The 72089-nt window shown below is 44.2% G+C and overlaps 1 protein-coding gene across 1 annotated transcript; it reads right to left on the bottom strand.

The window, feature by feature from the left end:
- Window positions 1-28010: 28010 nt before the first annotated feature.
- Window positions 28011-65591, bottom strand: LOC115309406 (chymotrypsinogen B-like). The gene is made up of 7 exons (XM_040223542.1): window positions 65543-65591; window positions 48452-48671; window positions 40339-40552; window positions 40128-40263; window positions 33139-33165; window positions 32795-33051; window positions 28011-28283 (listed from the first exon to the last, which is right to left on the bottom strand). Exons 1-7 carry the CDS (start codon window positions 65589-65591, stop codon window positions 28011-28013), a joined length of 1176 nt encoding a protein of 391 aa, XP_040079476.1.
- Between the last annotated feature and the right edge of the window lie 6498 nt (window positions 65592-72089).

Genomic DNA, 72089 nt, shown 5'->3' with positions numbered 1-72089 from the left:
AGCCATCTACTTAATGTGTGCATTGTATTATTGCAAACGAGTTTCTTTTTCATTTCCGTTATAAGGCTCTTTTTTTGCATATATGTAAAGTGGCAATTATTTCACACTTCGTTTTTTTTAGTTAAGTGTACGTGTACGTTCATTTCTGTAATGACCTCACATTTTATATGCACAATCGCCTCCACGCAGCATATTCACGTCGTGGTAGTGAATACATTGTCATAGGTTTTATGCCGCGTTCTTTTATTTATAGCTGGCGATTGTGTCGGCAGGGTTAGCCAATTTTCTTTTTGGTAAAACAGATATGACTAAGCTATTCATGAAAGCGCTAATCTCAACATCAAAGGTAGGGCGTATTTAATGATCCGAACATTAGAGCTGCTTAATAGGTAAGTTTTAAAAGCTTTAAATGTTTAATAAATAATAAAAAGAATAAGCAAAGATAAGTTCTTGGTTCGCATTTCTTGCATGAGATCTGACCTCAGAATGATTCTTGGCTAAAAAAATCTAGTATTTAAGAGCCAAGGAAAACATTTTTTCGCGGAAGGTACGTGTCCTTAACAAACAATGTGAGAAAAAAATATTCCGAGGACACCCAAGCACTTCTTATGAGTTGTGAATGCGAACGCTGGAATGTCGTTCTTCCGCTCCCTTAGTTTGTTTGCGCTGTACTGGTGTGGACGGCCCCGTTCCGCTACTGCCGAGGTTGCCGCAGGCGGCCCCGAGTGTACTCTCGTGAAGCGGCCGCAGCCCCCTCCGGTAACATATGACGCAAAAGCGGGCGGCGACCGAGCGCGCGCTCTCGTGCAGCGGCCGCAAATGTGTATCTATACTCGGCGACAACTTTTCTTGGCAATGCAGTGCAAGGTACAGGCCCGCGTCCCCTCTCCCATTTTGAGTGTACGCGGGCTCTCCTCCTCTCCCCGGAAATGGGGGAGGAGGAGAGCCTGCGTACACTAGAGATGAGAGAGGGGACGCGGGCCTGTACCTTCCACTGCATTGCCAAGAAAAGTTGTCGCCGAGTCGTTTTGCTCAGCCAATAAAAAAATCGTAATTTCGTGCGCGTTCTTTTTTTTTTTTTTTTGTGGACACGTTGTTGGCTTTACTCCATGGAGAAGTTAATGATTTCGCAATAAGAAGAAAACACTTTCGTGGTGTTATTTTGTTGTTTCCCTCGTTCGGGCGGAGATAGGCAAAGCCAATGCATTTCGAGGAGTTTGTCTGCTAGCGGAGACTCCAGGCTCGTCAGGGGCACTGCGATCAGCTTTCAACCGCGCGCAGAGAGAGTTTCCAGTATAGGTCTCAAATGTGTTTGGATACACTTTCAAGTACAGCTTTCTTAAAGGAAAGTTCGGAACAAAGAGCACTCCCACGATGTTAGAAACACGGGGGAATCGGTAGCCGAATTTGGCTCGGCCACTGATCCCCCACGTGTTACTGCATATGGTAGGTGTTGTTGATCTTACACCAGCGGGAGTGCACTCAAAGTAATAAAAAAAACACGATATATTACTTTTTTATTAATTTGCGCGCAACTTGTACGTTTTGTAAGACAACAATTGTGCGATATGATTTAAGGATTTACTTCCGTGTGACGGGCGCATTGACGTCATGGTTTTGTTGGCATCAGTAGTACGAATCTTTTTTACTATTATTGGATTCAGTAATTTTTATTATAGATTTTCTGCGTTAGATAATCTGAGTGCCAACTGTACTCAAATGTCTTCAGATGCGCAAGAATACCAAAGTGGCGACCGTACTATAGCGTTTTAATTTTGTTTTCATTCTGCCAATGGAGACAGAAAGCAGGACTATTCAAGTTTTCATTAGAGTCCAGCAAATACGATCTGGAAAAGGCACCTCTCTTCAGCTTGCAGCTGGCAGATACAGTCTCGTTTGTGCTTACAGGCAGGAAAACCACGATTCGACTTTTCTGTGTGAATGCAGTTATCTCTTGAGCGACTACCCACATGTGGAGGAAGGTAGATATTCTTAACTCATCAAAAGTCATCAGTCATATGTTGTGCAAAGTATGCTGCGAAGACATGACCATCGGTCATGCAGACACCTACAAGACGGAATTTCTTTGGAACACAAGTCATATACAAGAATCCGACAAACTTCCACAACCATCGTTGATAAATTCTTGCCGGGCATGCTATACCGCAAGGGTGTCGTCTGCACATTATATATATATATATATATATATATATATATATATATATATATATATATATATATATATATATATATATATATATATATATATATATACATATATCCTGGCTCCGCCAATTTTTGGCTTTCGGCGGGTTCCTGGAAACTTTGATTCTTTGATTCATTGGATTAAGTACGGTTCATACATCTGCACATATTCGTTCATATATATATATATATATATATATATGGGTGATTTCAGATAAGATCGACCAAAGGGTGGCTGGTCGACATTTTTAAATCAACTGATGTTTTTATATGACATTTTCTAGTGTCTGGTATAAACGAATCCACACTTAGTTTTGACCAGAAAAAAAATTTGGAGACAAGAAAAATCGTAAGGCAGGGAGAGGTGGACAGTTGCAATAACGCGCACTGATGGAGGGGGCAAGTTTGAAAGTGAATAATTAAAACAATAAAATTAGGAGAATTTTAAAACTTTTTACAAACTATGGGTACAACTTGCTTGTAATATAAAGTAATAATATCTATTAAAAATGTATTTAGTTTTCTAAAAATTGCCAAACATGCCTGCTCGAACGACAAATGGCAAACTTTGGAAATCTGTATCTCATGAAATAATTTAATCATTATTACATAACTTGCAGACATTATTTTACTAATATATGGCTATTATTGAAAAAATAAATAAGGTATCTGAGTGACACAATAGTTACAATATATTTAGGCAAACATGGGAAAAAAATCAAACAAAGAAAAATTCCAATGCGAATAAAAAAAAACACCACCTTCGATTTTTTTTAAATTTAGGTACCCTGTTATACTCTATTTCGGCAATCATTTCTATTAAAAACATGTTGCATCATTGCACTGTGAAAGAAGAAACAACTCCCCAAAGTAGGGTCCTTTTTCAAAGCCTACACTTAGCAGTGTAGGCTTTGAAGTGGCTCTGAGTTCCAGTTTCATGAAACTTGCACAAATCTTTTATATACATTTATTCAGATGAGGTCATTGATAAAAAGAGCGATCGGTCACACAGTAAAAGGGAGGAGAAACTATATACAGCATTTTACATAAGCGTACAAAGTGGTATCATATTAGAGACTAATGATTTGAGAAAAGATGATGCAGTGTGAAGTTGTACCTTCCGGTATATTTTACATCTAGAGTAAAATAAATAACTTTACTTCCACACACAAAAACAAAGATATAATAGTAAGATATTTAGGTTGGCTGTGTATTTACGATTACAAACAATTTCAGGTGACGGATGCCATAGTGCCTAACTGGAGCAGCTTCGATGCTCTCGGTGTATGAATGAATCGTGGCAAGCCGATATATCTTATCCTGCTCGAGGATAACATTTTGGGATTTTTTTTATAGTGATCAGATAAAAATTATTAGTAACCACCAACAAAAACAGTAGGTTAAATACCCCGTGAAGAAAAATGTGATAAATAAGATGTCCCTGCATTCAAAATGAGCAGTCCTTGGGAAATCAAATTCGGCACTTTACGCTAAGGTTTTCCTCGCTGTACCCATTTAATAAAGTTGCTTCCAAGCAGATCGGACTGTCCGTGCTACATATACGTCACAGGTCCCTTCTGTTGATGACTTGCTGAGCCGCCACGCGTGCCAAGACTGAATGCCAGGGAAGGCGCGCACCGTCAGCCACTCTTCTTTTTTTTGTTCACGATACCGAACAACCTCATTTCCGTCCAGATATACAAGATGCACGCCTTTCAGTTTCTTTGATAGAACGCTCACCATTGTCCTGGCCGTCTGAATTGCGCTTACTGAACGTTCTCTCAGGTTGTTCAGCGTGGCCTGGTGCTTCACGAGTCCGCCAACTCCGTCACATGCATTTTTCCCATGTCCAGATGCAGAAAAAAACCACTGGGCTTGTGGGAAATCGTCTTTGCAAATTGGTGAAGCTGGTAGCGATTCTTGAAATGACTGGCGGCGCCGTCACTTACGTACGTCACGTACGAGTATACCGCAACCTTGTCTTCAACCCACTCCTTCACTTTTTCTAGAGCCAAGCAAGCGTGAGCGGCGTCGTGACACAGGTCCTCACTGATGATGGCAAAGCTGTTTGTAGATTTTCTTGTCGTCACTACACATGTAAATATCGAAACTTGTTTTTTTTTCCAGTGATATGCTTGCACTTCGTCAGGAAGCACGATGGTCCAGTTTTCAGCAAAGTCAAAATGAAAGACAATGCTCCCGCGTTGCATGCACTGTTTTTCATCGTAGATCGCTTTACCTTGCGTTTGCCGGATATGGTTGTGAAGTAACCAACTTCCAACCGTCACTCGGATGACTTTTAGGAAAGTCTCAGGTTCCAAAGTTTTTTTCACAAGGTCGCCGGACTCCCTTGTTGCAAGCACAATCTCTTCATCCTCCGGGATATCAAACTCCTGGAGTGTAAGAAACTGGCCTTTTGGGCAGTGATCACAGTCTCCTTGAAGGCACAGTTCTGTTGCTGGGTCGCACAGAAATGCCGAGTTCATTTCACCAGTGTTGAATGTTGAGCCTGTAACGTTCTCTAGAGCGGCAATACAAAGATAATAATTGGCGCAGCGCACACAAACGCACACTTCCTGGTGTGGAATACATTGGACCCATCTAGGGCGCAACGAATAAAATTTCGTTAGCCCAACGCCGGAATCGGGATGCTTGTCTTTGTATATACGGAAGGCCTTTCGTATTGAGCGTGTCATGAAGCGCTTTGGCACGAACGTTTTCTCTCCGTTGAGCATGACAGAGATGACGTCCTTCTGGTTGGGACTTTGGCGCGAACATTGTAGCTCGTCTTTCGTGAAGTACTCTAGGGCAGCAGACAGGTTCTCAGGGCTCACCTTGCACCTCGTGTAAGGATCCGGCTCATAACACACGCCATGCTTTTCCTTGAGTTTTCGGGATTTACTGATGAGGTACATTGAGGCCTGTGGAATCATCTTTTGAACCTCATTCTTCGTCAGTGTTGACGGCAGGAGTGTAAGCAGTTGACAACGTTCCCGGAGAGAAGTGGCGGTTTCAAAGGCCTGCCGAAAGTTGTCCACCCACTCAGTGCATGTGGAGCATGTTGGTTCGGACGACCCCGATGGTGCGTCCCTGTCGTACGCAATACGTAGCCTTGAGCGTATATTCTTGACAGCAACCTGCTCCAGTTCTGTCTGCTTTCACTTGACATAGGCAGGCCTGTCCCGACTTCTTACGACGCTTGGTTGTCTCAGCGGCGACACATCTGTAGGTAGTATGCTGCGATTTAGATCTTCAATTGCTTCTTCAGCTGGCACAAATATGTCAGGGCACTGCTCTGAGCTTCGCATCGAGATCTCTTTAGTGATGTGCATGAAGCAATGGTAGCACAGGTAGTCCGTCGCACTCACTTTGGTGGAACAGTCAGGCGGAAGAATTTGCTTCAACGAGTTTAGGTCCAACTCGCCAACACTTCGAAAATTCCGCTGCTTTGGTATAGTCTTTTTGTGTTTGCAAAAGTAATCTGCACAAAACACTCGTTCGGAGCTCCAGGACGTCTTCATAATGTATACATAAATAATAGAAATTAAACCCCAACTGATGGCATATAATTGCCAAGTGAAAGAACTACTGGGTGCACAAGTGACAAGTCCGAGGCTGAGGAGCTCACTCACTGCAAACGTACATTTGAAAAGAGAGGTCACAACTGAGGCTGTCGGCAAAGCTTGATCCACGTCAAAGGAAGAAAGAGGGAAAGTCTCCAGACAAAAAATTGTGGTCAGCGGCCTTCGAAGAAGACTTTCCGGAATCGCACTGTCGTCCCTCCACGCGCTGATATAAAAGCACCCGAGCTTCTACCACGTGGTTCATGACACAGCCTGAGCCATGTCGGCGACCGGTTCGCGAGGGGTTGGCGGTGGGGTTACGTTGATGGTCACTCGGATTAGCCCTTGCTGTACTGAGCTACCGGCTGCAGTGCCTTATCGCCGGCTGGTGTCAACAACGAGAACACACACACCCTGTCTACACCAAAACTACAAGCGTTCACCGCACACGCGTCGCCGCCGCTTTTAAGCTTTTGTGAAATTGCTTTCTTTTGCCGCGGAGAACCGCCTTATCTTAACTACGCGCCTGAAATCCTTCCAGGTGGGCGTACACAATATCAAGCGTTTGGAGAAATGCCCGTGGAGTAGAACTATGGTAAAATTCGGAGCCCGCGATGTCGATATCGTCGCCGTTGTGTTAGTACGCCGTCGCGTACTGCAGTCCCCCGTTGGGGGAGGGGGGGGGGCGGTCTTACTACGATAACATGGCGACAGCGTTTACACTTTATGTATTTACGCGAGGCTCGAGTATTTGGGGATAATGCTGCCGGTTGGTGTGCCCCTTTGTGCCTGATATTATCGCCCGTGACGCCAGCGAGTGAGATGGCGACAGGCATGACTGCTCAGTAAACAGGCGTCGGCGGCCATGTTTTGCTGGTTGAAGCGAACCCCCTTGTCTTTGACAGCGAGCGGGGAAATGCAAAAAAAAGATTGTATCGGCCGTTTTGCCAGAACTAGGGACGAGTGTCGTCTGCGGTTTCCGGCAACTATTTTGCCATAATCGTGAGCTTAGCGAGGAAATGATTTTTGCTAGCCACAGAACACTACCACGCAGAAAGGGAATGCTTGAACATGTTTTTGTTCTGGATATATATCAGGGATATATATGAGAGAGAGAGAGAGAGAGAGATGAAGGTAGAGCGGAAGAGGAAATAGCATATAGTGTCGCAGGAGAATAAAGTAAACAAAGTTCCTAGTGGCCGATGGCTGCATGATCTTTTCTCGGATCACTAGTGCGTAATATGATACCTCTTTGTACACAGTAGTTTCTCCTTAATTTAAGTGTGTGAACGATTTCTTTAGTTATCATTGGCCTCATCTGAATAAAAATATATAAAAGATGTGTGTTGGTTTCATGAAACTGGAACTCAAAGTCAGTTCTTGTATAAAACACTGCTAAGTGTAGGCTTTGAAAAAGGACCCTACTTTGGGGAGTTGTATCTTATTTCTCAATAAAACGATGCAACATGTTTTTAATGGAAATGAATGCCGAAATAGAGTATAACAGGTTACCTGAATTTAAAAAAAATCGAGGGTGGTGTTTTTTTTTTATTCGCATCGGAATTTATCTTTGTTTTATTTTTTTTCCATGTTTGACTAAATATATCCTAACTATTGTATCACACAGATACCTTAGTTATTTTTTAAATATTAGCTATATATTAGTAGAATAATATCTGCAAATTATATCATAATGATTAAATTATTTCATGAGATACAGCCCTCCAAAGTTTGCCATTTGTCGTTCGAGCAGGCATGTTTGTCAATTTTTAGAAAAATAAATAAATTTTAAATAAATACGATTACTTTATATTACAAGGAAGCTATACCCATAGTTTGCGCCTAAAACGTATTAGAGTTCTCCTAATGTTATCGATTTAGTTATTCACTCTCAAACGGGCCCCCTCCATCAGTGCGCGTTAATGCAACTGTCCACCACATCATGCATTACGATTTTTCCTGTCCCCAAGTATTTTTTCTAGTCAAAACTAAGTTTGGACTCGTTCATACCAGACACTAGACAATAACATATAAAAACATCAGTTGATTTGAAAATGTCGACTAGCCATCCTTTGGTCGATCTTATCTGAAATCACCCATATATATATATATATATATATATATATATATATATATATATATATATATATATATATATATATATTGACTGCCTCCGTGTGTTTGTGTTAGCTGAAAAGTGTTTTTGCGTCCTAGGTTTCAATGCCATCTTCAAACAATGCGCTGTCGCTTCGCTGTGCAGCTTGATAATGCCGTTATGTCGTTTTTTTTTTTGTTTTCGCCAGATAAAAAAAGGTTTTGTTCTTCACTTTAAATGCCGTTTTACTAAGTTGCCGCAAATTCCGGAGTCCTTTACAACAAAATGTTCGTCGTTCTGCGAAAACCTGAAATGTTATTTCTTATTGCTGAGCCTGGCGAAAATGGCGACGCACCCAGTTGCCATGCGGAGGAAGTAAGTTCTACCACCGCAAGACCCGGTTCAATTATATGATTTTGTACTTCATAGTTATTAATTAATTTTGTACAACGCACACGACGAGTTCCAAGAATAGGCTGGTCCAGCTCCTTCTCGGATGTCATGGTGTGTTTTGGTGTGGAACATTCCTGAAGTTGCCTTTTGTAAAATAGAAGCGGTCGCGGCCTGCTTGGGCACAGTTGCCCAAAGTTTAGTGCGTGGAATCAAGCTCCGTAGTACTTTTTTTTAACGTTTTAGAAGAACAAAATTGCCTCATCAAACATTTACTTTAAGTTTTACATGCGTCTAATACTTTCCATCCTGTGACAATATTCACCTTACAGTAGAATCATTACTCTTAGGCCAATGATTCGTGATATCTGAATGTATTTCGAGTGGTATTTCTGGTTTATCTGCCAGGCCACTCATATTGGCAGCTCTGCAGTTATAATGCTGGGACTCATCACTCGTATAACTAAACGTTTTTATGTGTTTTACATGCATGTTTATGTTATTCTCATCTATCAATATATCTAGATTATAGAGTTTCGATTGTATAGAAATCGCCCAGCGGACCTGATGCAACAAAATGGAGTCTATGCAGCGACGTCTTGTGCACCGTTACTAGATCAACTCAGTTATGGAACTTCCCATAGACGCTGTACATTGGAAGGGGTCCGAAACCGTGTCCGATTTGTTTGCAACTAGGTGGCGCTGCCGGCGCATTAATCCACGCGTTTTCGTCTGCTACTGCTCCGCGGCTGCTTGCGAGTCCCGACTCCTCTCGAAATTCAGCATGGTTGTCTGTTAATGTTCGCCCTTTCGCCAGTAAAAAATTCAATTTGAGCATAATAAACGCTAAAACCGTTTAGGCATAAGCTTCGCATTATCGTAAAATGCTTCTGCCTTAGCTGTACTGACAGCGTGAAGCGTTTCAAACAACTAGAATTCGTCAGCGCCACTACAATCCGGTGACTACAAAGAGAGTTTCTACCGTAGTAGTAGATGTGCAGTCTTACCAGGGCAATGCCATTGCTGGTGGGACATCCAAAACATCTTTGCACAGAGGTGTCTCAAATGACCCACTTCTTTCAGGCTTCCTTTCAGAACGTGGCAAATATTCCGGAAGGGTCGCAAATACGCTTGGGGACGGCGTCAGGTTTCAGACTCCACATACCCCGTGGCGTTACGACGACTTTTCCACGAATCTCGTGCTCGAAATACTTTAGAATTTACTTTAGAGTTTCCTTTTTCCTAAAGCACAAATCAGAGAAATCCCGGGAATTTCTCCCTCGTGTGGATTTCTCCCTGGCACGCCCGCATCACGAGACGAAAACGCGAGGCTTTTGCCCATCGCAAAGCCTGACGTTTTCGTCATGGGATGCGCGTGCCGGGGAGAAATCCCCGGGATTTCTCCCTCGTGTGAATAACCCTTTAGACGCGTCGTTTCTCGTTTAAAGAAACTTTGAATAAATGTCTCGCCTGAGTTCCTGGCACCGACCGTTTACGATATCGACACTTCGGTGCGGACCACGCCACCGGCATATTCTAATAAGATTATAGATTTACAGATTTTCGCTTCACAAGTTTTGAACAATCTGTGTACTCTCACGTCCAGGTATAAGCTTCTCTGCGTTGTTTTGCCGAGGTGTGGAATGCACGCGGCCGTGCCCGTCGCGGCGGTTGCGGACGACCGAAGGAATGTTCGCGCGCGCGCGATCATTATTTTGCGTCGATTGCAGACGACACTTCAAATAGGGTTCAGGGTCAACAGGAACACAGTTTCAATGTTTTATTGGTTACACAACGTACCAGATTTTCAATATGTGACTACCAACAGCCGCAGAAACAATCTTAAACACGTCTGCTGCTGTCAGCCGTAAGCACTGTAAGCCAGAAGCAAAGGCCAGAACCGCGCCGTCAATGATGATGACAGCGAGTATTAATGCGAAGCGCGCGCCCTCTGACAGGCGCCCAGCAAAGGGAACACCTCGGGAGCGGAGTTCCATGACTGAGTTGGTTTCAGTGACGTTGGTCCTGCGCGCATATTGTCTGACAAATATTGGCCAGACATTTTTTTTTTATAATTGTGAATGCCTATTCATTAATACATTCTTTAAGTTCTATATATAAAAAGCTAACCCAAGGTGCATATTTGAAAAAAAAAAAAAGAATAATTCACAGTGATATTTATGCTCTAAGCTTGTGTGCATAGTGAATACAAATGTACCGTCTCGTCTGATTAGGAGTGTTCCTCTTGTCCTCACTATCAACATATATCATCACCAAAGACAAGAATAGGGACATGTGTAAATAATTTAGACCATGAAAGGCTTTGATATACTTTTGCCATTACGCTAAATTAAAAATGAAGTTGAATGCGATGCCTATTTCTTACCTCAGAATTTGTTATTCTCGTAGCTTCTGCTTTTTCATTTTTATGAAATTGGCGTATTTCATATGTTTCAGGACGTTTTAAATTATATTACGTTGCGCCTCATTACATAATACTGATATTTATGGGCTAAGAAATAAAGATATGATAAAAGGAACAGAGAGAAACATTGGAGTGATCGGTCACTGCAATGAAAAATGAGGTGTGTTTTCGAGATTAATAAAAGTATACTTTAAAGCAAATGTCCTCACAAAGATCGGTCCTCAACACGGTATCTCCCACCGTCAACGTCACGCTCCCAAAATACGATCAAATATTTCTCCATACCAGTACAGGAATGACGTTTTTAAATCCTCATTAGTCTCTTGTACTATAATTGATTAGAATGATCTGTCCGATCAAGTTGACAAATGTTGATTTATTTGAAATCCGGTTAAATGATTTCCCTAGTTAAATTGCTTGGGTGCGTAAATCAATATTTGTGAAGTATATTGCTGTTTGTAGCGCTCTTGTGAATCATTCATCTGAATCATCTCCTTAGTTAACTCCTTAAGTGCATGTTCGAATATTGCTTATGTATCATTTTTAGATAAATTGTTTTGAGTGCAGGATCAATATTCCCGGTGTATGTTTTTCCCTCCTCTGTAGACCGGAAGGTCCACAAAATTCCAAATATATAAATAAATAACACAAATAACGTGAAGCATGATGCTGCTGATGATGATAATGGTGGTGCTGGTGTTGATAATGATGATACGTCGCTGTTCTTTCTAAACCTTTTCGTCGGTAGGTCTCACAAAACGATGATACTTATATACGTTTTTTTTTTAATATAAATTTGAGCCTTGACTATAGGCCGTATAAACATTTTCGAAACAGAAGGAACGGCAGATCTGCCATCAACGGCATGTACTTTTGTCGGTCCAAAGACAGTCCAATGTATGGAGGCTCAGGCCCGTGGCTGCAGCGACCCCTGCCACCGTACGAAGTGGACTCCTATGTAGCTACTTATTTGCCTACATTTTCTGTAAATGGATGTTTATAGGTGGGTGCTACTTACACAATTGGGCGACTTATAAACGAGTTTTAGTATCGGCTGTCTCAAAAAGCGGCCAGGCTTTTTAAATCGACCGCGAAATTCGGTTTCTTAACCTATCGCGTTACGATTTTGTGCAGCGTTGTCCACAGGTGGGGCATTTCTTCTATAAAAATTGTAAGGAGCGAACTTACCTGAGAAAGAAGTAAAAAAAGAAAAAGTCTTAACTCCTGTGATAACCCAGTGAAACCATCGGTCTTCAATCAACAGGGCGCCGTACTGTTTGAAGACCGGTGGTTTCGCTGCGTTTTCATAGGCGTTAAGCATATTTTTTTATTACTTTTTTCTCACGTAAGTTCGCTCTTTGAAAATTTTATAAAAAATGCACCATTGTCCACCGCTGCACAAAATTGTAGCGCGATAGGTTAATAGGTTAGGTGATAGGCCGCTACATGACACACCTGGTAGATCGTTCCTATACCTCCAATACCGACATCCGATAATGATAAGATGCTTGTGCTAAGGCATGAGCGGGGTATCGGGTATCGTTTCTGGAGGTTATTTGAACAATAGAGAGTTTTAGGGAACCGTTTTTGCACATCCGATACGGTACGATGGGCCCTCCGGTACGAACTGCGCATGCGCCTGTCTTCTGCGATTTTACCGTAATGCGCTGGCCGAACCGTAAGGCACGACCGGCACGGCCAATGGCCGACATGGGCAGTCTCGCTTGATGAGCAAAACGGCTCTTTCGCTGGCGGAGAGAGCGTGCCGTGGCTCCAAACATGAAGAAAATAACTCGTGGCAGTGCCTGGCAGGAGCGCTATGTGTGACAGCAAATCAATAAAGTTTGAGTCAACAAATAAGAAGAAAAATAAAGACCAAAACGCAATTCGACTTCTTTAATTGAAATAAATTAGTGTTTAGTGTAACCAAAAGTCGTCTGCTCGGTAGCTCAGTGGATTGGAGCGCCGATTTGTTGAACTCGAAGTGGAGCGACAGTGGAGAGTTCGAATCCCGCTGGCCCAAACATCTTTTTTTTTTTTTTTTTTTTTTTTTTTTTACATTTTTTTTTTTTTTTTTTTAAACATTGGAAGTGCATTTTGAGCACTTATCACCCGTTTTTTACAGCTGCTGTTATGACTGAGGATTATCTGTAGCGGCAACAGAGTGAGCAACAGCCTTCTGCATCATGGCTCTGGATACCTTTGAGTTTAAAAATGCTGCATGAATTAAAAATTTCTGTACAAATGCTAATCACATATATCCTATAAAACGAGCCCTTTGAATATTGGGTGATAGTTTTAATAGGTGCACAGCAGTAAGGTTACAGGTTTTGCTTTATATTTTCTTCGTGGTCGTACCGTACACGGCGCAACGATCGGTACGCGGGCGTACGACCGTGATCGTCTGCTCTCTGTACCGTAAGAGAGCAACATGAGCGCCGCATCTATCTCCGTCCCTCCGCCTCCTCCTCGCAAGCGGTTTACAGCAGAATACATCTTTCTACTTCGGGAGGTGCAAGGCGCTACTCCTTTTTCACTCCAGCCCTTTCGAATGACGCAGCGTTGAAAAAGAACTTCTCGTTGCGAGGAGCGAAGGAACGGATTGACTTCCTCGTAAATAAAAATAGAGATTTGAGACGTACTCTAAGATACGTCATTCCAAAAATATACACACTGTATGGAAAGAAAAACAGAAATCATTACATTCCTTCCTTATTTAACGAACTCCCAGAGTACCTCATGAATATAGAATCCGCTAGGGTACTAAAAAGGAAACTAAGGAATTGGTGTCAAGCATCTGAGCTGTAGATATCGTAGCCTAACCGTTGGAGATATTTCGTACTTTTATTTCATGGTTGCGTGAATAGACTTGGCTATAAACACGTATATTTCATGCCCTAAAGTTTTCCTTTTTGTATTTATTTGTGCTGCTAATTTTAGGTTTCTTTCATTTCTTTTTTTGGGCTGCAGAGTGTTTTCTTTCTTTTTCTTTTTGTAACAACATGTATTCTAGCTGGTCGCCTGGCCCCACATACAAGCAAAATGCTGCTTTTGTGGGCCAGCTCTTTATTTTGTATGACTTGATCTGAAAATAAAAATTGAATTAAATTGAAAATTGAATTGAATTATCTTTGTACAAGAAAACTGACCGCATCAACTTGAGAAAGTGTTATATTTTGGTTATTTTTGTATTTTTTTCGAGGTTTAATATTTCTAGTTTTATTTGTCCATAGCTTTCTTAATACTCGATCCTGCATTGGGCCTCGAGGGAAAGAGACAGCATCGCTAGCAGACGACCTCGAATGTCGATGATAAGCGCGCGCGAGCGTGTTCTTGAGCCAAATCGAGTTTGCTTTCGGCACCGTTTCAGCATATCAGGACGTGGTTGGTATAAACATCATATTTGGCTGATGTAAAACACCAAAGCTTGCCCGCTGAGAACGCATGATTTATTAGAAAACAAGCTACCATGTACGGTCGAGGCATTATTTTATTCCAAAAAGTATATAAATCTGGTAAACTGAAAAAAAAAAAAAATACGCTGGCACATCATCCCTGGTATCACAACTTTATTGTATATTCAAAAGCAACGCCAAGTTGAACGTCCTATGCCTTGCCGCCAACAAGCGCCTTCTCTTAGTGTATCGGTGCTCGGTGGCACCCGAAAGAAATGCGACTGACTCCGTGTCGCGGCAAACAGAAAAGAATGTTTATTCCCTTGTGCCCCTGCACAAGTCACGGGCCCCACGGCACGCGCGTGCGTGCCTCGCTTATATAAAGCGGGAAGTTCAAAAGAGACTCACGCCACACTTAGTGCGCAGACAGCCGTACATAATCACTTTTTCTAAATTGCTTTCGCTGTATAGAGCCAACTCAAAGTCATGGTCAAAAAGATCGAGCGCCATTGTTGTCGGAAAGCTCGTCTGCTTCTTTAGCAGACGAACATTTTAGAACTTCGCTCTGCTAGGGGCGACACGCCGTGGTGCGCCAGGTTTTGCATTACGGAAGCGCATTCATTCCAGTAAAAAAACGAGATGAACTATAAGTAGGCATACAATATTTTAGGTTCTCTATATAATTTGGGTGCGATATTTATTTACTTGAGTTTCTGCGATTTGTACAAACACACGCAAATTTGTCTTCTCTCGATGAGGCGGATGCAGGTTTCCGTTGCCAGGGGGCGCGACCTGTACCGATCGTCTGCTATCGTCTGCAAATACGGTTCCCCCAAAGCCGTTTTAGGGCACACGATCGGTCCACTCGCCCGATCCAAGGTATCGATCGTTTTTGTTTATCGATCGTATTTTGTTCCGGTTCCCTAAAACTCTCTAATATACTAAAACTACCCATTAAACGGACAATGCAATATACATAGATTACCGTAAATCGCATTGAGGATTCGTCGGCCACAGTTTGGGACGGAGGGCGAGTCGAAATGTCACAGTCGACGATCGTTAAGACCACGCCGTGCATCCGCGCGTTGCTTTGGAATTTTAATTCTTTGAAATTAAATATGTTTCGACATCAAGTATAATTTCGCGCGATACACGTCACAAAATATAGATACAAAATTAAGAAAGTAAACAAATTCGAATATATATTTCAATGCCTGACTCCAAATAAAAAACCCCGAATGTTTGCAGTACGCGTTAAGAGTTAAAACGAGGGCTGCGTAATTGATGAGCTAATTCCCCGATTACGCAATAGATGCTTTAGTTGTGATCAGTATTTTCTAACAAATTAATCGATCGCGTTTAAAGTTAGGAGGTTTGGGGAGAAGTTAAAAAATGCTTCCTTTACAACTTGGTTCATATTTATGAACTTTAGGAGGTGGCACCGTAGCGTTCCACGGTTAGGCACTTTAGCATTTCCCGTGGTTGTACTGCAGCGTAATTAGCAACATTAACATGTTATAAATATATCACATTTTTTAATTGTTTGCCTTTTTTGAGGGGTACATGGCAAATTTTTAAATAAGATTGCGTATTCCACCAAGAATTGCATAGCCATAAATAGAAAGAAGAATTAGAAGTTTGAGTTTTTGTCCTTCTGTCACCTTTTGCTTTGTCTTTCACGGATTGATGTTTCTTTAGGTTTGTCGCCTCAGTTTCGGGGGATTCAAGTTCAATACCCAGCCCCACCCGTTTCGATCTGAATGAGCGTCGTACCAGCTTGCGGTCGTGTGGTGCGTGGTGCACGCTAAAGACGTGCACCACGCACCACAAGTCACACACACCACGCATCACACCACACCAGGCTATCAGTCGTACTGGACTGGCTAAATTGCTCGTCTATTGTGGGTAACACTGTTGCCATGGTCTGGCTGACTAAACTCCTGCTGCATAAACTAACGACTTTTTTTTTTTTTTTTGATGGGGGGGGGGGGGGGGGGGAAGGGTGGAAAATATACCCAAGCTCGGCTGCCCTCTCACAATAATTTCGAAGAAATGTAGTTTTTACACTTTTTTTTAGATATTAAATTCATGGACGCCAACGCAACCGAGTAATAAAATAATAATCGATAAAATGATAACGATTAATTCGGTTACAATTTTATTCAGTTCAAATCCTTTGGGCAAACATGTTTTTGTGTTTTAAGTAGGACGGGGTGTCCCACTTAAGCCCCAAAAACATGTTTACTCAAAGTCTTTGAAGTTAAGATCACTTAATCATTAAATTAATAACACTGCTTGTCAATCCAGGATTTCAGCGGCTAACTGTATAACTGTACTGTATTGATGAGGGAAACATTATAAATATAATTTTTATATCTGACATTCCTCACTAATTTTTAATATCTCTAACAATTCGGTCGTTTTGTTCAACGTAGTATAGGTATACGCTAAGGAACTTTGAATAAAAATTAACGCTAACTGTTGTCCGAGAACTTGATGTCAGTTTTTCAACACTCAAGTATTAATGTTGGGCAAATGATATTCAAACTGCAGGTTCACTTAATAAGCAACATGCATCTACTTCGAAACTTTCCTCTTTTCCTGCCTCAGTCTCGGGCTAAGAACAAAATGGTTAACATCCACCAGCTCGCCTGCGCAATCACTACATTATCAGAATATAGGGTCGTTTAAGTCATCAGGCTCGATCTAAAATAGACAGTAAAAATCGACGCCTGCACGTAGCAACCTAAACTTTTCGTCAAAGGTGTAATTCACAGGTAGATTTTTTTCTTGTAAAATTACAAAGCGCAGCTCTCTTTCTGTAAAACATAAGGCCAAGGAACTTGCCAGGGTCTACGGCGGGCAGCAACGCAGACGACGGTGGTCCAGTAGCGGGATGTGTTGGTGGATGGCGCTATCTCCATATCGCGACGGTTCGCGACCACCATGGTTTATTAAAATGAATATAATATATTTGAAATGTACCTTCGGTTAAAAAAGTAAATGCGAACAATAAAACCAAAAAACGCGCCAGCATAACGGCGGCGCTTTTGCGGCCAACGGATTTCGTCTGCGTGTCGTCTGCTATCTCTCGCTGGTCGGCTGCACCTTCATACGCTGCTCCCAACGCCATCTATCAATATGAACGCCAAACGCACCCCGCTATTGGACGTGGTCGCGTGGGTCACCACCCGCCGTAGACCCTGGCAAGTTTCTTGGCCTTATTTTTTACTAAAAGAGAACGTACGCTTTGTAATTTTACAAGAAAAAACCGGCCTGTGAAATACGTCTTTCACGAAAAGTTTAGATGGCTAAGTGCAGGCGTCGATTTTTACGGTCCATTTTAGGTAGAACCTGGTGACTTGAACCACCCTATATAGTAGTTAAAACGAAGAAGGGGAAACTCATAACGAAGATATGTTATGAATTATGTATTTCTGCTTTAGTATATTAATGTCGAAAGCATTTTGTTTTTACATTTCCACGCATATCCTCTTACTCTGCACTGCAGGTGAAAACATGTTGGATCTTATTATTTAGCTGCCAAGGATTTTCTAGGCAGCCGACGTCAGGCGTTGATTCAACACAGTTTATCAAACAACACGGAAGCTTGTTGAGAACTCAAATTTCGAGGGGCATGCACAAATATCAAAGGATCAACCCTTAGACCTTTTCGCTTCAATCTCAGCTTTGTGCTAAAACTACGCCTCATGTTTTTTTATTTGTTTTTGTTTTTTTCAATATGGCACATTTTTCGAAAACCTTGTCTTGCAGAACAGCAGTCCTGGTCGAAGGCGATTTTTCATTCCGTAACGCAGCGCTTGCGTCTTAACCTTCTAAATGAATCACGTACGGTGAATAAGGTGCGATCCTGCGCTTACATCTGTGGGTGATTTTATTTAGCCGGTGATTTCAAACGCACAAAAACGACGAGAGTTATAACCATGACCTTTTGGCACTGCACGCCTGGCTCCATCGGGTTGTAGCGTTGGCCGGGTTCGGGCTAAATGTGAAATGTAGCAAAGGTAATGTTTTCAGTGTTACGACGTACAGATTAGCGGATACCGATTTTACTTTGTACTTCGTAGATACTAGATAGTTACTCATCGAAAGAGACCCTTGAACTTTTTTCAGAACAATCTGAAACTTCCAAACGTGTGGGGAGGTTTAACCACTTAAAAATAATGCTAGGTAAATTATGCTCAACGTGTACGCGCTAATACCCCAGGTAATCTTTTTTTTTTTCTGGATCCTAGATTGTGTTTGTATTTTTGGGGAAAAACAGTGTTTTGGTTCCTGATCGTGAGATGGAATCTTTACCTACCGAAATATGTGCTGACAATAAGCAAGAAACCGAGGTGGCGTGAGCTCATATCTCCTACCCACAAGGCGATAACACGCCGCTTTTGTTTTTAAGCGTTTAAACCTTGTTATTTCTTATATCTCAGCTATAGATAAATGGGAAAAACCTCTAGCTGTAGTTGCGTACAGTTATGTAGATACTAAAAAGCCTTCGCGAGCGGGCTTCTCAATTTATTATGAGGGGCTCTTGACGGGTGGCTTACGTTCGAAAAAGCGCTGACGTCAGGACTTGTCCATCTGAAGCAGATAGCGGGGAGCCTATCAACGCGAACTGCAGTTATCGTCTGTGCCAGAGTCACCACGGCATGATTGAAAAGGCGAGGCGATTCTCGAAACGCCGCATGTGGAGCAGATCGGGCTCCCCCTATCTTCTTCAAATGGAAGAGTCCTGACGTCAGCGCTAGTTCGAACGTAAACTACGACTTCAACGCTCCTCAGAAACAACAACAGCAAAACAAACGCCTACTAGCTCGGAACTTTTTAGTGTCTGCATGGCTGTACATTGTGACGCATGCTGTTTCCTAGCAACGCAACTGCGACACAGTTGAATGAACCCGTTGCCTCAACAATCGTTTTGGCTAACCCCATATCATGTGGTCGTAAAGAAGAGTTTGAAGTGAAGATTATAGTGCCTAACAGATTATTTCTTCAACTTTTGGTTTGAATTAAGCCCCTCGCTTAATCACGGGTTTTCATAGAGTTGGTAATATTAAGTTGGGGGAAAGAATTTATGTACATTGTATTTAATGCGCTCCTTCATGGAAGTTACAAAAAAAATTGTACTTTGCTTGGAGTACAGTGCTAATTACCCTTGTCTATGATGCGCAAGCGTGCTGCTTTTTCCGGGGAGCGCTAGACTGGTGGCATTCGCGGAAGCTAAGCTAGTCACGTGGCGCAACATAGAACGGCCCACTCGAGGGGTGTCCTGCCCACTCTATCAGCTTGATAAGCCATAAAAGTAAAGTGCTTTATGCTATATTTTTTGTTTTTTGATGACGACATCGTTGATACGCCTTCATGCTTTAGTTTGTTTATTGTTCGAACATTGATGTTTGGAAAAAGCGTGCGAGCAGCCTTCCGCGTTTGCAGGCAGCTGATAGAGTGGGCCCTCGAGCGGGTCGTTCCATGTTGCGCCACGTGACTAGCTTAGTTTTCGCGAATGCCACCAGTCTAGCGCTCCCCGGAGAAAGCCGCAGGCTCGTGCGTTATACACAAGTCTGATTAGCACTGTACATTTTCCCAGCATGTAGGGTAATTAACTTAAGCTACTTTTGTGTTACTTTCCGGGGAACGTAAAACTCCCACATTTAAACCACATTACCCAAATATTGTTTAGTTAATTTTGTTTCACAATATGTTGCTTTGTCAAACATGACAAAATACTGGAAGGAATATTCACCTCTCACCGGAAACGCGATAGAAGACGCATCGCTCTGATTTCAGCGGAGGCGGTTTTCTCGCAGCATTTCACTCTCGCTACTTCTCGCACGTTCAGCGCAGGCCAGGAACGAACGAAAGGATTTCTTGCAGAAGCTACGGCACTAGCGTCATGCTCTCTCCTAATACGCTTAACTCCCTCGGGTGCGAGCGAGTGTGAGCGGAGTCAAATTCGGAAATCTGAGGGAGAGGGGGGAAGAATGCGAAGGACTCAAATGCGGAAGATATTAATTATATTGACTCGTTTTGTTAGTCTAAATAAAGCATACTTAACAAACATTCCCCTTGAAGGGACACGCTCCTCTGTTTGACTAAGAGTATTTTCATGCGCAAAACTATGCCTACTGCATAATCTCACGGTAATAATGTGTTACCAGCTGTGCTGTCTAGCCGAACCTGCTGACGTGCATCTTTATAGTTGCCATATTTTTTTTAAAATAATTGATAGCAATTTCAAGCTTCAGTAACTAAGTTCACGTGGTTTTCAAAATGTTTCATTCACCAGTAAGGGTATATGAAACGTCTGGCGTTGCTTGGAACTTGCAATAACCAGTCTTAAAGTTTGAAACCCTGTAGTACACATTTCTTCTCAACTTTTACGCGTACGTTCATTGAATCCGTGTAATCTGGAAGACTTAACCAAACTAATTAATACATTGACGCCTAAATCAGTTGAAAACGTGTTTTAATATTTGACAAGGTGATAGTGTCACGAATGACAATTGATGAGGCGAAGGAAAATGAACGAAACTAAACTTTTAATGGGGCGAACTTCGTACTGCACGGTACTGTGCTGTAAAGTACTATATGGTACTGTGCTGTAAACATTATTTATTCTGATCAAAATTTACGCCAAACTTCCAGGGACAGTTTGTATTTCGTCTAGAGTTGTTACGTGTAATATATGGTATATTTTAAAATAAGAAATTACACTTAAAAAAAGAACTGCACGTTTTCTCATTACTAGCAATGCTCGCTTTTGTATGCAAAGAAGGCAATCTAAGTTCGCTTGGTATGTGGTTGAGCAAACTAAAAGACAGTGTCTCAAGCGAGACTGTACGGGGGCAAAATAGATTCCCCGTTTCACTTTCGTTGGGACAGAATATTTTTGCTTGTTCAAAACAAAAACAATCCCCCAGAGATTCTTTCCTATGGAATCAATATGTATAGTGTCGAAGATAAATATTTATGAAATAAAACTATTAAAAGATTAAAACAGCGCAAACGACGAAGGACGAGAAGAAGGACACATAAACAACGCTGTGTATGTGTCCTTCTACTCCTCTCTCGTCGTTTGCGCTGTTTTAACCTTTTAAAGCTTCAGCCTCAGTTAAATAAAACTCTCCAGAGTTGCATTGTTGATGGCAGTTCAATAAAAAGGTCCCGAAGTTATAATTTCAAATTTGACGATGACATAATTAATTTTTGTCTAAACAGCAAGTGCTTTCTTTTACCGGTGTTTAAAGCAAGTTTATTTGATTTAAGCAACGAGTCTAAACACAACAACTAATTTTTTTAGCCCTTCCGGAAAGTTCATTTATGTCTACGCTTGAAAAGCAAAATATTTGAATTGTCGGCATAATGGACGATATTTGAAATGCCCTTTACGTTTGCGATGACATGTGTATATTACAAAAAAATAAAATAGAACCGAGACTGTATCCGCGGGGGACCACATATTTGTTGTACTGAAGTTCTGAGTTTAAACAATTTATTACTGCATACCCTGTTCTAGAAATAATATAGTTTTTTCGTCAACGTCAGTGTAACTTCACGTACGCTGCAGAACGGAAGCTTTCTTAGGAGTAAAATATGTTGACCGCCATAGAAAGTATTTTTAAAGTCAAGATATATGCCAACTTCACAGGTTCTATTTCATCAAGAATTTTGGTGTTGTATACCAAAGAATGGAACTCCTGGAGACTTATTTTTCTGAAAACCGAATTCTGCGTTTACTATACTCGTATTGTAATTAATAAAACTGAGAAGTATTTTATAAATAATATGCAGAGCGACCTTCGCGACGGCTGAAAGCACAGAAATAGGTTTGTTTTTGTTTAGATCGTCAACTGGGCCACCTTTATGCATAACAGCCACACGCGCATGTATCATTTTGTTCGGAAAAACGCCTGTGGCTAGCATAACGTTAAAACATGTGCCAGTGCAGTACACATTGTCTCACAGATGCCCTTTATCGGCATAGGCGTAATATCATTGAAGGGGCAGTGCAACGATTTTAATGTTCAAAGAATTGGCAATTTGCATTTTTTATATTGTTTATGCAAGCAAAAGGGACCAAAAACTTTTGGTCCCTTTCTCCGAAAAACTGCTATTCTGCTGCGTAATCGCAAAGCAAAGAACGAATTATTTGCCGATCTGCAGCCACCTGTTGGGGTTACGGAAACTAAAATGACACCGTCTCTGGGGGATACTTGGAAGTCAACAAAACCTGTCCCCTTCTGCTGCTACACTTGCCGTCAGCCCCGTGGCGAAGCATCCCTTGTGTCTGTCGATCGCTCGCCGCGACCTTCGACGATTCTGATCCTTTAGAAGTCGACAATCGCGAAGGAAGCGGCTGGGGTCTCTGAAGAGAGGACCCAAGGGGAAACCACGTGAACCCCCAGAGTACGTCACTCGAAAGTCGATATGGAGAGTTGAGAGGCACTTTGACCTTCAATTTCTTTCATTTTTTTAATAAGAACTAGCGTTTGCAGGAAAATACGGTTTTCTGTTTTTCGTTCCATATGTGATACAGATTGATTTTCGCAGTTAATTGACCACAGACTGCAAATAGTTGCACCGCCCCTTTAATATTAAGGCCCGTTCACGCTCTTGCGACCGAGTACGACCGAGAAAGACCAGACCGGTTTTTAAGCCTTTTGCGACTTCTGAGGACCAGATGTGTTGCAGCGGACCTGGTCCTAAGAGATCGCAAGAGGCTTAACAACCGGTCTGGTCTCTCTTGGTCTTACTCGGTCGCAAGAGTGTGAACGGGCCTTTGTCCGCTCCACGTACATACATTTTTTTTTTAAATATAGAATTAAGTTAATGATTTTGTACTGGTCAGTCGGATAAAGAGAGAAGGAATTTAAACACTTCGTTGTAATGGGCTGTTTGCACGGTATTTCGACGCAGCCTTTAAAAGGAGCACCACCAACAACAAAGTGTGCATTAAATCACTTTGCTATCTGTGCACCCGATATATCCAATTCAGATGACGGACCGAATCGCGATTTTCGTCGGCGGATCGTGTACCACGTGACCGAGACGTCACCACTTCTTGCGATCCGCGCCTTGTCCGCGGACGCGCGGACTGATGAAGTAAAGCGCCTTTTCATCCCCGGATTTTTGGAGGGAGATTGACTTGGAAATGGCAACAATACAATGTTTTCTTGTTGTTGTTTTTCGGATGACAAAAACAAACATGGCGCATCATTTTGTTTTGTGCGCTCACTGATTCATTTTGTCGCGCGATTCTTGGTTCCACGCGTGAGAGAAACTCCAGAAACTTTGTCGGGCTGACGCGACGAAGCTTCCGGTGCTCCTACGGGTCCGTGACAAAAAGCTTCCGTCAAAATTCATCAGGCAAGTCGCGATAATTCTTTCACGTCCAATCAACCTTTCATCGAGCAAGCTCTTTCTTGTGGCTGTGGTGTTCGTAAGTGTTGTGCACGAGCACGGAATGCGTGAAGCAATCTCCAAAAGCCTTTCCGCAAGCCCAGAACTTCGTCCCTTCTACACCGAAGCCCTCTCGACCAGGACCATGTCTGTGTCACTGTCATGCCTTTGGTTAGGAAAACTAGTGGCGCTTCGCGCGAAGCCTATGATGGTGTTCTGTCTAAATATGTACTCTAGGCAGACTTGTACGTAATGCGTTACAAGTAATGGATTACTTGTAATCGGTGACCTTTAGTGCAATTTTGTAACGCTTCAATTACTTCCTTTAAAGAGTAACGATCCTTGTAATCGAATTACTTCTTTGTGTAATCGATTACAAAATTACCCATTACAACTTCTCTTAATTCCTTTTTTTATTTTTGTAGGGAGAGGGGGGAAGGCGTTAGATGTTCTGGAGTCCCTCCGCTTTGGGCAACGGTCATTATTCTTTTCTTTTTGAAACCCCTAAGGAATAGTAGGCTACTTCACTATGCTTCGTTTCCTGGGTACATTTATTTTTTGGTACACCGGAGACTGCGTTCGGGTATGAAAAATGACCTTATTCAGCCTTTGTGAGTAATGTATTTAAACAGCGCTATTTATTTCTTCTTTATTATTTCTCCAGAGGGAGGTGTTAGCGTCACTCACTCAGCTCTAAGCAAAAAAGGTCAAAGCTTTCTTTTTTTCTTCGGAACAACTGAGTGCGAGACCCCATAGATTATGCTACCGCAATAAAAAAAATTGAATAAAAAGTAACGTGGGAAGTAGTCGATTACTTAAGAGTAATTTTTCGATTACCTTTTTGAGGCAAAGTAGAAATTTGGGCTAGTTGGCTCATGATCAGTATATACAGCGCCAAAAAACGACAGGACAAAGACGAGAGTAAACAGGACGAGGCGCACATAATATATAGGCCGTTAAAAATGCCTATTCATCCCATCAATCCAGAAGACCTCTTGATAAAATCAAACTCTTTCCCTGAGAGGGCAAGGGAAGGCTCGCTAACACATTCATCTCCCTTTGCTCTAATCTCAAACGCCTCGTGCACTTCTCGGCATATTTTATCTTTGTATTTCGCCAGAACCTTCACATCATGCAGAACTGGTGAGCACGGGCAGCGACTACAATGAACAGCTAGATTGCCAGACGGGCTTGCTCTCATAGCTGACGCATGTTCCCGTGCACGATCATTGACACATCTGCCAGTCTGGCCGATGTACACGGAGCCGCAAGTCAGCGGAATTTCAATTAAACAATTACAATTACAATCAACAATTACAATTAGAACCTTTTTGAGGTTCTAATTGTAGTTGTAATCGGGTACTTTTTACGGTGAAGTAATGGTAATTGTAGTCGGTTACTTTTTTCAGTAACCTGTACAAGCCTGACTCTGAGTAAGAGTGGCGCCCCGATTCTTGATCGCGGCAGGAAGCGTAGATCAAACAGCGTTGCGACGGTGCGACGTCGGAGTTTCGTGACAGTGTGGAGTGGCGAGCAGGTTTGGTTCGTCCTCGCTGGCGTCTGCTTGTCGTCTCCCTCGTGTGGATGCGCTTGGGAGACGGACGAACCGCGGACATGTCGTCGCCTGATCAATCCATCCTCGGATCAGCCCGTCGTGTGAATCGGCCGTAAGCGCCTCATTTTCATAAGGACATTGTTGTGCCGAGATAATATTTGATGCCATCTCTTTGACTGGTTCCCACATCTTGCGGGGATTTCCTATAACTCCCGAGAGTTCGTTCATGTCATATTTACACTTTTCGTTTCAATGTTACCGTCAATTGTATTACATGTCTTCCTAAATATGCGAAGGTCGCCTTCGTTTCTCCTTTCTAAAAATATTTAAAACAGCTCGTTCTGGTCCCTTATTTTATGTAATTGCTCTCTTTCTTTCTACTCGCTGTTCGAGCGCATTCGAACCCGGAGGCCGAATGCCGTATACGAGCGTTGGGCATTCGGAACGCTAGTAGAGACAAAGGGCAGGCAAACTATGCGTCCACCCACTAATCCTTTCATCCAGCGCTCGGTGTTCTGCCATCCCCGCGCCCTCTCGTCTCCTTCTCGGCAACCATTTCTGCCCACACAGCTTCGAACATTTGGAACTTTTAGCAAACTGTTACCGTGTTCCGCGTAGCGCACTACCGGAGCCCTTGAAGTAAGCTTTGAAGCGAGCGCCCCGCGGTGACACTATCACCCGGGCGCGCGCTCTTAAAAGAATTATCCGAAGCGTTCGGTAGTGCGGTACGCGCAACTCGGTAACGGTTTGTTAAAAGTCCCTGTCATCTGGCTGAGTTTTCTCGCGAATATCAAGGAGTGGCATCGCCTAAATGCGTGTTTGCACAGTGGTTCAAAAGCGGCACTGCTTCTAAACCACGGTGTAAGACTCACCGTGTAAGGAACAGCACTTGAAAAACGCATAGATATGTTCAAAAGTGTGTCCCTCCTAGGAAAACAGCACAGACGCCAGCCGCTTTTGAAGTATTACAAAAAAGAATAGTATATCTACCCACGCATCTAGAGAAAGGCGGCACCGACGCGTGGAGGAGAAGCGATAATGAAAGTGGCCAGGCTGCAACAGATGAACAATGTATGGCTGAAGGAACATAAGGAGAGCTGATTTAAATTTATTTAAAGTGCATAACTTCGCGCGAAGTAGCAACTTTCTCAATGGCGGTTCTCGCAAAAATATTTTAATCAGTGGATGTCGTAATTACTTGTTAACGTGAAACGTCCTTTGGCTAGATGTTCGGAATTTCGTGAAGACCATGATAAAGGCGTGGCCGCGAGGCTCAACACTGACTGGTTGACGGGTGGGGGAGGAGGAGTGAGGGGCTCGACGTTAGTTGGTTAATGGGGAGGTCATGTTACCAGAGGCGTAGGCGAGGAGGAGATCGACCACCTGGGCGGCAGTGAGGGAGAGTAGCTCGAGAGCACGGAAGGCTCTGTAAGATCGCCAGGTTTGTCAGCCCGATTACGGGGTATCCACACGAAGGAGAACTCCGCGGACGGATGTCGTGACGTCAACAACCCGGGAAACTCCGTCCCCGGCTCCACCGCGTGCACCTGCGGAGCTCTTATGCTAAGAGTACGAAGCCTCCGCGCCTCCGCGACGGAGGAGAACGGCGCCGCGAGGCGTCAAAAAGGGATGACGTATATCTCACGTGATGCGCGCTCCGCGGACGAAAGGGGCAAATTTCTTCTTCGCGTGGATACCCCATTATCGGTAGTATCGCTTCGTTCAAGGAACAACCATCAAGTGTACACGTTCTAAGTGTTAATCTTATAAAAAGAGCCGCGAATTTCGGCGTCTCGCGTATGAAAACTTAAAGTATCGCTAAAAGTGTGATGCTGAACTCGGGGAGAACTTTTCTTGGCAATGCAGCAAAATGTACAGGCACGGGTTCCCTCTCCCAATTCGAGCGATGAATAAAGCTTTGCGCTGCCTCTCCTTCTCTTCCCGGAAAATCCAAGAAAAATGGTCGCCGAGTTTAGGACCGTTTACGGATGCACTTGAAGTGCCAAGCAATTTGCCATAATTTTCTTTTAAATCAATTTCGCAACACTAATGCAGGTGTTACTAAAGTTAGTTTTTGTTCTCTGGATCAAAATACGGGGAGGAACATCTTCTAAGTTGAATACTAAGCTTCGTCCGAGATTTTAGCTTAGTCGCATGGCAATGGCGGTGAACTTTAGATATCGGGCAAGACCGCGACACCAAATCTCCCCTTTACAGGAAGCATTTTCTTTCTCGCCAATTCCAGTTTTCCGAAACCGATATATCGTCTGGTAAAGCAAAAAAAAAAAAAAAAACCAGGACGGCTAATGAAAGAGAGATGTCTGTACTTGTCACTTCTTTAACGACATGGACCTTCCATTCGATCAGTCACTGTGAGTTCAGCCTCTTTCCCCGCCAATAACCGTATACGAGAAAGCTTTCTCATGAACAGCGAGTTCGAGTGAGCTGATGGAAGACACAAGCTCCTGGCAGGTACCGTAACCGGCCAATCGAAAAATAAGAAAGAACACATTGCACTCTCCCCACCATTCGACAATGTACCCATCTAAAACACAGGAAGCGCCGGTCTACAGACATTCGCTTATTAAGCCTTGCACAAAAGATCACTGTGGATTAAATAAAAAAAAAAAAAAGCTATCACAAGAACACGTTTTCGTTACTCTGCCCGCTGGGAAGGTTTGGCGCTTGGTGAAACATACGTTAGTCAATGGGCAATTTCCAATCTGGCGTTTGTGTGTAAACTCAGAATTGGGCGAAAAAGCACGCTCACAATGACTAAGCTAAGTTGAGTCGGAAGCCTGGCTGCTGAACCCCTCCGCTCTCGATTTGACGCTGGCAGGAGAGTCATATTAGAGTTTGGTTTTAAATTATTTCGCACGAATACAGAAAACGTGACTAATTACAACTCACTTCAAGATTGATGACATGTATCTGCAATAACTTGAATTAAGATTTATTCACTGATTTATTCATTTATTGATCTGTTGTAGGACCTAAAAAACTGCTGTACACATTTTTTACGGTCCTCATCCCTGGCACATAAGCCATTTGTCCCTCCTTCTTGCGACTCTTGATGGTGCTTAATAATCTTCAAAATAAAGCTGTCGACAAAGTGTGATACCCTAACATGTATCGTAGGCTCAACAGGATGATAGCAGCTGTCGCGTCGAGCGGAATTGATAGCAGTAAGAAACCACCGTCCTTCTTTCTGGTATATCAAAGGTCCCCCGCTGTCCCCCTGAAAAGGAAAACAAAAATCAATTTGTTTCGCCATTCCCGGAAACGATGAATAACAAACTAAAGACTTTTGCAGATGCATCCCTCGAACTGAGACACACAAGAAAGTTGTGGTGCATGCCATAGCAACTGCCTTTCCCTATTTCGTAACGTTTTGTGATTTTGTTGTTCCGGGATTGCGTTTTCGACGCCCTGGTATAAAACAAAAAAACTACAAAAATAAATTTAAAAAAAAACTTCTGCCGCCCGTACATCAAAATGTTAGGAAAGGGACAACTATTTGTGTTTTATGATTGTGAAAAAACATTGCATCAATTGTAGCAACGTTTTTTTATGATCCCTGGTGGGTGCAGCAATACTGCACTCGTCTGAACATACTCACGGCCGATATGTTTTTATATTTTAGAGCGCATCTCTTAGGCGCCCGTTTCCGGCTTGAGCGGCGTGGGCGTCGTCGTCGGCGACGCCGTTGGCGTAACCGGGCGTTGCATTAGGGAATTTTCGTGGATGGTTTTTGCCGTCCCGCAACGCTGTCCGCAACCCGCAACGACACCTGGAGCTCTACAATCAAGGCCATTGGCGCGCAGGCGGAGTAGCGGATTCTTCGTCGCGGAGGGCTTACCGGAGGGGAAAACGCGGTCTACGAAAACTCCCTTTTATGGGACGCTTTTCATTGCGACGGCACACGTGACGTCACATAGCACGTCACAGGGGTCATGAGCGACGTCACCGCGCGTTGCATTATGGGTAAATTTCCCCGACAAACTTAGCGGAAAAAGTTCTCCACTAATATAGCGGAAAACTTTCTCCGCTAGATATAGCAGAAAAATATCCGCTAAATTTAGCGGGGAAAGTTTTCCGAGCGGGGAATTTTTTTCGCTAAACTTAGCGGGAAATTTTTCCGCGACATTTAGCAGGAAAATTGCTTCACTAAACGTAGCGGGGAATTTTTTCACTAAATTTAGCCGAAAAGTTTCCTCTCTAAATTTAGCGTAACAATTCTCCTGTATATTTAGCGCAAAATTTTCCCTGTCAGTTATGCGGAAATATTTCCCCATCAAGTTTAGCGCAAAAATTCCTTGCTTGATTTAGCGAAACAAAAACTCCCTGCTAAATTTAGGGGAATATTTCTTCCCTAAATTTAGCGTAAAAAATATTCCCTGCTAAATTTAGCGAAAAAAAAATCACCAATAAATTCAGCGGGGATTTTTTCCCCGCTAACTTTAGCGGAAAATTTAGCAAAAATTTCCCGCTAAATGGGAGGCGCGCAGGAGGTGCGGAGGGGAGGGTCTGGATGAGGAGGGGCATAACCTGTACTCCGTACCTTCCCTTCCCCTTCAAGAGCTGCGCTCTAATTCGGCGTTACATTGGATTGTAAACTTCTTTCATTTTTTATATAACTTCTTCTTCCATCATTGTGTCAAAGACAGTGGTAAGATAATGCGATGCAGCTTCCAGCTAGATGCGATAATGGACCCGCCGTTTTTGGCACTGCGGCAACTCTGGCACCATAGTTGGCGGGAAGAAAAAGACCGGAACGGAAACGATGAAAGAGTATCGTCGCACTCTAACTTCCTCCTAAATAGTCTTAATCAAAAAGCGCACCAAAAAAAGGAAAGCAAAAAAAATAGCGCTGGCTTAGCTCGGCTATGCCAGGATATACGTAGCGTGAGCTTAGGCGCACAAAATGAGAGGCGCTCTCAAGGGGCTCCGGTTCAGCGTCAGACTCGGCTACTGCGCAACGGAGGCGCACAGCTGGGCACGAGGCGGCGCCAGTGCGTCTGCCGTGGCTATGATGTCACTCCTCTGGAATGCGCAGACCGGCGAGGCGGGCGAGGCGGGAGCGCGCGGCGGCGGAGCGCGCGGCGCCGGCTTCGCGTGGCCGTCATAATGAGCCGTGCTGATTATGCAACCCGTGCTCATTATGCGGAGCGCGGGCGCCGCGCGCTGCGCGCTTCGGATAATGAACACGGCTCGCATAATGAGCACGGCTCATTATGGGAGCCACGAGAAACTGCTCAACCCCAGCCAGTGCAGCTAACGCTAAAAAACGGAAAGCAGGCGCCCGGCAAGCACGCCGAAAGCCCGGAGTTCGCTCGTTTCACGTGCGCTAGGAGTAGAGCGCGGCGCCGGCGCTCTACCCCTAACACGTGAGGTGAACTGCGGGAGTAACTCGGATCTACTCAAGTAAAACGCTCAGATAGCACTCGTGGCAAATCACTGAGAAGGCGAGTGCAGCTTCAGCGTTGGGTTGGCATTCAAGTTTCCCTCATTCGTTTAGAGAATGAGAAGCCGGAAGCGGTTCGGTACCAGCCATAAAAGACACCCCCCGTATTAGAAAATCTGTGAATGTCTAGTTTTTGAACAAACATATTCGTTTGTTCATATAAAGGGTCATAAGTTTATGCTTGCCTGGCCTGCGGGGTCGCACTAACGTACCATGAGCACTTCACGAAAACGTTGTCAAATTCTAAATTCGGCGTCTCTTGCTCGCTTCAATTCAACATTTACTACCCCATCGATAACACTATACCGTGTGCTTTGTTTCTCCTTGGAAAAGAGTCTTGAAAACGATGGGCAGCTTCGAGCTCACCCTCGATTTTAATGTATCGTGGAAATATTTTTAATTAATCTCAAGGTTAAACGCTAGTCTAAAATAAACACTGCAACTATTTTTGCCAACATCTGCAACGCGAAATTAACTGTGCAGTTTTGCACACTTAAAAGTTACATTTAAATAATGCGTGTACATGTTGCCAGGATTGTCATATTGCAATGGCTCCTATTTGTCTGCGTGGGAATATCTTGATACAAAAAAAAAAAGATTATTATGCGGCTAGCTATCAGCTTGTTTATGAACGGATCTGCGAAATACCGTCTCCCTAACCTGCCTATAAACATTTGAAAAAAGAATTCTCTGGCCGCCGTCATTTTGCGACTCGAGCGTCCCCTATCAGGTGGAAATTTCTGCCACCCGCCAGAGCTGTGGAAACCTGGTCAGCGCGACTCCCCACCCGCATTGTGCATTCGGAGTTCTCCGGCTTTCCTTGACATTGTTTTACTTTATTGGCCTACTCAGGATGTTTACGTGTTTTGTGTTATCTGCCACTACGAGAGTCAGGGAATACAAGGGCTCGTAGGCTGCTTGGCCTTCGCAGAAAACGAACGAAGAAAGCGAACGTCAAGCAGCCCACGACGCGGTCCGTTCGACGTTCTTCGAGGACTATTTCCCTTGAGATAATCTCCTAAAATCCTTCTCAGCTGTGTTCCTGGTCTTGCCGAGAAATAGCTGATAGGGTCCGTGGTATGGGGACGGAGTACACGCGTTCTTTCATTTCCTTTTGTGCTGTGTAATAAAGCACTACTCTTCAAAACGTGCCCCAAGACAAGCCGGATTCCGTCCAATCGTCGAGAAGTGACTATCGTCCACGCTGTATACTGGATATGTCGTGTTATTTGAGACCTTTCTTAAATCCGGTTCATATAACGCGGCACCCACGACGCGTTATATGATACGTACAATATATATTGTTCGATAGATGAGACTCCTTGAATTTCATGGTGTGAGCGGGGAATACACATGCAGTTCGGCTATCCTGTGGTGTGTTCAAATATGTTCGGCAGTTAAGACATTTGTAGACTGACATGGCTGAGTGTATGGTTCCGTAAAGAACTCAACATAAAACAAAACAAACATTCCAGTTGCATTTGTTCTGTTGCGCACGGACTCACTAAGAAAAGCTTTCATTTGTTTGTATTTGTTTCGAAAACCAGTGCAATGCTTTCTTAAAAAAACGTTGAGAAGTTATCTTCGCCCTAGAACACAAAACAAAAAATAAAACGATGTAATTTAGCAGCCACCAGCGTCCGGAATTTCGCCTACGTGGGCTGCCACAACCTAATGGCGAGAAAACCCACAGCGCAGCGCAGTCGGGCAACACTGACGTACACTTTCAAAACAAGGGACGCGCGCTGTAAATCGCTTCGTTCGAGACTGCCCCAGGATATGTCTATATTTGAAGAAACTAAGAAGGGCGATAGTTGAAGGTTACTACTAAACAGGAAGTTCTCCTTTTTTAATTTTTTTTCTAGGTAACGAAAAATCAAGTGCCGCGAGTTCTTTCTTCACCATGGGAACTTGCGCCACTTTAATTTGTGTCATGCACCTTCAAAAGTGTTCAATAGAAGTTGCGACACCCGCATTTCAATCACGAGTTCTCACGAACAATTGTGCTTTCAACAGAAAACTAAGACATTTTCTCGTCATAGTAGAATTCTGGATTTTGATTTAAATTGCAGACATTCTGATATGCAGGGTAAACTTTTTCTTTTTTTGCTCCATGTTTCAAAAGTCAAATTAAATTACGATATTTCAGTTACAAATGCATAATTATACTTTATCGTACATAGAGTAATTTTGCTATCTTCTGTGTTATGGACCAAAGCAAAAAGGAAAAACTGGTCTTTATTCTTGTTTGCAAGCGAATCTGTCGAAAAATGAATTCTACTCACGAAACAAATTCCACCAGTGGAGCAAAGGGTGTAATTTGGGACACTTCTTGCAAGCTGATGTGCGCATTTATCGTTACTAATAAGGGATATATTTCTTTCCATCAATGTCACTGGGTCTTCAAAATATTGAGCGCTCTCTTCTTCCGACGCTGGGGTTTCATTCGTTTCTTCCTCTGTTGAACTCTCATCATAGTACGAATATTCACCCGTATCGTCTGTTGTTTCATCAGTAGCCTCGCCGGAATAGGTATAGTCGTCTGAAAATATTCCTATACATTTTGGTTATTATTAGGTATACGCACTCCTAAGAACATTTTCATGTGCGTGGCATTTAATTGGTTAACAATTGTTTACTTGGATTGGGTGTGAAGCTGCTAAAAATTAAAATTATCTTAAACAAAAAAATATTGAGACGATATACATTAGTGTAACAAAACTTCTGGGATTCATTTTGCTTTGACCATACAGGAACAATGCATTTAAATATAAATATATAAATTTACTAATTGTATATTTGGCATGTCTTCAGATATTGGGATGCTAGGGGTGGAACTCACATTATTAACTTATTACTTACTGTTAAAATTTTGACGGATACTTAGGATAATAATAACGTTTTGTATTTACTATTTGCTATAAGTGTTTACTATATCTAAATTATAATAAAACGCACAACATAAAGTCATCGCATTATATTTATCGTCCATTCTCTTGTACTTTATTGCTCCAGCTGCACAAGGCAATTATTTATGTTTGGAACATGTAGAAAGTTTCTTTTTTTAACGAGTCAGTGGTAAACTCTTAATAATTTTGCTATCGCCAATAACAATACATGTGACGATCACAAAGTAAAATTTAACTATGATGAAAATAATTTGTTTAAATTTATCTACGAATTCTGAGTTATTCAGTAGGTTAATACAAATAATTTCGCGGGCTCAGTTTTTATATCTACGTATATTCGTTTTGCGTGACTTTCGTAATTTTGCTATGGCATACAAATGTAATATTGCCGCGCGCCAAGTAGGCAGCGCGGCCGTAGCCTAACGGTTATCGCGCTTGCCTCCCACGCGAAGGGCCAGGGTTCGATTCCTGGCCGCGGCTATGTATTCTTTGTTAACACTGTAATGTGATGTTCCGGTGAAATCGAGAACCGTCTAGCTGATCCGAGGTCAGAATGTTCTACGCGTCGAACCCTCTACGTCGAATGCTCCAGAAGCCAACGTGTGTACAAAAGCGGCTCCGCGGGCAAGCCGGAGTCAGTCTCGTCCCAGCGTTCGACTCTGCTGTCACGCCGACTTGGACGTCCGCGACGCTCTGTTATTATCTTTTGTACCCCTTTTATTTTTTAGCACAAGTTCGATCGCCACATTAAACGTTTATTTCTTCCTGTTTATTTCTTATTTATTGGTCACCACCCGTGACATTTTGGTGGAGGTGCGGGGTATCGCATGTTCGTGCAGCGTTCCCCTCCAAGAGCCCGCAGTGCAAGTCCAGTTCCAAGCCCAGTGAGGAGACCAGTTCCCGCGGAACCCAAACCCGGACCAGCCGGCGCATCAAGGGAGAGGATCCTGAATACAGATCGTTACTGGACAAGCCCAAGCCGAAGACGACGACGATGGCCAACCAGTCGCAGACCCCGGCCGCTCCTGCCTTCACCTACCTGCCCGTCGCACCCCGTACTCCGACGCCATTCTACGGGGACGCCCACGAAGACGTCGAGGACTGGCTTCAACAGTACGAGCGGGTGGCCCAGCACAACCGATCGACGGACGACCAGCGCCTGCAGAACCTTTACTTCACGCTCGAAGGAACGGCCAGGCACTGCTTCGAGAATCGGGAGACTTCGTTGATCTCGTGGACCGCCTGCAAGAGTGAGTTGAGGCGAACTTTCACTAACCAGTATCGACGGGAGAGGGCCGAGGACCTTCTTCGAATGAGAACCCAGGGCGCAAACGAGACCATCACCAGTTTCGTCGAGGATGTCCTGCGCCTGGTCACTCGCGCCGACCCTCAAGCCACCGACGAAAAGAAGTTGCGGATCCTGATGCGAGGCGTACGAGATGACATCTTCGGAGGCCTTGTCCGCAACCCGCCGACCACCGTCGAAACGTTTGTAACAGAGGCGACCAACATTGAACGGGCCCTGCAAGCCCGAGCCGCTCACTTCCATCGAGCTCCTGCCGTCGCTGCACCCACGCCGTCAAGCTGCACCCTCAGCCCCAATATTCCGGGGATCCGAGAAATAGTCCAGGACATCGTCCGTGAAGAACTGAAGAAGCTAATACCTGCCGCCGAACGTCCAGCTTCACTCTCGATCGCCGAGATTGTTCGAGAAGAGGTCGAGCAAGCGCTCCAGCCAGACGTTCTCGCCGACGCCGCACCGGAACCACCAGCTGTGACCTATACCGCCGTTGTTCGTCGTCCGCAGCCTCCTATTGCTCGGCAGTACCCATCTGCACCCCGACGAGAAGTCGCTTCGCCGCTGTACGCGCCGCGCCAAGAGCAGCGTGGACTTCGAAAGACCGACGTGTGGCGCACGGATGACGGACGCCCGGTGTGCTTCCACTGCGGGGAGGCTGACCACGTTTACCGGAGGTGCCCCTACCGCCAGCTCGGCCTGCGAGGATTCGCTCCAAACGACCGTCGACCTCGTGTTGGAGAACGACCAAGGGACATCGAGGAATACCTCCGTCGCCCTCCGTCACCAGCGCCCACCGCACCACGAGGTTCCCGTTCTCCATCCCCCCGACGTTCCGCGTCGCCTTTCCGTCGATCGCGCCGTGACAGCCTGTCCCCCCTATCTCGCCGGGAAAACTAAGTGAGGCAACGCCTGGAGGTGCCGTTGCCGAAGACGACCCGAGTAAAGAGCCTCCAAGAACGCCGGAGCGCTCCCACTCTCCCGACGCCACACATCGCTACGACGCCCCTGCAACGGTGTCCAACAACCTAAACGTCGTCATCGACGGCCACGACGCATCGGCACTCGTGGACACCGGAGCAGACTACTCAGTCTTGAGTGGGAGGCTGTCCCGCCGCGTTCGAAAAGTCATGACGCCGTGGGAAGGGCCCCAAATACGAACCGCCGGAGGACATTTGATCACACCAGTTGGGAGATGCACTGCTCGCGTCGAGATCAACGGTGAAACGTGCCCTGTCAAGTTCCTCGTTCTGCAAGACTATTCGAGGGACGTTATCCTTGGAATGGACTTTCTCTGCGAGTATGGCGCCGTCATCGACCTCGGAACAAATCGGCTGAAGCTACGAAAACCTGCTCCACCAGCGGAGGAACCCCAAGCGACGTCACCCGCGGTCCGAATCCTCTCAAACCACGTAAACCTACCACCGCGGTCGAGTGTTTTCGTGCTTGTCGGGATCGATGAAGCTTCCTGTGGCGAAGTTCTTCTCGAGGGAAGCCTCCAATTGCTCCTGGGAAGAGGCATAGGCGTCGCAAGGGGAGTAGCTGAACTTCAGGATGGGCGGACTGTGGCCCTCGTGACGAACTTCCGAAACGAAACGCAACACCTCACGAAAGGTGCAGCCATGGGCCACGTCGAGAAACTCCGAAACCCCGCCGAAATCACCGCGAATACTGACAAATCCTCGCCGCCCCAGCAAGACAGTACGTCGCCAGCGCAGCTTGACATTCACCCTAGGCTTCCGGACCCTAAACGGTGTCAGCTGGTTAACCTCCTCGCCGAATACCGCGACTGCTTTGCAACGTCGTCGAAGGTGCGCCAGACCGCGGTTGCCAAGCACCGCATCGTTACCGAGGAAGACGCGCGCCCTGTGCATCGATCGCCGTACAGAGTCTCCGCTAAAGAAAGGGAGGGGATCCATCAGCAAGTTCAAGAGATGCTGAATGACGACATAATTCAACCTTCAAGCAATCCATGGGCCTCTCGAGTCGTGCTGGTTAAGAAGAAGGACGGAACTCTTCGGTTCTGCGTGGACTACCGGCAGCAAAACACTGTTACGAAGAAAGACGTCTACCCACTCCACCGCATCGACGACACTCTAGACCGGCTGCGCCACTCTCGATACTTTTCATCGATGGACCTGAAGAGCGGCTACTGGCAAATCGAGGTCGACGAACGGGACCGAGAGAAGACAGCCTTCGTCACGCCGGATGGACTGTACGAGTTCAAGGTGATGCCCTTCGGACTATGCACGGCGCCAGCAACTTTCCAGCGTGTCATGGACACCGTACTGGCAGGGCTGAAGTGGCAGAGTTGTCTCGTCTACCTTGACGACGTCGTAGTATTTTCAGCTGACTTCGACGAGCACTTGAGACGACTCCGAGCTGTTCTTCAAGCCATTCAGACCGCCGGACTCACACTCAAGCCGTCAAAGTGCCGGTTCGCCTATGACGAACTGAAGTTCCTTGGCCACATGTTTAGTAACGAAGGCGTCCGCCCAGACCCAGAGAAGACTCGCGCCGTCGCGGCATTTCCAGCGCCGACAGATAAGAAGGCCGTGCGAAGATTCCTTGGACTTTGCGCCTATTATCGACGCTTCGTTCGGGATTTCGTAAGGATTTCCGCACCACTTACGAATCTCACGAAGGACGCCGAGAAGTTCGAATGGGCCGAGGAGCAACAGCAGGCATTCGACGAACTGAAACGACGACTCCACACTCCTCCTGTGCTTGGACATTTCGACCGGGATGCGGAAACAGAAATTCACACGGACGCAAGTAACGCGGGACTGGGCGCAGTACTAGTCCAAGTGCAAGAAGGCATCGAGTGAGTCATCGCCTACGCAAGTCGGACATTGTCCAAGGCGGAGAAAAATTACTCCACAACTGAGAAAGAATGCCTTGCGGTCGTCTGGGCAATAACGAAGTTTCGTCCGTACTTGTACGGGAGCCCGTTCCGTGTAATCACGGACCACCACTCGCTCTGCTGGCTTGCGAAGCTGAAGGACCCGTCAGGACGCCTCGCTCGATGAAGTCTTCGACTACAAGAGTTCAACATGACAGTGGTCTATAAGTCAGGCCGCAAGCACAGCGACGCCGACTGCCTGTCCAGAGCCCCCGTCGAAACCCCTTCCGGCTGCAGCGACGACAATGACGACGAGCGCTTCCTAGGAGCAGTGAACACCGACGATATGGCACGACGTCAACGGGACGATCCTGAGCTGCGCGCATTAATCGAGCACCTGGAAGGGGTCAGGAGTACCGTGCCACGTGTCTTCTCACGAGTACTGCCGACCTTCGCCATCCGACAACGTGTACTCTACAAAGAGAACTTCGGCGACAACAACACACCGTGGTTGCTGGTAATCCCGAGTGACCTTCGAGAGAAGATCTTCCAAGCCTGCCACGACGACCCCACATCCGGACACCTTGGTTACGGCCGGACACTGGCCCGTATTCGTGAAAAGTATTACTGGCCGAAGCTCCCCAAGACCGTCCACCTATACACACGATCATGCCACGAGTGCCAGCGACGCAAGAAACCGCCGACGAGGCCGGCCGGACTTCTGCACCCCATTTCTCCTCCAACTACACCATTCCAGCAGATCGGAATGGATCTACTTGGTCCTTTGCCGCCTTCGACGTCGGGGAACCGCTGGATCATCGTCGCCACAGACTATCTCACGCGGTACGCCGAAAAGAAAGCTCTTCCTTCAGGGACTGCTGCGGAAGTCGCCAAGTTTTTCATCGAGTCCATCATCCTCCGGCACGGCGCTCCCGAAGTTCTGATTACAGATCGCGGATCTTCGTTCATGGCCCAGCTGACGCAAGACATCCTTCGTCTCAGTGGCACCGGCCATCGTCGAACCACTGCATACCACCCGCAGACCAATGGGCTGACCGAGCTACTCAACAAGACAATCGCCGATATGATCTCTATGTACGTCGACGTAGAGCACAAGACGTGGGACGAGGTGTTGCCCTACGTCACGTTCGCCTACAATACGGCGGTTGAGGAGACCACTGGATTCACCCCTTTCCAGCTGGTACATGGTCGGAAGGTAACGACCATGCTGGACGCAATGCTGCCCATGAGCCCTCAGACAATGAGAGCGACAACGCCCAGGCGGTTGCTCAACGCGCCGAAGAAGTCCGCCAGCTCGCCCGACTCATGATTCAAGACCAGCAACGCGTCGACGCGGGCCGCTACAACCTTCGTCGCAGGGACGTTCACTTCCAGCGGGGAGACAGGGTGTGGGTGTGGACGCCCATCTGTCGCCGCGGCCTCAGTGAGAAACTGCTGAAACGGTACTTTGGACCATACAAGGTACTTCGTCGCCTCGGCGAGCTGAACTACGAGGTGATGCCCAACGGAACAAGAACATCATCACGCCGCCCACCACAACCTGAAGTCGTCCACGTCGTGCGCCTGAAGCCGTACTACGCTCGATAGGACTGTGGATCTTATGTGTTTCAAGTGACTGTTTAGTTTGCCGTTCTTTTTATGTGCTTTGTTTTGTTTTGGGATGCATCGAGGCGATGCACTTTTTAAGGGGGTGAGTAATGCCGTGCGCCAAGTAGGCAGCGCGGCCGTAGCCTAACGGTTATCGCGCTTGCCTCCCACGCGAAGGGCCAGGGTTCGATTCCTGGCAGCGGTTATGCACTTTTGTTGACACTGTAATGTGATGTTCTGGTGAAATCGAGAACCGTCTAGCTGATTCGAGATCAGAATGTTCTACAGAATGTTCTACGCGTCGAACCCTCTACGTGGAATGCTGCAGAAGCCAACGTGTGTAGTACAAAAGCGGCTCCGCGGGCAAGCCGGAGTCAGTCTCGCCCCAGCGTTCGACTCTGCTGTCACGCCGACTTCGACGCCCGCGACGCTCTGTTATTATCTTTTGTACCCCTTTTATTTTTTGGCACAAGTTGGCCACATGAAAGGGTTATTTCTTCCTGTTTATTTCTTATTTATTGGTCACCACCCGTGACAATATTAGACGAGTTAACATAGAATAAACATACTCAAAACGATTCAGTTTATTAACTGTGAAATTAATTATACTCAGGTCTTTCGTGTGCGTTCTTTTAAAGACGTGATTTTAGAACACCGTTGATCATTATGTACAAATATGCTGGAAAACATTTTTGCGTTAAATGTTTCAGATACTAACGAGTGTCTGCACGCCTTATGTGAGAAATGGATGAAGGAATGAGACAGTGGCAGCGGCACCCGGTTCTCTCTCGCGTTTCAGTTTCCGCAGTTTGTCGCTGATTGACCCCCGTCACATGTACCAGGCAATTCGCTTCTTGGGAGGCTTCACTTTCATGGCCTCATTTTTTTAATTGTTTACCGACCCTCGTAATTTGCTTACAATAATGGTAGGTGGAGCAATATTAGGTGAGAAAACAATTTACCGTAGTCTCTGCCCCAGCCCACACCAGATATGGTAACATCTGATGGTGGTTCTTCACAGTTTGTAGGAAGGCAGATTGGCTGAATGTGTTTTGTAAAATTGACAGGCCTCTTTAATTTCAATAGTGCGAGGTCTACCTGTAATGGAATACAGTAGTTTAAACAAAACTTGCTTCAGGATTTTTTTTTCTTTTTAGGAACAGGTATACGTACCATAAAATCTGTACAGTTGTTGCCCTGGACGGGGATGCAGACGTGATCAACCTCCACGCAAATCACCTTGTCTTCCGACTCCTCATGCCTCACTGCTGTGTCACTTAGTTCTAAATTCTGACTTTTGTCTGCGTTTCGGTGACAATCTACGGTGAAATTCGTTCGGTTCGTACTTCCCAAACGAACTGAAAGAAAGCCCGTAGTGTTCTTGTCTCTGGAAGCATTAAACGGAATGTGAACAAATTTGCATTTGGGCTTAAATTGGTAAAGTCTGCGTCAGAACACAAAAGGCTTATCTAATTAGAGGGACTCGTCGAAAAAATCTTTAGCAGTCCCACGGTGACTTACATTTGTGTCATGATAACTATAAAACCAAATAAAATTATATACGACTCGTGCACCCAGCGTTGCACCGAAAGCTGAAACTAAACTGGGTACTGAGGCAGCGCTTAGGTTATACGTGACAATTTTATCATATGTAAAATAAAAAGGTTTTGGGTCAGACAGTCTCGGTATAATCAATAAAAAACAGAAATTGAAGTCGCAACATGTGGCATGAGTTGGTTATCGCTGTTGGGACGTGATCGCTTACGCTAGTTAATGGAATTGAAGCGCCATTCTATTCGGATTTTATTTGTGTACGGGGCATATCTGCTATGGGTCATCGTTCGTTTATCAATCGGCCACCTCCGGGCATACACAAGCGCATACTTGGAGATGGCAGGCATGCCATGGGCTGCCTTCTACTGCAAAAACAAGTTTCTGCGATATGGTAGAAAATTGTTTCGTTTTTCGAAAACCGAACAAACGTGTGTAATTATAAGTTACTGCAGCACTCAAATTAACCTCGAAACGCTAGCCAAGTCTGGCTTCGAAATCGTCACTGACACCTCAACAAACGATTATGACGGCTCCACGGAGATCGAGGAGAACTTCACGGACGACAAATCAGACGCACAATTGAAGACTCAATCCTATGTAGCTGGGTGCCCTATTGGAAAGACCAGTTTGAAAGTGTAACTGGTCAGACTGGTATTTGTACTGGTCAAACTGGTATTTGGACTGGTCATACTGGTCTAACTGAAAATCAAACTGGTGCAACTGGTAGCCAGTCTGGTCTAACTGGTAACCATATTGATGTAACTGGTCACCAGATTGCCTTCTAACTGGTCATCAGATTGGCCTGACTGGTCACTATGTTGGCCTAACTGGTCACCAGATTGGCCGAACTGGTTACCAGATTGGTCGAAGTGGTCACCAGATTGGCCGAACTGGTCACCAGATTGGCCGAACTGGTCAGCGGATTGGCCGAACTGGTCACCAGACTGGCCGAACTGGTCGAACTGGTAACCAGATTGACCAAGCTGGTTACCACTTTGACCCCTCTTTTTCACTTTATTTATTGGCTTTCTCACTTGGTTTTATTGGCTTTCAAATAATTACGGCATTATCCAGCGTTTACTTTTTACTAAGAGATTAATCCCCTGAGCCGTTTAAAATACTCTCAGAGGTATGACCTTGTTGAAAAAAAATTAACATGCTGGGAATATTTTTTATTGCTTAGGCGCTCACCGAGAAGTTCCGTACGTTCAAAACGACCAGTATAAAAGACGAAAACGCAGAGCTCGGTAGTAGTGATCAGGTTAGTGTGCGGTAGTATTGATATTTGTATGTGTCGTGAATGTGTATGCGCTTAATGTTTGTTCAGCTGATGCTTGTAGTAGGCGTATTGTGTCTACCTTTGCGTATAATAAAGATATCCAAAACGCAGTGGTGGCTTGAACAAATGAAAATATTTTTTGTCGAACCAGTGTGACCAGTTCAACCACCATGACCAGTTCAACCATCATGACCAGTCAACCAGTATTACCAGTTCAACCGCCATGACCACTCAACCAGTGTGACCAGTTTAAACCACCTTGACCTGTTCAACCATTTTGAAACTGGTCAAACTAGAGCAATAACCAAGTTTGAAACTGGTACCAGTTTGAACTGGTCTTTCCAATAGGGTGGGCAGCCAATGAGATCTGGCATCATGCTTGCCAAGTTCAGCTGCTATCAGAAACATGGAATACCTCGAAAGACATTTCGTTTAAGATCGAGAAATATTCCCATGCGAAGATGACGCCACCTTTCGACCAAACACGTCACCTAGCCGGGAACATCAGCCGTGCATTCGACACACCAGACAACAGTTTATCTGAAGGCGGACATGAGGCCACTGATCGACGAAACAAAGGCGCGGTTTGCTAAGCTTGCCTGGACGCGTACGTCAACAAGGTACATTTTAATGTACCTTTCAACTTCTTTGTCAGGCGAGAAAACAAAACAAAAAGAAAAGCTGCCAAAGTCATTGGGAAAAGAAACGCGAACGCAAAATATGGTCACACACTGCTTGCACGTACCAGATTGCAGCGTGCGACTTATTTTACGGGCAGTATGAGCTGGACCGCGTTATTTCTGTCCCTTTTTTGTTTTTCGTTACTACTAACAAACGAAAGCAAATAAACAAACGTGTAACAAGCAGCTGAAAAAAAAAAGTGAAGCTCTTTTCTCTTTTTATTAGTTTCGTCGTGTTGCGTCCTCTTTGTTGTAGACTCAACACCTATGGCGACCACCAGCTGCTCAACGATCGTCGTCGTTGAAGGAGTTTCTATGCAGGGTGCTTGGTATCCTTGTATTGTCTGCTAACTTCTTTGTTTTATTCGCCGTCGTTCGCGACGGTGCCCGATTTCTTTTTATTTGCGTCTGGGATGGCGACCCCATCGTTCCCGCAAAGTTCTGAAAGTGTTTGCACTGTCATTTTTAGCGTTACGTTTTGCTTAGTGCTTCCTCTGGTAATATTAACATGTTTGCGCACGTTTTAAAGATCACATACTCAGGTACGAAAATGGGACAACTCAGTTTGTAACGAACCAACAGAAACCTCTTACGACGCAGTTATAGTAGCTAAACGCACTTTTTCCGTGTCCCAGACGCGCTTCAAATGCGGGTGATCCCCTAAGATGCGTTTGAGAACGCTCAATAAACTGCTCTATCTTTGTTTATGCTCGCGTTGTAATTTGTTTATAGTTACACTGGCGATCGGTGGATTCCGCTTTGCAAGCGGACTCACCGTAACGAATTGTTTCAGCTGTTGGGGTAACGGAGCAGGGCTCGCAAAGCTCGAGGACGTCGAGGAACCTACCCTATACTTTCATTGCGTCGTCTGCTTCCGTTAACTCCGAGTACGATAGAGGCGCCACTGTCACGTTCGCCGCCGCTCCCCTCGGTTTTAGGAGGAGTTTCCAGCATTGGGCGAAGATATATCGTATTTAACTTTACTTCCACTGCTTCGGCGATGTCTTCCCAACTCGTCTCCCCAACCGCTAGACCGCTCCCCTCTCTCCGACATATTTCTCCAGTCCCGCCTCCAAGAATCTCTTTCTCGCTTGTCAAGTGCAGCGATTTTTGGTTTGCATTGTCGTGGCCCTTTTGAATAAGAAAGATTTCTATTACATCTTGGTTCAGCCGTGCACTCTGCCGTTTGACTGCTACCGTTATTTCAGAGATTGGATGACACCCCCTCCAGTAATTGACGTGCGCTTTCAATGGAGGCACCCAGGTGATCATTCGTTTGTATTGACGTTCTTTTAAGCATTATTTTAAGCAGCGTCCTGCTTCTTCTACATTCGTTTTTCCACACCATAATGGAATGGAATATACTGCGTTATGTTCACATTTGAAAAATTGTACATTGTGGATTCTCTGACATTGCTGTTCACCTTTGGAACTATTTCTGCATCGTTATTTTGGCATGTGAACAATGTGTTGCAGCGCCCTTCAAGAAACTTTTTTATGTGATGGTATAATCACGAGTGTAGGTGATCGTGATGTACATTTTGAGCCTCTCGTGGCTTTTTTCCCCTCTTGTTTTGATGTAATTAGTCGCGATGCCACAATTTTTACTTTGTCCTTGCGCTTATGAAGGGTGGAACGTCGTTATTTAGGCACTCCGCAAATGTGTGAATGCAGGATATTTTTAAGGCTGAACATATGACCCAATTTACGATTCCATGTTTGAGCGTTTTCGAATACGAACATTTTTAAAAGCGTGTAGTGGCTTGTTGGTTCTCCGTTCGTAATATCTAAAAGCTGGAGTTATTTTTTACCTCTTGCGTCTTCTATGAAGTTCAGGACAAGCGAGTGTCCTTAAAAATATGCCGCTATGTCTTGTCCTTTAATTTCCTGAGTATGCATGGCCAGTAGTCGCCCACAAAGTAAAATATGTACAGTTTGTTAGAGTTAATACATAGAAGAAACATAGTCTTTTCCTGCACGTCCACCGCGCTCAGATGGGTTTCAGTTAGCGCCGTGGCAACCCAGGAGCCGATGCAAACCCGGTTCTTTATTTTAAATGTTGTTCTGAAACTCAACAATTAGTGAGCACAAGCACAGTCTTAAAAGTTGAAGGAAATCCTTCAGGCTTTGCCCCACATTATTTGGGAATTTGATAATGTTTTCTTTCATTACTGCTGATTCTACTTTTTACAGCGAACATGTCATGCGCTCCGGGAAAAAATGCCTCCGCGGATGCTTACAGAAACCACCCCATCGGTCGTGGCAGGTATGAATAAATAAATATAAAAATAAACGGCAACAAGTGTGAATCAGCCTTCCTTGGCATTTTTAGATAGTGAGATCCTGATTCCTTGTTATATATAGGAATCGTCCTCGAGGTCGACCTAAAAGTCGTCCTTGAGGTCGTCTGAGGGGTCGCTTTAGGCGCCGTCCTCTAGGCGTCCGCCTCGTAGTCATCCTAGAAGTCGTCCTTGATGTCGTCGTAGACGTCATGCTTGAGGTCGTCTTAGAAGTGGTCCTCGACGTCCTCCTTGACGCCGTCCTTGAGGTCCCCCGTGAGGTCGTCCTCGGGATCGTCCTAGACGTCGCCCTCGAGGTCTTCCTAGGCGTTGTCCTCGAGGTCGCCCTAGAAGTCGGGTTCGAGGTCGTCCTAGACGTCGCCCTCGAGGTCGTCCTTGAAGTCGTTCTTTAGGTTGTCCGAGAGTCGTCCAAGGCGCCATCCTCTAGGCGTCGCCCTCGAGGTCGTTTTAGAAGTCGTCCTCTCTGCATCGTCATGGACGTCGCAAAAATAGCTGGTCCGTAAAAAAGCTGGTCCTCCATCGTCCCGTGAAGTGGAAGGGATCCACAATTTTTAATCATGACTTTTGAGTCCAAGAAGAAGGAGATGTGCTCAATATCTAAAGAAAACACTTATATCTGCCGTTCGGAAAGTGACTAAGATTCTATCGCATTCCTCGGAATTCGAAATTTCAAAAGACTGGCCTACGCTTATGGGGTTTAGCTGTTTTGTAAAAATTTGCCTAGCGACAGTTGCCATGAGCTTGAGGAAATATTCCCAAAGCGATATTATGACAAAAAAAAAAAACACACAAAAAAAAAAAAAACAAATCCGTACGGCAAAGCGTAAGAACAAATTCGTATTCACGAAACGAGATTATCGTAAGTTTTGAGCAGGTTATGATGGAATCTAACCACAGATCCGAAGCTCTCTTAAGCACTTTTTTACGATTAAATCAACAAGCCCGACGGCGTCGCTCAGTTACTTGGCTGCGACGACCAACGGACGTTTATTTGTCTACGTGCTCTTCTCGCGCGTCCCGACTTCAACGAGCAAGAAAAAAAGAAAGTACTTGAAACCGACCACGACGGATTCACAGACATTCGGAAAAAGCTACAACGTCAACGATCCCACAGACCAAGGGACCGCCTTGGGCTAGATCGGTGGGCTCGTCACAATACAGGCTTAGCAATGCACTCCGACCTAATCCGACGGTCCCTAGTCAAGACCGTCTGCCCACGACCGGCTGACTTGCTGAATGGAATATGCGCGCGCGACCCTTGTGGACTCTTCCCGTATGAATAGTTTGATCGCTGACATCGATTTTCGATTAAGAGGTCAGTCTCTTCCCCTTGCCAACCCCTTGTTTTCCGAGGCAGCGGGGACAAACGCTGTCGTCGAAAAGGGACTCCCGTAGACTCTGTCTTCTTGTTCTGTGTGATATAGAGGTCAAATGAACGCCGTATGCATTACCTTCGCAACATATTGTATGCACATTTTGTTATTATTATTATTTTGACACGATGGTACGTCAACGCTGTGGAGCAATAACAGTTCATGGGAACCTACGCGATGCCGGTCCAATCTTTCTTCGCCGAGTGTTACATCGCCCAAAAGCTCTTAACAAGACGCGGTCTAACAGCACGAATCCAGCGCTTTGATCAAATGGGGCGTCCGCTCCAAGTGCGAACAGATGTTTACGTGGATTTTTCTGGCACTCTCGCAGTTCAAATGCATCTCCTTGGACGTCGACCCGCTCCTGCATCTTCGAGGACTCGAAAAACTCCTTAGTGACTTTTTTTTTTTTTTCTACACCGCTTTGCAGACAAGCGGCTTGGGCCGTCTTCTTTTAGCGCAGACGACAGTAGTGTTGACATCGGTGCATTTGGCGACGGCCCTTATCCCTGCCTCGACATTCGGACCTGTTTACATCGTGGTAGCGTCGACATTTCACTGCACGCACACGATCCCCAGACAAGTGTTGGTGGAAAGGCGGGCTGCGTTTGTTTTTCAAATTCCACGTGCTCCCAATCATGGCGAGCTTTCCGATTGGTAAGTTCGTGTTGCCGAACCGGAACCCTGGAACCCGAGCTGTTTTCCTTCCTAATACTTAAAAAAAAAAAAAAAAGTGATAACCTCCTCAGACGTCAACTTTCTTGCACAACATATGAAAGCACCCATCACACCAATGTAAGAATGGCAGACTGCTAAAAAGACAAAAAAAGTTGTTTTTAAAAATATTTGTCGGCCCTGAGACACTGAGAACGAAGTTCCACGTGCGTGCAGCGTCCAGTTCTTCCAAGTTTTGTTCCGGAAGTCGGCGCACCGCAGTTCGTAGAGTGTAGCTTAAGCATTCGAAAATATTCGAAACAAAAATCAAAGCATTTTTTAATGGTGAAACTAAGTTTACTGACATGCGGAGGTAGGTCAGCGAAGCCGCAGTTACCGAAGTTCACTCTACATTCTGTAAGAAATAGTTATTGGAGGATAACTTCAGCTCAGATATTTTCTTAATAACCGTGATATGCGCATAGAGGAGTCAACCCAGGTAGCACGCCAGACAAACGCCTCACACGGCACAACTTGGCAATGCTACAAGCCTGACAAGGGCTATAATAAGGTCTTGCTCTCTTCCGCTAACTAAAGCCAAGGCGTTAGTAAGCGTAAGAGAACCTCTCTTTGGCGTTTTCATGGCTTTTTTCCGGCTCGCCACATAATTTTCAAAGTGCCAGGCTTGAACGAAATATGTCACGTATGAACTAATTCGATACAGCAGTGATTCCTAAATCTGGCACTTCTTAGTCAATTGAGGCCCTGCACTAGAATATGGAAACCCAACAATCAAACTTGAAGCATGACACTGGCACTTGAATGCTTATTTATGCCAAAACGTGCCAGGTGGCAGGCAAAGTATCAGCCGCGAAGCCTAAATTTGACACTTTATGGCGAAATAGAACCTATATAACGAAGCTCTACCCAATGGATTAAAGTTTAGATTTACCTTCAGGTTTTCGGGCTTTGTGAGGATCTATATTATCAGACACAATCCAGACCTTTGCCCCAAAGAAATGAGCGATCGTAGAAGCTTAATCAAAACAGCGACTTTTTGTGAAACCACGACTTTTCTAATTTCATAATATTGATTTTTATAACCAAATGTATTGAAGAGGAAAAGACACGGCACTCCTATACTTATTTTAAATGACTTGACTTCGTAGAAGAGCGTGAGCGCGCACCCGCCGTGTAGGCTTCAATTAGTAATTCACACACTCACTGATTATTTTCAAATTTTTTAAAGGTATCAACTAGGGTCAAGAGGTGCCTCAGAAATGTATACGCAATGGCAATCCCCCAAACTTTCGTGGCTTGTCTCTGCACGTCGGCAACAGCCCGACTTTTATGAACCAACAATATCCATCCTGAAATCCCCGAACAAAGTGAGGATACTGGAAGCATCATTTTTTTGCTATTAAAAACAAATAAATATATACGTACTTATAACAATGAGCAGCGGTCAACACATACTGGCTGCTTATTAAAACGCCACCACAATAAAATGTGTCATTAGCAGTATACAGCCCCACCATCCACGGCCAGTGGTCAGGATGTGCCTTGGTACCATTAACGATTCGTTCTGACACAATATCTTGTTGCTGACGCCGTCCACAGTCGATTTCCAAGGTATCACTGTTTGTTAGCCCAGTTATTGAAATTCCTGTAAATAGTGGTTGGGGTATAAGCGTTGTAATGCCAGAAATTTCAAGCTACTACGCTGGAAAAAAGAGCTTTCGAAATAAACAAGTTAGCTCTGCTTTGTTCTTTTCATCGGAAAAGGGGGTTGACCACACTAGGATTGTTTTCAGCAGGACCACATTAGGGTTGAGCATGATGGAAGTATGCAAATTATTCATTTTGATTAGAATAAGAAGGGTAGTATATTGATTTGATTAAAATGGTCCTATCCATTGCGCGATATCCTCATTTGTCTTCATCTGGGTATCCCGAGCATGCTCCGCTTTGATGTTGATATTGATTACGGGCCCAAAAAACCATTGGGATCTTCACATTGGTATGCATGGGCAGCAGAAGTCCGATGACATAAAAAAGAAACATATATAGCTTTTAAAAGAGCCTAAGTCATATTAAATCATATGCAAGTATATCTAGCTATTCAAACGTGAAATAAGTCAGACAAAAGAAATTCTGCTTAAGACTACGCTGTTGCAAAAATCTTAGTTTGATGTAAGGGGAATTCTTTCAGTTGCTTGTCGGAATACAACAATCCGTAAAAACTCGTGAATTTAACTGGAATACATAGCTTTGTGCTGCCCAAATGATCAGGTGCATACGTACGACCTTGGATGCGTTTCTGAAAAAAACACTTCATCTCAAGAAGTCCTACGGTCACTTAAACTGCTGAGATTGAAAACCTTAACAAGAAAATTATATTCGGAGTTTATTACCTTGCGAAAATTCCTATCAAAAACTATGTGAACCAAACGCCGTTGTACCGCTTCAAGGGGGTTACATTCAGCTTCGGATAAATTGTTTCACACAGCAGAAGCAAATTGAAGTCGTTGCCTAACCAACACGGAAAATAAACTTAACATAGCAAGAGGTGTTATAAAGTGCCTAGTTATAAGTAAAATAAGGCCAAGCAATTCAAAACCGGTACTACAAATTTTAGAGTCATGAGATTTGAACGTGTGTCGGCAATCGACTAAAACAATAAGGTCCCTTATCACATCAGCTAGAGAAATAGTTCTGTTTTCCAAGTTGTCTTTAAAATTTAATCATCTTTATGCCTTAAAAGCGATATAACTTATGTTTTTCGCGTTCAGAGGCAGTCGGTTCAACGCGCTTCACTTGAGATACTCAAAATATTAGACTGCAGCGTTTCGCAATGTGTTTCAAAACAAGCATGTGAGAATAACTTTATGTTATCTCCACATAGAGGCACCCTATACTCCGTTCACCCTTACCTTAAGCTGAGACTGCACATACTGCAACAAGCACAAAAGCTAGAGGTCGCTACTTTGAAGCGTTCTTCCGGAAAACGATCACTCGTGCTAGAAATATATGTCTCAAAGCCAGGAGCTCGGGCTGGATTGCGCTTGTACCTTTGGCTCCAGTCTGGGCTTATGGGTAAACAAAGTGTAGAACGTTTTATGCGATTCGAAACATTATTTATAAATATACCGTACAACAACGGACCTCAAATATATGCCCTAAAAACTCATGGTTGAAATTAAGCGCACTTGATAAAGCAATTTCAACACGAACATAGTTTTTTTTCTCTCCGGTGACAGGTAATTAGAAACCCATACTCAAAGGTTAGGGGTGATACTATATTCTTCAAATGCTTTGTCGAAGCACATAATTATCAACCTTAACGAAGGCCTTAAAAAGATCGAAATAAATTGAATCAACTTGCGTAGTCTTGAAATGAACAAAGGTTAGTTTCAAACAAACGTCCCCTAATTAAACCATGTTTTTACCAAGTCATATAGAAGAACTGATTTTGAACCCTTATTTCTTCTTCCTCATACACCGTGTCATGAACCCTGTTTTATGAGCAATCCCAGAAACATTAATCATTCATTGTGAAACACCAAAAAACTAATATTAAAACGAATAAAACGATTCCCAAATCGCACCCGTTAGATGCTCGCGAAGCTACATTCGAATGTAATGACGTTATTAGTCTCCCAACACCAGCGCCACGCATCGTAAGTATGGTTCACCCACAGAAGCGGTCTGGGCCTGAACGTAATCGTAAAGCATTGGCGAAGAAAGTCAATTTAGAGTTGGCCACTTTAGGGTTACTCATGGCTTTTCTGTTTAGGATGATGATATGCTTTTTAGTACACAATGCTAACAGCCCGCGCACACAGAAAACAAAATAAAAAATAAATCGCTGAAATGAACTGAATGTCTCCATAGCAAAGTCAACACCAGGAGCACGTGCAGGGAGATGCTTTTTCACGCGCTTCAGAACAACAAAAAAAAAACGCTTGGAACAAACGCAAGCAAAGTGCACATGAAGGCACCCAAGCCAGGTTGGGTCAGTTGCTTCTGGCAACGACGAAGCAGATCGATCAAACAAGTAGGGTTCTGGGACGAACAGCTTCTCGGTCATCATCGACGTGGGCGATTACATGGTATGCTCCCCATTGCTGGTGTCTTGCTCGTCGTTCGCATACTCCCTATTTCCGTTGCTCGCTCGCGGGGGTCAGTCATCACGCAAGCAACTACGGAAAAATGCCCTCCCCCCGGATTGAAACTGAATTGCAAGGTGCCGAGGCAGCCAAAATGACTGACGGTGGGTGATTTCAGATAAGATCGACCAAAGGGTGGCTGGTCGACATTTTTAAATCAACTGATGTTTTTATATAACATTGTCTAGTGTCTGGTATAAACGAATCCACACTTAGTTTTGACCAGAAAAAAAATTTGGAGACAAGAAAAATCGTAAGGCAGGGAGAGGTGGACAGTTGCAATAACGCGCACTGATGGAGGGGGCAAGTTTGAAAGTGAATAATTAAAACAATAAAATTAGGAAAATTTTAAAACTTTTTACAAACAAACTATGGGTACAACTTGCGTGTAATATAAAGTAATAATATTTATTAAAAATTTATTTAGTTTTCTAAAAATTGCCAAACATGCCTGCTCGAACGACAAATGGCAAACTTTGGAAATCTGTATCTCATGAAATAATTTAATCATTATTACATAACTTGCAGACATTATTTTACTAATATATGGCTATTATTGAAAAAATAAATAAGGTATCTGAGTGACACAATAGTTACAATATATTTAGGCAAACATGGGAAAAAAATCAAACAAGGAAAAATTCCAATGCGAATAAAAAAAAAAACCACCTTCGATTTTTTTTTAAATTTGGGTAACCTGTTATACTCTATTTCGGCATTCATATCTATTAAAAACATGTTGCATCATTGCACTGTGAAAGAAGAAACAACTCCCCAAAGTAGGGTCCTTTTTCAAAGCCTACACTTAGCAGTGTCCTATACAAGAAGTGACTCTGAGTTCCAGTTTCATGAAACTTGCACAAATCTTTTATATACATTTATTCAGATGAGGTCATTGATAAAAAGAGCGATCGGTCACACATTAAAAGGGAGGAGAAACTATATACAGCATTTTACATAAGCGTACAAAGTGGTATCACATTAGAGACTAATGATTTGAGAAAAGATAGTGCAGTGTGAAGTCGTACCTTCCGGTATATTTTACATCTAGAGTAAAATAAATAACTTTACTTCCACACACAAAAACAAAGATATAATAGTAAGATATTTAGGTTGGCTGTGTATTTACGATTACAAACAATTTCACGTGACGGATGCCATAGTGCCTAACTGGAGCAGCTTCGATGCTCTCGGTGTATGAATGAATCGTGGCAAGCCGATATATTTTATCCTGCTCGAGGATAACATTTTGGGATTTTTTTTATAGTGATCAGATAAAAATTATTAGTAACCACCAACAAAAACAGTAGGTTAAATACCCCGTGAAGAAAAATGTGATAAATAAGATGTCCCTGCATTTAAAATGAGCAGTCCTTGGGAAATCAAATTCGGCACTTTACGCTAAGGTTTTCCTCGCTGTACCCATCTAATAAAGTTGCTTCCAAGCAGATCCGACTGTCCGTGCTACATATACGTCACAGGTCCCTTCTGTTGATGACTTGCTGAGCCGCCACGCGTGCCAAGACTGAATGCCAGGGAAGGCGCGCACCGTCAGCCACTCTTCTTTTTTTTGTTCACGATACCGAACAACCTCATTTTCGTCCAGATATACAAGATGCACGCCTTTCAGTTTCTTTGATAGAACGCTCACCATTGTCCTGGCCGTCTGAATTGCGCTTACTGAACGTTCTCTCAGGTTGTTCAGCGTGGCCTGGTGCTTCACGAGTCCGCCAACTTCGTCACATGCACTTTTCCCATGCCCAGATGCAGAAAATAAACACTGGGCTTGTGGGCAATCGTCCTTTGCAAATTGGTGAAGCTGGTAGCGATTCTTGAAATGACTGGCGGCGCCGTCACTTACGTACGTCACGTACGAGTATACCGCAACGTTGTCTTCAACCCACTCCTTCACTTTTTCTAGAGCCAAGCAAGCGTGAGCGGCGTCGTGACACAGGTCCTCACTGATGATGGCAAAGCTGTTTGTAGATTTTCTTGTCGTCACTACACATGTAAATATCGAAACTTGTTTTTTTCCAGTGATATGCTTGCACTTCGTCAGGAAGCACGATGGTTTAGTTTTCAGCAAAGTCAAAATGAAAGACAATTCTCCCGCGTTGCATGCACTGTTTTTCATCGTAGATCGCTTTACCTTGCGTTTGCCGGATATGGTTGTGAAGTACCCAACTTCCAACCGTCACTTGGATGACTTTTAGGAAAGTCTCAGGTTCCAAAGTTTTTTTCACAAGGTCGCCGGACTTTCATGTTGCAAGCACAATCTCTTCATCCTCCGGGATATCAAGTTCCTGGAGTGTAAGAAACTGGCCTTTTGGGCAGTGGTCACAGTCTCCTTGAAGGCACAGTTCTGTTGCTGGGTCGCACAGAAATGCCGAGTTCATTTCACCAGTGTTGAATGTTGAGCCTGTAACATTCTCTAGAGCGGCAATACAAAGATAATAATTGGCGCAGCGCACACAAACGCACACATCCTGGTGTGGAATACATTGGACCCATCTAGGGCGCAACGAATAAAATTTCGTTAGCCCAACGCCGGAATCGGGATGCTTGTCTTTGTATATACGGAAGGCCTCTCGTATTGAGCGTGTCATGAAGCGCTTTGGCACGAACGCTTTCTCTCCGTTGAGCATGACAGAGATGACGTCCTTCTGGTTGGGACTTTGGCGCGAACATTGTAGCTCGTCTTTCGTGAAGTACTCTAGGGCAGCAGACAGGTTCTCAGGGCTCACCTTGCACCTCGTGTAAGGATCCGGCTCATACCACACGCCATGCTTTTCCTTGAGATTTCGGGATTTACTGATGAGGTACATTGAGGCCTGTGGAATCATCTTTTGAGCCTCATTCTTCGTCAGTGTTGACGGCAGGAGTGTAAGCAGTTGACAACGTTCCCGGAGAGAGGTGGCGGTTTCAAAGGCCTGCCGAAAGTTGTCCACCCACTCAGTGCATGTGGAGCATGTTGGTTCGGACGACCCCGATGGTGCGTCCCTGTCGTACGCAATACGTAGCCTTGAGCGTATATTCTTGACAGCAACCTGCTCCAGTTCTGTCTGCTTTCTCTTGACATAGGCAGGCCTGTCCCGACTTCTTACGACGCTTGGTTGTCTCAGCGGCGACACATCTGTAGGTAGTATGCTGCGATTTAGATCTTCAATTGCTTCTTCAGCTGGCACAAATATGTCAGGGCACTGCTCTGAGCTTCGCATCGAGATCTCCTTAGTGATGTGCATGAAGCAATGGTAGCACAGGTAGTCCGTCGCACTCACTTTGGTGGAACAGTCAGGCGGAAGAATTTGCTTCAACGAGTTTAGGTCCAACTCGCCAACACTTTGAAAATTCCGCTGCTTTGGTATAGTCTTTTTGTGTTTGCAAAAGTAATCTGCACAAAACACTCGTTCGGAGCTCCAGGACATCTTCATAATGTATACATAAAAAATAGAAATTAAACCCCAACTGATGGCATATAATTGCCAAGTGAAAGAACTACTGGGTGCACAAGTGACAAGTCCGAGGCTGAGGAGCTCACTCACTGCAAACGTACATTTGAAAAGAGAGGTCACAACTGAGGCTGTCGGCAAAGCTTGATCCACGTCAAAGGAAGAAAGAGGGAAAGTCTCCAGACAAAAAATTGTGGTCAGCGGCCTTCGAAAAAGACTTTCCGGAATCGCACTGTCATCCCTCCACGCGCTGATATGAAAGCACCCGAGCTTCTACCACGTGGTTCATGACACAGCCTGAGCCATGTCGGCGACCGGTTCGCGAGGGGTTGGCGGTGGGGTTACGTTGATGGTCACTCGGATTAGCCCTTGCTGTACTGAGCTACCCCCTGCAGTGCCTTATCGCCGGCTGGTGTCAACAACGAGAACACACACACCCTGTCTACACCAAAACTACAAGCGTTCACCGCACACGCGTCGCCGCCGCTTTTAAGCTTTTGGGAAATTGCTTTTTTTTGCCGCGGAGAACCGCCTGATCTTAACTACGCGCCTGAAATCCTTCCAGGCGAGCGTACACAATATCAAGCGTTTCGAGGAATGCCCGTGGAGTAGAACTATGGGAAAATTCGGAGCCCGCGATGTCGATATCGTCGCCGTTGTGTTAGTACGCCGTCGCGTACTGCAGTCCCCCGTTGGGGGAGGGGGTGGGGCGGTCTTACTACGATAACATGGCGACAGCGTTTACACTCTATGTATTTACGCGAGGCTCGAGTATTTGGGGATAATGCTGCCGGTTGGTGTGCCCCTTTGTGCCCGATATTATCGCCCGTGACGCCAGCGAGTGAGATGGCGACAGGCATGACTGCTCAGTAAACAGGCGTCGGCGGCCATGTTTTGCTGGTTGAAGCGAACCCCCTTGTCCTTGACAGCGAGCGGGGAAATGCGAAAAAAAGATTGTATCGGTCGTTTTGCCAGAACTAGCGACGAGTGTCGTCTGCGGTTTCCGGCAACTATTTTGCCATAATCGTGAGCTTAGCGAGGAAATGATTTTTGCTAGCCACAGAACACTACCACGCAGAAAGGGAATGCTTGAACATGTTTTTGTTCTGGATATATATCAGGGATATATATCAGAGAGAGAGAGAGAGAGAGAGATGAAGGTAGAGCGGAAGAGGGAATAGCATATAGTGTCGCAGGAGAATAAAGTAAACAAAGTTCCTAGTGGCCGATGGCGCATGATCTTTTCTCGGATCACTAGTCCGTAATATGATACCTCTTTGTACACAGTAGTTTCTCCTTAATTTAAGTGTGTGAACGATTTCTTTAGTTATCATTGGCCTCATCTGAATAAAAATATATAAAATATGTGTGTTGGTTTCATGAAACTGGAACTCAGAGTCAGTTCTTGTGTAAAACACTTCTCAGTGTAGGCTTTGAAAAAGGACCCTACTTTGGGGAGTTGTATCTTCTTTCTCAATAAAATGATGCAACATGTTTTTAATGGAAATGAATGCCGAAATAGAGTCTAACAGGTTACCTAAATTTAAAAAAAATCGAGGGTGGTGTTTTTTTTTATTCGGATCGGCATTTTTCTTTGTTTGATTTTTTTTCCATGTTTGACTAAATATATCCTAACTAATGTATCACACAGATACCTTAGTTATTTTTTAAATATTAGCTATATATTAGTAGAATAATATCTGCAAGTTATATCATAATGATTAAATTATTTCATGAGATGCAGACCTCCAAAATTTGCCATTTGTCGTTCGAGCAGGCACGTTTGTCAATTTTTGGAAAAATAAATAAATTTTAAATAAATATGATTACTTTATATTACAAGCAAGCTATACCCATAGTTTGCGCCTAAAACGTATTAGAGTTCTCCTAATGTTATCGCTTTAGTTATTCACTCTCAAACGGGCCCCCTCCATCAGTGCGCGTTATTGCAACTGTCCACCACCTCATGCCTTACGATTTTTCCTGTCCCCAAGTATTTTTTCTAGTCAAAACTAAGTTTGGATTCGTTCATACCAGACACTAGACAATAATATATAAAAACATCAGTTGATTTGAAAATGTCGACTAGCCATCCTTTGGTCGATCTTATCTGAAATCACCCCGGTACAGCACTTGAGTACTTCAACAAGTGCACATGTTACGCGTTGACGTCGCCAAGTGACAAAGCTGACAGCCATGCCGGCCTTGGCTGTGAAGAGACTAGCAATGTCATGAACGTGGAGGATATCTCTAGAAACATTGTGTTCCTCGCTGTCCGATTTCGAAGCACTCTCCGAAATCGGGCATCTGGAATAAAAAATACAGCCATCTGCTCAAAATATATGTGTTCGATTATCATTTTCGAATATTATGGATCACATTAAACCGATTTTAGAATGTCTTGCGGATATGTTTAAGTTTCAATGTTGTACCCTTTATTACAAGGGCGCTAAGGTTTTGAAAACGAACTAGCCGTATAATTGTTTTTCAATGAAACAATTACTTGAAAACGTAAAATAGCCTAAACGAGGTACGTCCAGTCATACTATACAAGTCGAACTGTCTTTAAATAATAGGAGAATTCTAAAAATCCCAGAGGCACTTCACATTTCTAAACACAATTAGAGGTATCACAAAGAAAATCGAGATCACTGTTTTATGTTTTTGTTTTTTTGTTTTTTACGGTTCGTAGGCTTTACCTCATGTGTACCAGGATGGAGTGCGCGTCACTTGAAACTTAAGTGAACCAAATACATTTAAATATTCCTCCATTAAAGTAAAGTACTTGATTTTAACAAAGCATTATTTCGTAAGAATAGAAAAACACATTCAAGATGGTTACTCTCCTAAAAATTTGAATATGAAAATCGCCGCCATGACATAGGGCAGAATAGGAGTAACAATGCCAAACAAATCTGCCCGATTATTCCTCGAAATAAATAAGCAACACCGCTATAATCCTAGGTATCATATCAGTATAGGCAGGCGAATCGCCTTCAGGAAAAATAAAACAAGAATCCACTGCAATTTGTAAATGGGCCGGAGGCGCTAACCAAGAAAAAAAACAAACAAATGTTTACGCGATTTTATCAGTTTGTAAAACCTGTGTGGTCCTGGTCCGTGAACGTAGTTGGTTCAAACTCGCGTAACCTCCCTACAAATTCGGAACAAATAATGGGATTAACTTAGTTGCCGTTTAATTACATTGTTTCACTTCGTACGGATTCGTTCTGGTCGAATAAATAAGAAAGAAGGTAGTACCCAGTCTTTATTTTTCCCAGGAGTGGATCACCGAATGACTTCTGAAACCGAACCACGCAAGGTTTGTTGGCTCATAGTCTCGTCAACATCGTCGGTTAGATAGGAAATATATAAGATGTATACTGTGGGAACCACTGGTTCCCCGCATCCCTATCTAGGCCTAGCTCAGGCAGGCCGTGGGACGTCGCCACGTGGGAGCGCGTCCCGGATGCAAGGGCGAAGCCGTATTCCCTGGTGGGCGGCTTTCCCTCGTCCTTTTCGGGTGATTTGCCTAAGGCACACCCCTCGGGATCATGACTTGGGCGCGTCCGCCCCTCCGGGGAGCCACCTACATCCGACCCACCCTGGGCGCGTCCATTCCCGCAGGCTATTTAAGACAGCCCTAATCCAACGTGCGGGACTCTCGCTGGGGGAGGCTCTGCTCGACGGAGCCTTCATATCGTTTTCTGATCCTCCCTTTCCGTGATACTGCAAATAGCGGCAGCGCGGACTCCGACTGGTGATCCTGTCAAAAGAGACAGCGCCGTCATCTCCACCATTGTTGGCCCTTCGGGCAAGCGTGTTGGCATTGCAGTCAAATAAACACATCTTTATCCGGACCCAAGGAACCTTCTGTGTTTCTAAGTGGTACCCCCCATAAAACGGGAATCCCACAATACTTAGATTGCACGTCGAGGGAAAACACACACAATTTCTATTGGGGCCACGTAGGAGGGTTATGAGAACAATTATGTTTCAGGAATCTAGGATGGCATATATCTTATTGGGTGGGAGTAAAAATGAAGACGCGACTAAAGGCAAAGTGTTACATGCTTCTGCCAGATTCAATTCGCCTTATGTATGTGCACCCCTAGTGAGGATTTTAGCTGTTTCGGGGGCACAATGAACATTAATTGGTTGATTGATTGATGGATTGGTGTATTCATTAAGGGAGAGGTTGGACTGATGGATTAATGTATAGATTGCTGTAGTGCTAGACTGCTAGATTGCTGGACAGATTCATTGAATCATTAATTGATGGATTTCAAGAAAGCTGATTGGCTTACTATTTGATTGATTTATATGTTTATTTATGCATTTATTTATTTATGAACCGCTGGCATCGAAGGCGCTTTTCGGTTGTCCCCACGAAACGAAACACAAAAAAACATATATAGCTGAGAATCCGCAATATCACAGTTTTCTAGCTTTAAATAATTAAGTCCAGAACACATCGGTTTTGTCATTTACTTTAAAGCAAGTGTAGCCCGATTCATGCCCCAGGACAACACAGTCTTGTCAGCCTCCTCCACAAGCTTGAGTCCCGATGATGATGCCTACCACTGCTGGGTTTATAAAGACCTTGAATGAAGGGTGAGACAAATAATGCTTTCGAATGAAACGAACCGCTATAGGCAGCCAAAACCTCCTGACATCATTCCCTTTTTTGTTTTGAAACCGAGGTTGCGATCAGATGTACTACATTCAACTGGCCTACCCTTGGTATGAAGAGTAAAACTGAGGAAGAGGATGAGATGAGTGCGTGCGGGTACGTCAGAGCGCCAAGCTTCTAGCGTTCGGATTCCGGCGTTTGGCGTTCTAGCGCTTTCGAACTGTGAAAAGAACCAAGGCAGCTAAAATTTGAGTCTCCCCTCTAACCTTTCAAACAGGACTCGACCCTCTGACGTCCTTCTTTGCGTCTCATCTGCTTCTTTGCGTTAGGTTCTCTTCGTATACGTACGGATACCGAGCAATCTTGGGGTCTCTTAAAAGGATAGCCTCGATATTTCTTGAGAGTGACGATCAAATATGAGTGAGAGTATTTCTGAAAGGGATGACCATGGACACGACGTTTATCCGGAATCACTGTAGTTGTTGATCCTATGCGCTTTGAGAAAAAGACGAACGTCGACTTTGATCTTGAAAGGAAGGACGTTCCCAATCAAGTGGCCGCAGATGCAAGGCGCACTAAATCGCATAACCACAGGACGGTCCGCCTTCTAGCAGAGAAATTGAAACTAATGATCCTGATTCCCTAAACTAGATGAGCGATTTAAAATGACGGAAAAATTCACTCTGTCACAATGGATATTAAAACTGGTCAGGCTGCACAAATCCCTTTAGAGGCGACTGCGAAAAACATAACCGTGAAAGTGAAAGACATGAGCCCTGCATCTAAGGGAAGTGATTGCGCGGACATGCTAACGGCACTTCAAAGGGCAATGCACCAAACCTTTTCAGGATACTAAGGAACTACTCGGAACGTATTTGAAGGAGCAGTCAAATAACTTTAAGTATGCAAAAACTTGAGAAATGTACAAGAATTTAGGAATATAATGGGATTTTTTTCGTAAATACTGGAAAAGCTGAGGAGTACATCATAAAGTCATACTTCAAAAATAAGTTTTAAGAGCTAGATCCCTTCTCGTTGAAAATTGCATCTCGCGGTGACCGTTGTAGTGGTCCTTTGAAACCTATGCAGAAGACCTCCAGTAGGAACCCTAGTTTCCTTTAGTTTAGTTTACTCCTCCAATACTCAGCAGGATAGGGAAATCGGGCCAACAAGTTCTGGACAAACTATGGAGACAAAAAGGCCTCACGCCGTCTTGGAATGGCACCTTTTGCTCCTTAACGTCCGTTGCCAGGCCTATCTCATGACGTCTTGCGGCATATGATTGCGTAGGGGTCTGCCTCGCATACCCCGAGAGCTGCTGTGATTTTTCTTTTTGTTTGGGTTGCCCATTTCTTTATATGTTCACGTGTGAAGTCGAGGCACGTGTTACGGCACATTGTTGAAGTGATATTTTTACACAACCCGCAAACGTTTACGCCCAAGTATAACTCACGGGAAACACAATATAATTTTTCGTGGTTATACGCTACGTGTACGCGTGGTGAGGCAACGAGTGTGTAATGTGATTTAAGCAATCACCTTCCTTTGACGTTGGCATTGACGTCATTTTTTTTGGCAACGGTATTACAAATTCAATTTCTTCCAAATTTTTTTTTTCTGAGCATAGAATTTATTTGCAGTATGTGACCTTATGTTTTCACATGCAGGCAATACCTAAGAAACAGGATTATATTGTCCATACTTTGAGATCAGCCAAAACAGACGAGAAAGCTTTACTAGTCTAGAAAATGCAGTCTGGAAAAAATGGAAGCGCTGTTTTTTAGCTTGGAGGCGGCGGCCACAACCTCGTCTCCACTTTCAGGCGGAAAAGCGAAACCTGTTCAGATGGAATGCCCCATTGAGCGACTATACCTGCTTTGGGATGAAGGCAGGTATTTGTTTGAATGAGAAAAATTAATCGGTGATGCGACGTTCAAAACAGTCTGCGAGTACCTGAGCATCACTTGATCAGACGCGTTAAAGAAGCCACAGTTACACTGTTCATGCATTGTAAGAAAAACACGGTATGCTCTACAGGCACGTTTACAGAACTTTCTTTCTGAAACGTCCCAGGTAGGTTAGAGGCACCTTTGCTTTGCACATATATAGGCTTTGAGCACATCTGAAGAAAGTTTTTGTTGACCAATGCGACATCAACAATGTGACACAATGTGAGACCAGGAATAAACATGCCTCAGTTAGTGTCTTTAAATTGTTTTTTTGTAAGATGTATTAGTTCACCACGATATTAGACAATTTGCTTGAAACACTAATCGTACTCAGGGAAGCGAAGAAGTGCGACAATCGGTTGTAGAATATTTTTTTGCCGGGCGTGCTATATAACAGAGTTATCTTTTATAGATACTTGCCATTTTTATTTTCATTCCTCTCGGCATATTCGTTGAGCCTGAGCAGTGTTTGGCGCCCTTTGTCTTTGAAGCCTTCTTAGAAAACAATTCGAGTTATTCTTCATCCGCAGCTTCGTGATTGCAGTTATCTTTTTGGTCAAATTTACATATAATTTGTTTTATTTTTAAATGCCGTCATACTAGTTTAATTCATATTCTTTCTTTTCCGCTATTTCTCTATAGCGACGTATGTCCGTTTTTTATATGTTTCGACCTTAACTGTACAAGGTGTAGGCCGTTGCACGTTTTTGACGATTGAAGAACAGCAGAGCACTCTCCAATGTCTTGCTCTTCCAGCAGTCAAAAGCGTCCAGAAACGTAAGAGCATTGGTCTAATGGCAGCAGCGATTCTGCCCACCGTACAAATATGTGCGACTTATTTTTTTTTTTAAATTATTTATTTGTGAATACTGTTTACGCCAGGTGCGGGGCTTTAACAGGTGTGGGGTACAGGAGAACACTCACACATAGAATATCAGGACTGCGATACAGTACATATTCAGCGACGTCTACTTGTAATAAAAAGCTGAAACAGCGCAAACATTCAACGTATTATCTAGAACTAAACAAAACAAATTCTCAGCACTCAACATCTACTACATAGCAAAAACATTAGAGCTACTTTTTATCAATCCAATTCACATATATTCAGAAGGGCGCTCTGAAATTCATCTAAGCAGTTCGACGGGAGAATATTTTGTGGGAGATTATTCCAATCGATTACAGTTCTAGGGAAAAAAAGAAGAAAACTTATAAGCGTCAGGATTACATTTGGGCACTTCAAACTGATTAGTGCTAACGTATCTGAGTTCTTTCAATGCGCCATGTGTTACTCTAGAATCCGAGTCAATATTATACAGGTGATGAGAAAACATAAAGAAAAACTTTAGTGGAGCAATTTTTCGACGGACGGGAAGTAAGGGGAGATTGAGGCTGTTCAGCATGTCTGTTTAAAAACAAATACCTCCGACTTGCATAAGAATACCAACAATTTATCAGACGTTTCGTCTCCTATACGGGAGACATCATCAGTGCGGCCTGGGAACACCCGACTAGCTACCAGCAATCCAACGCTTCTTTTTCCTTCTCTTCATTCGTAGCGCTGGTTCTGCCGACTTCTTCGTCCATGGCATACGGGAGACATTATCATCGTTTGCACTCGCTTAAACCTCTTTTACGTCCGTCGTGGATGGGAAGTTAAATGAAAAGTTATTTTAAAATATCGGTGTACACGTCGGGGAGGGGGCCGCGGTTGGAATTGCAGGCGGATGGGTCACTGCGAATACGCCATGATTCCAGAAATCTTCTGGGGCCTCACCGTTGTTCGTGCGCCAGGGTCACAGCATTCGCAAGGTCAAAAGTGTGACCAATCGTCCAACAAGGGTCCACCAGTTCAGTTTCTGATCTTGTGGCCTAAGTTCCCTTCTCCACGTTTCTTTTGTGCTGTTTGAGGAGGATACTCCGTTTGCGGCCAGTTTCTCCGATGTAACACTTGTCACAGTCCCGACAGTTCACTTTGTATAAAATACCACTTTGAGATTCAGGAGGAGTTGGATCTTTTGGCTTCGAAATGAGGTCCCGTAATTTTATATGGGTTTTGAAAGTTGTTCGTATACCTAGTGGAAGGAGGGACCGGCGAATATATTCTGAGACGCCTTTTACATAAGGGATAGTCACCACACCTGCTTTGTAATTATTAGTCGCTTTTGTTCTTCCCTGCTGCATCTGTTCACGTGTGTTTTCAGTAAAACCTTGTAAATACCCGCGCCTCAAAAGGGATCCGATAACAGTCTGAACTTCCGATGCTCGTAAATCTGAATTTGAAGGAAAATGTTCTGATCGGCTAATTAAAGTTTTTAATTAGCCGACCTTGCGAATGCTATGACCCTGGCGCGCGAACAACGGTGGGGCCCCAGAAGATTTCTGGAATCATGGTGTATTCGAAGTGACACATTTGCCTGCAATTCCAAACGCGGCCCCCTCCCCGACGTGTACACCGACATCTTAAAATAACTTTTCATTTAACTTCCCGTCCACGACGGACGTAAAAGAGGTTGAAGCGAGTGCAGACGATAATAATGTCTCCCGTATGCCATGGACGAAGAAGTCGGCAGAACCAGCGCTACGGATGAAGAGAAGGAAGAAGAAGCGTTGGATTTCTGGTAGCTAGTCGGGTGTTCCGAGGCCGCACTGATGATGTCTCCCGTATAGGAGACAAAACGTCTCATAAATTGTTGGTATTGTTATACAAGTCGGAGGTGTTTGTTTTTAATCATGAATCCCGGCTTTTGGAACATTTTTAGCATATCCGTGACAGCATGAAGTCGGTTGTATTTGGATAAAATAAATTGCACCGCCATCCTCTGAACTTTTTAGAGTTCATCAATTTGATTTTTTTTTATTGGGGTCCCATACCGATGCAGCGTACTCCAAGGTAGACCTAATATAGGCTGTGTAGGCCAATAACTTCACTTTAGGCCGAGCACTGTTCAGATTTCGTTTTAAAAACAAAAGCTTGTTCATTCCTTCGTGACACATTTCATTTATGTGCTTACTCCAACTTAAGTCATGCAAGTCTGTACAATTAGAAAAAAAAAAGTGAACGATGTGCACGCGAATGGGTCATATTATTCATGTCTGTCCACTGTCTTCTTTTCCTTCTAGTTTGTTTTACGCATCCTTCACAGTCTTAGGTTTTAAGCATCATGTTTTATATACGACTTTTTTTTCTCTCTGAAAATGGCAATTTAGAGGGGGATGTGGCTTACGCAATGGCGCGACTTATAGGCCGATATATACCAGGAATACAGAAATTGCCAAAGAAAGAAATGTCTATAGGGCAAGTTGGGATGACAGCTTGAACTAGAGGTTCAATCAGAATGTCATGGTCGATAATTGTTTGTATCATGAAGTACTTCCCCGTTTCTTGGGGTTCAATTCCTCGGGCAATTCAAGATTGGAATAAGCTACTAAACGATATTCTCATTTTCATACCTGTGAAAAATTTCATTTCTGCTGTGGAAATGTTACTTACCTGAATTTCCTCTTTTTCTGATTCTATATATGACTGTACTTTTTGTCGTAGGGTGTACACGCTCCTACTAAGGCTCCTTGAGTGGGGCCGATAGTATTTCTAAGTAATTGAATACATTTTTAAAAACAAATGTCTGGATTTAAAGCATTGCCCCTCACGCGGTGTACCAAAGAGGATATAATATTCAAAGATAATTAGTGGACACAAGTGTATCCCAATTCCCGAATCCAAATGAAAACGCATATATGTTTGCAACACTTGTTTAGGGTTAAAACAAAAAGAAAAAAAATCCATTAAGTACTCGACCGTAAATTAATTGAACGGCTCAAAGAATAACAAAACACACACTTACCGGATTTAAGAACCTAATTGAGAATACGTCGAATACTTTACAGAGATAATAGTTTTTTTTTTTATTCGTTCAACAAGCATAGCTTGATTGTTTAGATTAGGTGCGCTATTTGTGCATCCCGTATAAAGCCCAAAAGGGCTCCGGCATGCGCGTTCACTCTGGTCCATTTGTAGTAGTCCTCAGGGGAGGCTAGGTTGAGGTCTCGTGTCTGAGTCAGGGGAAGATGGCGGTGCTGAAGATTTGGGCAATTCCAGAGAATGTGTCGGGGGCTAACTGCGGGCGGCCTGGCAAGAGATAATTATGTGTGGCATTCCTCGCTGCCTTTTTACATTAGTAATATAAGATATGCCCAGCGATTTCTCAGAATACATTCATATCTAGGCAACTTTGTTTTCACAGATACTTTCTCGATTTTCTAATTTGTTTTGACAATTATTCATTCTTGAAAAAATCGAGTGCGGCGCAGTATATTAAAACTGCAAGTATACTTACTGAGCAATGTCGAGAAGATAGCCACGAAAGCAAAGAAAGATGAACCCATCACGACCGTTCATTAAAAGTTTTATCCCTCTGCTTGTCTCCAAAAATGCCTCTATATATATTTTAGATCTTTATGCATTTTGTTTTATTCTGCACTCCACGTGGGAGCACCATGGATCTCAATATACTACAGCTGCTAGGCGTTTGGTACGTCGCTAACGCCATACGTTGAGGTAAAAACAAAAGTTAATAAAGCACGTGGAATTCGGTTGATAAATCAAAAAGGCTCGAAGGTCGTGGGGTCGACTTCTACACCCTTTTCCTTCGAGTTAGCTTTGTCTTGGGACCAAGCATGCCTTTGTTTTTCTAGCCAATCATGGCGGAGCTCTCTATGCAGAACACCCACCGCGAACCGTGGCTTTCAGAATAGCAAAGATCGTCTTAAGCGATTTTTTTTTTCCGACGGCGGTATCCTCCGTTTCACATTAGGGAGTTTTAGCGAACCGTTTTTGCCCATCCGTTGCAGTACGATAGGCCCTCCGGCACGAAGTGCCCGTATATGAGTGTTCTGTGGTAGCGCATGCGCAGTTAGTACCGGAATGGACCATCGCACCGTATGGGATGCGCAAAAACCGACCCCCTCAAATTCCCCGCCTACAATACGATGGAGTCAGTCATGCAGCACGAAAGGTGCATCATCGCCACGTGCAATGTCTGTGCATCTTTGATTACCAGCTAACCCATTTACGCGCGGAGATTGCGGCATGATCCAGCGATCTCTTTGTGCGTGAATGACCAAGCCGCGATAGCAAACGCACAAAAACGAGGAGCGCATGAGGACTCACTTTTGGCGCTGCTCGTTCGTCTCAATGGAAGCATAGCGTAAGCTGCGGTCGAAAGTAACGGGTTGAGTGCCGGGTCTTTTCTCCGCATTCAAAACGAAAAAGTTGGTGTCAATAATATTTGAGCAAGCTCTGTGAAGTATATTTTGTTTATAAAATACGCACGGTTCTATGGGCAAAAAGTTATTTGATGTCTGAATGTCTCCAACCTTTTACAAATTTCTTTTCTCTTACTTTTCGGTGCAAAGCTCTGTGCAGTGGGACCTTCACCCCGCACCCGAGGTCACCATCTTGAGCGTCCTTAGTCATTTGTTTATCCGAAACTGAAACGTCCTTGTTTTAGAGTCATCAAATTCCGATTTGATAAGGAAATCAATCGCCTCAGAGTCCATGATCACTCAAACTTGTAAGAGGCAACACATCGAAAACAAACGCACAAGTTCCCAAGCGTATCCCACGACGAAAACCAACACAAAACAAACTTATTTAATTCAGAAATAGTATAGGACATAATCAGTCACACACGCAGTGAAAGGCTGCATAAGCCATAATGTGCGATGTTGATCGACGTAGATTTACAATTTTGAAACAAGGAAGAAGCACACCTTAACAAAATACGCGTAAAAATACATGCCAGGCAAAAGTAACACTATAAAATAAAACAGTCTTTTTTATCATATGCTCAAGCAGGGCGCTTAACGTGAAAAAAAAAAAAAAAGACTGCTCAGTTTGGAGGGGCTGGGAGCAAACCGATACTGAAACATCACAAGGTATAGGGCTTTTTGTTTTAGTGTTTTGCAGCTATCATCGGCGCAGTAGATATTTCGGCCACTACACCACCGAAGTGTGCAGCCAGGTGAATCTGCGTTTCTTCTAGCTTCTTCGACGTAGCGCCCTCTGGCATCGTTTCTCTTGCGAATAACGAGGAGTGTCATCACCTAAATGTGTTTCTCACACCGTGGCTCAAAAGCAGCAGGGTCGATTATCATTCTAACTTGTGAGAAGCAGCACTTCGAAGACAAGCACACACGTGCCCAAGCGTATCCCACGAACAAATGCAACAGAAAAACAAACTGTTCTTTAAGTATTGAGATATTGAACAGCCTATATTCATTTGCGCAGGAAGTGCAAGGCGGCACCAGCACGTGGCGGCAGAAACAAAAAAAAAAAAATGGTCGCTGCATAGGTGTACTATGCTGCGTAGATTTCCGTAAAACTAGGTGTGGATTGAACAAGAAATGAGAGGGGGTGGGAGTAAACGCTTCGCAGAGTCTCACTTTAGAGTCGCGTGAACTGCTCGTGCCGCAGAAGACGCGAGCTCGGCCTCTTGGTTGCTGTCCAGTGTGATGAGCGAAGATTGTGGAATCACGGCAATCGATTGAATCGGCGTATATCGCCGATTCAATCAGAAAGGAACGCGTCGCGTTGAAGCGAGCAATGGAGCCAGCCAGTAGATAAGAATTTGCTGAATAAACCATTATTGTTGGCTGTCTATGAATTACGATATCAATTGTATAGGACAACCTTAAGTACGACGTATAAGACGACGTCGAGGACGACGTCCTAGGACCGACATCAAAGACGACGTCGAAAACGTCCTCTAGGGCGATCTCAAAGACGACCTCTAAGACAAGCTCAATGACGATGTCTAAGGCGACATCGAAGACGACATCTAAAACGACATATAAGGCGATCTTGAGGACGAACTCTAAGGTGAACTCTAGGACGACTTTAAGGACGATCTCTAGGTCGACCTCAAGGAAGTCGTCAAAGACGACGTCTAGAACAACATCTACGAGGACCTCAAGGACTACATCTAGGACGAGGTCGGAAACGACGTCAAGTTCGTCAGGTCCTTCGAAGGGGGTGCGAATGTAAAGGAGTGTGAGAATGTGGGCTGATATGGTGTACTGCGGATACCTACTGTGTATTAGTAAGCCAGAAGTCCAAGAACTTCGGGGAAGCGGTTGTAGCTGAACAATGCTATACCATGAAAAGGACCCGCGTGCGCACCGCGGGGTTCTCGTCAGCAGGCACTGCGTGCCGTCAGTGACCACGATGATAGAAATCGGTCGGCGCTCCGCTGTTATCTGTTTGATTTCCGCGACATCGATCTCTCAACTTGGCGCCCACTTCCAAGCACGGAGAAAGACGTAATTCGACGTCAAAATATAGCCGCTAGGCTGCAACGAATGAAAATGCATGGCTGCACAAATGAAAGACGGGTCCCACTTTAATGTTTTTAGGTAAATGAGCCTCGCGCGAAGCAAGCAGTTTCTTCATTAGGGTCATCGCAAAAATTTTAAATCAGTTGATATCGAGTTTTTTTTTTTTTATTTAATTCAGTAATCGTGATTCAGAATGCACATACATTAGTTCCTGTTCTCTAAAACCCCATCCGCTGTTTCCAGTGGATGGGGTACTACCTTCTCTGATTCCAACTTTAATTTTTTACTTGATACATGACGTCTCGTTGCACATACATACTAGAGAATTTCACAAATATAAAATAGCTTCGATTACATATCATTTACGACAAACGGTCGCAGTCCTTATAAATATTGAATAAAACATAGCTTGTTCACGTTTTATGAAAAAATAAATATCTATGCGAGATGTAGACTCTTCAAGTTCAGCACCTTTATAATTTGTGACCGGTTTTGCTAATCCAACATATGGAAGAACGCAATTTCTAACAGTTTCTACGAAAACATATATTTTTAAAACGAGAACCATCATGCTTGTATAGCTATTGTTGCTGTGGGGTTCACCTGAAGTAAGAACTTACCCACATCAACCCCACTTCAATAACGACAGATCCATAGTTCAAAAATATTTTTGGCGTGAATATTTGAGTGTCTTCTACATATGCTTCATCCAGCGATGAAGCAAGAATTACATATCGGACATGCACGCACGTCATCTCAAACGCTGCGTGTCTTTTTGTCCGTTTTTTTTATTTTTGTTTTGACTTGGGTGGTTATTCACAATGTCGGTGTGCGTTTTAGTTAATTTTTACTGATTGCCTTACCGCCAAGGCCTTCAGGGTGCTGGTAAGTACCACAATAATAGATATTGCAGTGAATAGAGTTGAGACCAAGGAAAAGGGTGCCTTGATATTTGGTTATGAGATGTAAAGAGTCTGCACGACTTGCCTTCGTGAAATATCGCTGTTCGTTTATTTTCTCTTCGGTACGTTACTCAGGCGGCGTTGCTGAAGTTGCGAGTCTCCTCTCAACTCAAATTCGCCATATCGCTTTCTCAAAACCAAGGTAGTGTCCACGTCAGCCCCTCGCGGTGTACGCCGCATTTCAAAAATCACTGCATCACTTTTCCAATAAGGTGAGTTTTTGCGGCGATGTCAGGAACATCTATACAGCCATGTAGTGATCAAGGAAAATATTATGGCCACCCACCTAATACCACGTTCATCAACTTTTGGCACGCAAAAGAGCTGCAACCCATGTTGTCGTGGATCATACATTCACTTGGTCCATGGTTTCAGTAAGATTGTATCAGATTTGTAACCACAGGTCGCGCAATTTCTCTAGATTACGAGAAGGGGATTTGAGAGCTCCGAGCTGGCGCCTTATTACATCCCAGATGTGCTCAGCCGTACTCATGTCTGACGAGTTATGTGGTCAGGACTGTGCTAGGAGCTATAGTCATCGCGAGGCGTGAGCCGGAAGAGACGACGATGAAGACGAGGGTGGGGCGCTCGAGATAGATGATTAAATGGTCGATTCTCAAAGGACGCTGGTTTGAGCACTGAATTCCTGAGGCCCTGACAACACATGGTGTCAGAAGTGCCCCAAGCTGACATCGCCAGAGGAGCAGCTACGCAAGTAATGGCCACGTCCACCTTCTTGTGTCAACCCCCCGAACCGTACACCTTTGCAAACGCAGAAGAATGAACCTCGTGGAAACGCCGCTTCGAACGATTTCGATTCGTCAGTGGTCTCGCTGCGAGGCCAGGAACAGAACAGGTGAATGCTCTCATCTACTGCATGGGGGATAAAGCGGATGATATCCTGCTGTCTCTCAGTTCACCTGAAGAGCAAATGACAGACTACAACGCCGTGCTCCAAGCCTTTGAGAACCACTTTGTCGTGAGACGGAAGGTTGTTTATGAGCGAGCCACTTTCCTTTGGACATGTCAAAGAGAAGGAGAGAACGTCGAAGAGTTCATAACATATCTGCACAAGCTTGCCAAGTTGTGCAACTTGGGCACACTCCACGACGAAATGATTCAAGAGAGGATAGTGGTGGGACTTAAAGATCACAAGCTTTCTGAAAGACTGCAGCTTGATCCATACTTGACGCTTGAAAGAAAAACAAACATGACGCGAGAGTCTGAGGTTGTGAAAGACAAACACACCAGACTTCAAATGTCTAGGGGCACCAACGTGGATCGCCTTTACGTATCATAGAAGCCTCCTTCAAGAAAAGCCAATCGTGGAGGAACAGAAAGCGAGAAGACGGTACTCAACTCTACTCATTTTCAAGCATCGACTGGACACTGCTCACGCTGTGGCGAGAGTCAGCATTTGAACTAACAATGTCAGGCACGAAAGGCGATGTGCAAAAAATGTAGCATAATTGGACATTACGCCCGTCAATGCCGATACTCCGCAGTGGTGAACCAAGTTTCTAGTACAGAGACCGAATTCCTTGGAGACATTGAATGCGAAAACAATCAACGGTGGACGACGACAGTGCAGGTTGGCGAGGTGCCAATCGTCTTCAAGGTCGACACTGGCGCCGACGTGACAGTCATTCCGACAGAGATGTACAAAGCGTCTTTTTCAGCGACATCTCAGCAGAGGCCCACGAAGATCCTAAAGGGTCTTGGTTGTCATGAACTAGACGTGCTGGGAATGATCACGAAGGACATGACCTACAGAACCAAGTCGACAAAAGCGGAGCTGTGGGTTGTTAACGACTTGGATGAAGCTCATCTTTTGAGAAAGGCCAGTGTGAAGCTGCGAATCGTCCGAAAGGTCTGCGACGTTGCGACTTTACGTACTGGAGACGTCAAGCCGAAAAGTGAGTTTCCCAAATTTTTTTTCTGGGCTGGGACACGTAAAAGAAGCTTACGAAATTGAGCTACGAGATTACACAGTTTCTTTTGCACTGACGCCGCCTAGGAGAGTAGCCATTCCTTTGCTAGGCAATACAAAGAAGAAGCTCGAGGAAATGGTCAAGATGCAAGTAACAGAACCCGTGGAAGCGCTAACAGAGTGGTGCTTTGGGATGGTTATAGTCGCAAAATCCAATGGAGACTTGAGCTTCTCCGTAGATTTTACCGGGCTAAACAAGTGCGTGAAGAGAGAAGTGCGTCCTTTGCCAATTAGAGAACACGTGCTGGGACAACTCGCTGGAGCGAAATACTTTTCTAAATTGATGCCAACTTCGGATTTCTGCAGTTTTAACTAGCCGAAAAGTCTCAACATCTCACGACTTTCATAACTCCTTTTCGGAGGTTCAGGTTCCGGAGATTGCCCTTCGGCATCACATCAGCAACGGAGTTTTGATTAAATGGCTGATTCTCAACGGACGCTGGTTTGAGCACTGAGTTCCTGAGGCCCTGACAACACAAGGACATCATCTAGGATTCAGGATTCATGATCATGCTCTTCAATCGACTGTAACACAATTATGACAGAGTGACATGGAGCGTTGTCCTTTTGAGAGATTGCCGTTTCGGTGGGGAAGAA

Source organism: Ixodes scapularis, unplaced genomic scaffold (assembly GCF_016920785.2).
Source record: "Ixodes scapularis isolate PalLabHiFi unplaced genomic scaffold, ASM1692078v2 PGA_scaffold1__304_contigs__length_218370807, whole genome shotgun sequence".
NCBI lineage: Eukaryota > Metazoa > Arthropoda > Arachnida > Ixodida > Ixodidae > Ixodes > Ixodes scapularis.
The sequence above is the reverse complement of the archived record's forward strand: the minus strand, read 5'-3'. Positions and strand labels throughout refer to the sequence as shown.

What these genes read in the sequence shown, in the direction of transcription:
- LOC115309406 (XM_040223542.1), bottom strand. Translation starts at nt 65,591, where the DNA reads ATGGGTTCATCTTTCTTTGCTTTCGTGGCTATCTTCTCGACATTGCTC. An exon ending in GGGCTGGGGCAGAGACTACG is followed by an intron (nt 33,166 to 40,127) that starts GTAAATTGTTTT and finishes AATTTTTAGCAG; the next exon opens with CTTCACACCCAATCCAAGTA. An exon ending in CCCAATCCAAGTAAACAATT is followed by an intron (nt 33,052 to 33,138) that starts GTTAACCAATTA and finishes GAATATTTTCAG; the next exon opens with ACGACTATACCTATTCCGGC.